Raw genomic sequence first — 72089 nt, forward strand, 5'->3', positions numbered from 1 at the left:
TGTTGGTCTTTCTGGCAGTTCTAGGCGAGCATAGAGGTCCTGAAAACTCTGACTATAATCTTCCACTGATAGCTTCTTTTGTTTAAGATTTTCTAGCTTCCTGTGGATATCGCTCGGAGTTTTCGCTATTGTTAAATCATTAAAGGTTGCAAAATGTGCAACTCCATAAGAACGGAACCAGTTCATTGCCTTACCAGCAAACGTTCCTACGAACTGTTGGGTATTCATGTCATGTCCAAACATGGTGTCGAAGCTGCTCGCTTGCCGTCGTATCTCGAATTAGGCTAAGTGGCTATTCGGGTCTTCTTTCTTTTTACCTCGAAATTTTGTGAACTTGCATTTGCGACTCGTCGCGTTGGGATTTGGTAGTGCCATATTTAGTTGAGGGGATGTTGGTGGGGTTACTAGTAAACTCACCTTGTGTGCTACATGTATAGTTGGATTGCCGGTTGGTGTTGACTGCAATGGTGTTTGTCTCTGTGGTTCAGGTACTCTGTTAGGTCTATGGACCAGATTGTGTCTTGGTAACAAGTCGAACTATAAATGCCGATTGGTTTGTTGCCATCGTGCTAGTGCAACTATTCCGATGATACATGTGAAATCTCAAAAGTTGGATTCTAGCACCCCTGGATCTACCGTCTGTTCGTCCACATTTACCAGTTCTTCGGAAGGAGTTCCAACATTGGCTTCAAATAGATCTTTTGCTTCCAGTTTCATTTGACGTTGGCATTCCACTTTCAATCGGAGCATGGCCTGGTACTGTGTGTAATATGATCCAGAGCCCTAACAGTCGTATCTGTCTAACATATGAACCCAAAGGAGCCACAATCCATGCCCTCGGACTTGACCGGGTGGTTTGTACTTGCTGTTGCATGATGCGAGCCCTTGTCTCTTCCTCGATCCGTAACCGTTAGGTTACCGCCTCTTTTCGAAAAACTGGACTAGGGCGATCAGGTTCCCTGGATTAGATTCTGCATTGTCATGGCCTCAGTGCATGATCGCCCCATCTTTGACCCTCCATTTCCATCATTGGTCGCACACGAACTCTAAAAATTCTCCCATATTTTGATCTTTGTCGCCACTTCTTCAAGCTCACCCGCTCAACCAAAGGTGGATGGGTATTCGAACTCGCAGGATTGCCAAGTGTTCACGGGGTACATGACTCCGACAAAGAATAAACAGATTTTCCAAAACATATTGAATGAAGAACATTACTGTCAGATTTGAAATTCAAAAACAGACATACATGTTTCAATTATACTCCACGATAATCTCCATACACAGATCAGATTTAATTTACATGACAACAAAAATGAGTGATAACTGAGTAGAAATCATCAACAGAAGAGTAAGCTATATCTCAGACAGACATGTCGGCGAACAATAGGGAAAACACAAGATCAATGTCAAAAACTGACAATTGCCCAACTGCCGAAGCGGTACATAGACAACACTACTCGCTTTCCAAGCAAAAACATACACCAGTTCATATCTCGGGATTAGTATATTATATCCATTCATTAATTTGGCCTTGTGAATGTGCCATTTGCTAATTTCACCACCAATGATGTAGCTTCTATTCTTGATTCTCGCCACTTTCCTCCCAACATTGTTTGGTGATAACTCTTACTAAAACTCCACCATCCACTAGAATAGTTGTTACTTTCTTATCTTGGTAGCTGATTGGGAGAATTGCATTGGTGTCGTTACTCTTGAAGTAGGGACCAAGCTTGTTAACCAGCACGTTTGGTATATGACTCTGTACTGATTTTGTGCCAGCATCCCACATGTCTTGGGGGTCCACTTGAGATTAATTAATCGCTCCTTTTGTGTGCTGTAGAAAGCCACCAATTCATCCAATCGAACAAATATCTCCATAAGGTCTTGCTTTTTTAGTGTAGTTATGGACATTTTTACTTTAGTGGACAAGAAAGTTGTTAACCCTTCTATGTCACTAGGTCCTTCTAAATAGCCCATTGTTGTTAAAACTAGCTCTTTAAAGTTATAAGAAGACGATTGACCTCTTCTCTAAGCCTTTGGGGATGACTAGGTCTTCTTCAGATATTCTACTGCTAGCTCAGGCTTGAAGCTCTATTAACACTTCCTCATCACCCTATCCAATATGTTTATGGGTCAAAGTCTTTTACTAAATGGTAATTTTTCATTTTTTCATTTTTTGACCTTTTCTAACTACATGCCAGCCTTCGCGCCTGCATTTTATAAGATGTAATATTTCCTTGACAGAGAGGAAAAAAGAGAATAGATGAAAAAATAGTAAGGAGGTTTGTCTTAACAATTGATTTTTCAAAAAATCAAAATTAGTGCTTTGATTTATAAGACCAAACAATTGCTATCCCTCTAGATAAAAGAAAGGTGAAAATTTTGCAAGCTAATCTTAAAGACTCAAAAGAATAACCGTCATTTGATGCTGCATTAGCCCACCGTCCAAAACTTAGGTTTTCAATTGCAATATTGTTAGATGTGTTGCACTAACATTATTTTTATTCCCATTAATTTGTTTGGTGAAAAGCTACACAAAGGACAATTGTTTGCTAACTTGCACACATGGTGATTTGAGCATTTAAAAGAATAACCCTCTCGATCCAAAATTTAGGTTTTTGATTGCAATATTGTTAAACGTGTTGCACTAGCATTAGTTTTATTCCCGTTAATTTGTTTGGTCAAAAGCTACACAAAAGACAATTTTTGCTACAAACTTGCACACATGGTCATGGTGATTTGAGCATATGCACACTTCTCAAACGAATTTTAATGAGAATTTCTTCGTAAAGTTTTCTAATGTTCCATTGAATCAACCCTTTCTATAGATTCAGCCCCTCATATGATAGGAATGCTAGGAGGACGCATTTAAGGCCCATCAAGGCATAATCCTTGGGTGGACAAATGGTTCCCTGTCATGGGGGCCTGATTTCCACAAAATCAACTTCAAGAAGGGAGTGGAGTACTCACAAGCATTTTCTTAAAAAGACAAAAGAGCATGATGCTCATGAGTATGCTTTTAGGTGGTGCTGGTTTCTTGAAGGATCACACCATAGGACACCTACACACTCTAATTAAATAATATATGTGCCTTTTTAGGACATGGGGGACATGGAAAATGGTACTTGATAGAAAATGTCATGAAAAAGAACTTGGACAAAGAGCAAAAAAAGAGAATTCAACACCACTACGCTAAGTAAGGCTGTGCATAGTAAGAATATAGGAGATTTCATTGACGATAATGGTATAGAAGGGCCCTTCTCCTAGGCTACAACCAAATGGCTGCAAGATGGCCATGTCGCTGTCACAAGATTTGTCTTAAAGAAGCTGTTTGCCGTGTAAACATTTCAGCTCAGATCTCCATATAATCATGCTTTGAGAGACATTACTAACTACACTCGAAGTTTGAGCTCATCATTGCAACGTGTTGGTGATAAATAATTAATTGTTCTCTGTGAAAATGAGCTGCACTTCGCTTATATATGCGACAAACGAGTAAGAGAAAAAAATCATCACTTCCATTAGGCCAACCTGAAGATTTGAGATGCATAGTCAATATAAATATACACAGCGAGTAGCAGGATTTCGATGATGATTGTTGAATCACTACAGCATAGATCTGCACCCATTCATTCTCATTATGTACATCAGCTTTCAATAATACATTGGAAGAACAAGCTACACACCTGAGCTATGCCTCTTCCCTTTACAGTCTCCAATAAGATATACATTGGATCCATGCTTATGCAATAGTTTTTATGGCACAGAAGATGAATGGGGCTGGCCTTCCTTTTCTTCAAACTAGAGTGACAAGCCCTCCATGCATTTTAGTGTTGAAAAACACAGTTACCAGCAGCACAAGCAAGCTGCATGATGCGTGGATGAAGATGTCAATGCATGCGTGACAAGAACCTTGTTGCAAGCTGGTGATGAAATATGTATCTGAAGTTAAAATTGTAGGATACCCATTCTATGCAGTGAGATGTACTCTTATGAGGTTTTGATCGAATGCACCTCTGTATGATTTCATTTTCTTTCTCATCGACATATTGAGAAACCCATTCAAGAAGGTTCCCAGATGTGATGGATGCTTCTCGTGTGTACCACTCTATAATTTTTGGCAGCAGAACCTTTTTATCACTTTGAAAACCAATGCTGGCCTGTAGAAACTCTCTTTTGGCAGCTTCCAATTCCTCGTGCACATTCTTTGGAGTGTAGACTCTGACCTTTTTGACAGAATCCAATTCAACAAGAATTAGATAACTCCTCTATTTAGTGAGTTTTGACAATTTTCAAACTAACAAAAACTTTGAAAAAATACTATGCTGTTTCCTCTGTTTACATGTGTGTGTGCGTGTGCACGCGTGCATATTGAGTGCTCACACATGTATGTGAAGGGAAGGAGAAACCAGAAGGAACTGCATGGCCAAAAGGAGGGCATGAACTAGGATTTACTGACACATGAAAGAGATGGTCATTAAATGGCTCAAAGTGCATGAGTGCAGAAAATAAAGGCTTCCTGTGCGATGCTTAGCAAGACAAACTGTAAAGAACCAAGAAGGAAACCAAAAGATGCAGAGGAAGATGAGAAACAAACAAGTATGGGGAGTTTAGCAAGTACTTCATCAGGAGAAGAAGAAAAAAGTCATAGATATACCCTTAGGAACTAAGTGTCAAAGCATGCAGTGGAAACTGAACAAGAGACTGAATTCGTAGAGGAGAGAAAGAAGAGACAAAGATGCTGCTGGATGCCTGAAATATCTGCTGTATATCAGCCCCTAAACAGGAGCAGTAAACGGAGTACAACCACCCGAGATGTGGGGGAAAAGACTGCTGTAAATAGGGCTGAACGCAGGGAGCAGAGGATGAAGGCAATGGGCTGCAAACAGGGGCAGCAACAGGAGTACCAATGAGCAGGATCACAGGAGCAATGAGGTGTCTGTAGCAGGATACACGAGGGCTGAGACAGGAGCACCTCTCTGGAGCACAGGGACAGGAACTGGAGCACAAGAGCTAAGCCTGGAGCACCTCTCTGGAGCGGAGGAGGAGGGCTACTCCTAAAGCATGTGCGCCTGGAAGCAGGAGGCAGCAGGATGCTGGAGGAGGAGGCAGAAGGCTGGAGCACAACACCTGAGAAGGGCTGGAGAGGAGTGCCAAATGAAGGGGAAAGGCCCCTCCTGGTCGGCCCCTCAACTGGACCGACCCAGGGTCGACCAACTAGGGCCAACGAGCTAGTAGGCCAAACTGGGCAGACCAGCAGTCCAGCAGCCTTGACCGACTGGGCCCTTTTTGGCCCCTCCTGCTGGGCCTCTCTCCTGGCTACCATGGCCCTCCAATAGGGCTCTGACTGTTGGCTGTATCCTGCTGTACAAGGCCGAGAAATGGCCCACCTTTGGACAAATAACAAGATTTCAAGATAATCGACCTTTTGGAACTGCTTGATATGAGATGAGGCTTGGAGCATGTTGGCATCAGTGGGAGGATGTCGCATCATCTGTAGGCTCGTGGTTCTCAAACGAGACTTGCTTTCATTCTCATGATCTCCCTTCACAATGGACACTCCTGCACATTCCACCATCATCATGCAAGCCATTTCACAAGAGTAGAGCCAAATCCTCCAAGAGCCTCTAGCAAGTCAATCAGATTCAGTAGGCAGGCCAGATGTGGAGGTAGGCTGTTGGAGGTAGGCTGGAGGTAGGCTGGCCTGTCTTGCAGTTAGCCTACAATTGTGGGCCGCCCAACATTATTCCCCTTGATAGGCCGCCGAAAGGAGCACGAGGAGGGGGTATCCATGCAGCCTGTAGTGAGTCAATCATCGATCTTGGTGCACCATTGAGAAGGGCATGCAAGGGGGAATAACCACCAAATCTACCTACGACCACCTTCCAAGCATGACCCACAGTTTGTGTTGTCTTCTTTTTGAATCGAGGGGGTATGTTACATGGGAGAAGGGAGCAACTCAAGGAGAGGAGGCTTCATCCACTCACAAGCGGCCATGCAAAGTCGGGGAAGAGGACCACGGTGCGAGTGGGGTGTCCACGGGCTGAGGAAAAAAAAATTGCTATGATACCACTGTGATGATTAACAGTTAATTAATCATGCTGAAGTAATAATTAACTAATATCATGTAGAATCAGGAGACATGGAGCAAAGATGACAGAATGAGGCAATGCGAGATTGGTTGTTGTATTCATATCGGAGGTCCTCTTAGATAGAGGCCAAAGAGTTACAATGAAGAGTCACGGGGCACATCCCTTGAATGTAAGGGTGTGACCATTAAATGAGGGTGTGACCCTTTAAATGAATAGTTATGTCCTTTGGACCAATAGTTGTACCCTTTAGATGAAAGGTTATTTAAATGTGTCCCCTTGTAAAGACATGTCCTTTCCTTGTGACCCATGTAATGGGTTGTGACCGTCATGGCTGTCTCTTCATTAATTAAGGTGTTTTTAGACAGAGATTATAGAGATAAGTCACAATCGTGACAATGCTTGGAACTAGCTCATATGATGATATTTGGGCCTATAAGGAGCCAAAAAAGGAAGCGAAGAGAAAGGCAGTACCAAGGATTCCTTCCAACCATTGCTTGTAAAATTGCTATTACTACAGTAGAGAAAGAAGAAATGTTGGGATCTCTCGGTTCCACCGTATAGAAGCAAGGACAAGTTTTCAGGTCCCCACAGTCGTAGGCCACGATGGAGCAGTTCGGTTGCCAGGTCAAAGCATTGCAAGGTATCCACCTAGCAACAAAGTCAAAAGAGGGGAATGTCACGTGCGCACCAGTGCTCAATGACACCTGGCTGCACAGTCATCATACCAGGCCTCAGCTAGCAATAGGATGAGCATCTTTTGGGCTGACCAACAGCAGAAGCGGTCGCCTAGTTGGCCTGGATGACCTAATCTGACCGACCCCCTTCTGAGCAACTAGAATCTTATATAAAGACAGCCCCTCTCCCATTCCAGGCCACGCTTCAGGAGCTTACAACAGCAACTATTTTGCTTAGTTTTGGAGTCATCCCCACAGCATGAAACAAATCTGGCTTTTGTATATCTTCTGAATGTGAATGCTGATGTAGATCTGATGTAGAGGCATTTGATGTCCTAGATGCTGCATATGCTGCTGCATGGATGACTCCAAAATTGAGTGGAATAGTTTCTGCTGTAAGCTCCTGAAGTGTGTCGTGGAATGGGGGAAGGACTGCCTTTAGCCGGTTGCCCATAAGGGGGTCGGCCAGATTACGCTGCCCACGCTTGTTGGAAATCATGGTGAATGGCAAGCAGAGAGAAGCAATCACATGATGACACAAATGGATGGAGGCACAAAGTGATGTGATAGACGGGTGAATCTCTACCAAGTACATGGCCTCATTTATAGGCTGGGCTAGGCCTTATCTTCTCCCACACACCTCACCCATGATGTCACCAGGGTGATATCACACAATCATATCAAATCTAATCTATGACTAGGTCCACTGGACTAGTGGCCTAAGGACTCTCCACACACACAACTCTAGGACACACTAGCACACTTACACTAGGACTCCGATATCCAACAAACCCCCCTTCGGAGCTAGGACGAGTGACAATGACACAATCCAGACTGTGCATCCCATGCAATCTCAGAGGCTAATGTTTGAGCATGATTCAGAGGTTGAACCAAGCCCTCTCATGGCTTAGGTGTCAACATGATCAGAGGCTCATGTCTAAGCGTGGATGCATGACCAGCTCATAGGTCTAGGGACTACACCAACATCCTGAAACTCGGCCAGGCCTGATATAGGAAAGATAAACAACACCCCCTGTCTCCTAACTAGGTACATGAAAAGTGGAGCCTTTTATGAAATAAGGCACACAAAAAACACACACTGATTATTACATCATTTTAGGGGGACTACCCAAGGCAGAGAACCTGACACTCACACATGACTCAAAAAGCCCAATCATCATTGTCTATCTCTTCAGCAAGAGATAAACCAGAAACTGTAGCAGTGAAAGCTTTGTCTTCAAGTGTTGTGGAAGGTCCTACTTTAGCTTCACTTTCGTCACTCTAATCTGCAATCAAGTTTGCATGGTCCTTGATTTGTTCTTTGGCTAGTTTCTTAAAACACCTGTCAATGGTATGGCCAAGCTTATGGTAAAAAGTAAATTTCAATGGCTTACCATTCTTTTTGAACTTGTTTTTTGAGAAGAAAGATTTCTCCCCCTCCAAGGCTGGTCCAGCTAATTCTGTGACACGGCGACCCTCATCTATAAGGATGGCTACCATATCATCATACCCCATATCACGAGCAACTCAGAGAACTGCAAGTACTTCGTTGAAATGAGAGATGCTCTCAATGCTGGATAGCAATACTGCTACCTAATCATCCTCTCCAACCGTGGCTTTGAGGGCAGCCAATTGTTGGATGAGAGATCCAAGGTTACTCAGATGCTCACTGAGTGTCTCTGACTCCTTCATCCGTAAATTGAAGAGTTTTGCTTGAGAAAGACCTTTGAATTGATTATCTTGTTGCCAAAAAGGTTCTCAAGTTTGATCCACAGTTCACTTGTTGTTTTATCAAAATCCAAACGATGGATTAGATTATCAGCGAGCCCCAAACCAATGATGGCCAAAGCCTTATCATTAGCTTTCTCCCATAGAAGGATCTTAGCAGTATCCGATGTTGGCTTTTGTTCTTTGCCATTTACAACATTCCATATGCTTTCTCGCATGAGGAGAAGCCTTAGCTTTGTCTGCCAGGTTGGAAAGTTAGTCCCTGAAAACTTCTCAACGAGGGGAGGAAGTTTTAATGCTTCCATGATAAAATAAAATAAAAATGGGAAGGTCTTAACTGCTGGTGTTGCAGCGAGTGTCTAATCCCTTACAGATAACTGTATGCAATCTCAAACTGTTGCAGCAAACATTCATCTTCAGCTATAACCAAGTAGTGACTAAACATGTAGCATTCTGTGTAGATAGATGCGAGACAACAGCAACATATGCATGTTCTATGGAGAAGCGTAGCAGATTTTGAAAACGGTGATTCAAGTCACACTATGCGCCGATTCCCAAACATGACAAAATAAACAGAGAGTCGAGACAGCAACGGATGGCTACACACGGATAGGTACTATAGCGTAGATACAGAATCCTCACTTGGGTAATGTATGGTCGGGACTCTTGTAAAAATCGTCTCTCCCTAGCTTGGAAGGATCAAGCAACAGCCGATTCATCACAACCATACTTCAGCCTTCGGAGCTTCAAGACCATTGTCGGTTGATATCAAGGAGCAGGGGGAGACATCAAAGACGGGTCTGCATGTTGTCTCTGCTATGGTCTGCGTGTAAAGGAGCATTTGGTAGAGAAACAAGCTCAGGCGGAAGAAACAACAATTGCTGCAATCCTTCAAATGGCATTTTTTAGCATGGCAATAGACCTTAATAGAGCCTCATCTCCCTCGCTCACAGAATCATCCACTGTCACAAACAACAAAATGAATGAGTGACATCAAACTTTATGCTCACCGTAGCTGAATCGCTGCTCTATCAAAGCAACCCTTTGCTTGTAGAAATTCTTACGGTCAATCTCTCCTGCGCAGCTACGATGTACTGGAGTCTCACATCACTGCTACAGACGTGTTACTTCTCCATCGCCACGACTGCCAACAACACAGAGATCTGCACAGAGAGTTGGGGCAGCATGAAATAAGGCTGCAGTAGGAAAGCACCGCTCTTCCAGGATGTGACAGGCAGATTGGGGCACAGCTATAGTAGCTTTCAAGTCTGGAAATTTCAGGCAGCGTCTATCCAAACAAAAAAATGGGCTGATTTCCAAGATGATGCGCTCACGTCAAGGCTGGCAATGGGAAAAAAATGTTCATGGTTTGTCTTCATGATGGTGAGCAGGAATGCACAGGGAGCTAGACGGAATGTGCAGGATAAGGTGGAGGAACCGGGCTCTGATACCACTGTTGGAAATCATGGTGAATGGCAAGCAGAGAGAAGCAATCACATGATGACACAAATGGATGGAGGCACAAAGTGATGTGATAGATGGGTGAATCTCTACCAAGTACATGGCCTCATTTATAGGCTGGGCTAGGCCTTATCTTCTCCCACACACCTCACCCATGATGTCACCAGGGTGATATTACACAATCATATCAAATCTAATCTATGACTAGGTCCACTGGACTAGTGGCCTAAGGACTCTCCACACACACAACTCTAGGACACACTAGCACACTCACACTAGGACTCCGATATCCAACAACGCCAACTAGTCGGCCACTTCTGTTGTTGGTCGGCCCAAAGATGCTCCTCCTGTTGCTAATTGAGACCTAGTAAGCGGATTGTGCAGCCACGTGTCACGTGTGCACGTGGCACGTGCTCTACTCTTTTGCAAGCATTGTCTATAGAGAAGATTCATTTTTATGTCTAGTCTTTTTGACTTGCTTTTAAGTAAGGTATTGCAATCAATTGGGCTTATCTTTTGTTTTTTACATCTTACCCTAGACAGTGTCACATCTAAAGCAAATCAGTTATGAAGCCTCGCTTGTTTCCTTTAACTTTGACCACTAGCTAAGAAGCTTGTACCCCTTTCCTTCATCCACTTTATTTCTTCTTCCCATTTTCTTTTTAGGCTCTCTTGCTTTTTGACCCTATGAACTTTTACTCTCCTCTTTTCTCTCTCTTTTTTAAAACTCTATGCTAACTTGCTATGGTAGACCAATTGTGACATCATCTACCATCTGGAGCAGGGCACGTGGGCCCTGATCGACGCAGTTCCACTGGCACTGGTGGATATGGATGCAGTGCAGTTTGAGCGTCAGGAAGAGTGGGAGATAGTGGGAAGCATCACGGGCTGGCAGATTTGGAAAGCCCGGTGCTCCGCCAGTCTAGGGGGGGAGGAGCCTTCTGATGCACAGATCATGACAGATATCTGGAGCGAGATCACTCATGCCCTGAAGGGCCTGTGGGAGCACATCCAGGGTAACTCTCGTGCGGGTCGGAAGAAACGGAAGAGTTTCTTCGCATTTGGGACACACAAGACCTCTTCTTCCCCTTCTCCCCTGCTGGACTCCGTTGGCACTTCACGCCTCCTGTGAGCACCCCGCCTTTCTCACGACTTTTGTCGTGCTCTCCTTGTACTCTCGTTTTTTGGTAATATAATCAGACATACCTTTTTTCGCCAAAAAAAAAAATGGTAGAACAATTGTGATACTTCACTTGTTCTACATCTTGACTTTTAAGACAAGTTGTGAAATCTCACTTGTTTTACATCTTGACTTTTATTAGCAAGGTACATCAATCATTAGGATTTATTAGTCAAAGCTTTTATTGTGACTTTTAAAGATTGCTTATAAAGACAAGCTTTATATCCCTACGCGTTTTGCTATTCTCCTTTATTAGCATTGTTTATATAGACATGGCCATTGGATTCGTTTTATAACTCCCTTGTCTGAGGGCTGAGCCGCTACTCAGCCCCGGCCCCCCCTTCTTCTCCTCCCCTCCCAACCCAGATGTTACACCATCACAACAGTATAGATTTTTGATGAGGCTTGGGAGTAGATACTCCTAGAGATCCTACGTGCCAGAGAGATGGAGCACACCCGTTTGATACAAAGTAGTGGGTAGAGATATTACACCTCCGTAAGGAATAGCGGCCCTCGCGATAGCATCTAGAAGTACACCTGTAGTTGAGGCACAGACAGTCGACATACATTCGGCTATTGCAGAGACATCCAAATGGGTGGATGTAGTGAAACAAGGGCCTGTGAAGGCTACTATTTGGGCCACCATCTTGGAGCAACAGCAAAGAGCCAATAAGGCTCTCAACAACAAAGTCAGAGGGATCCAACATACATATATACCTAGATGAATTCAGGAACATGGCCAAACTCATCACATTAAAATTAACTTTTAAAGAAGTGCAATTTATAACTTCATGGTAGTCATCCAATCAATTATAAACCATCAACTCCATTATGCATAGTAGGAACTAGCTACCATGACATCCCCACTAACGTCATCAGTGCCCAGTAGTGGGTGTAGAACTATGTATCAATATATGCTCTCACACACTCACGCGCACAAGAGCATACATTCATACAAAGGTCTGCGTACTGAGTTTCTATCAGAGCTCCGGAGGTTCTGGGCAAACTCAGCCATAATGAAGGCTAGCACATAGGGAGAAGGCTAATCAAACAATAGTCCACAATCTCTTCATGCAAGCTACAATGGTTTTGAAGGAACAGTTGCATAGTTATTTCATTTTAGTCTCTCCCAAAAAACATAAAAGATGGACAGAATTATTACAACAACAAGGGTAGCTGATAGGGCATACACACCATTAATGATAGAAAGAATTCACACAAATCAGTTGGCCGCAACTCAGACGAAAATTTCACAAATAGAAATTTGCATGTCTGCTAATACGGCTTAACTATATACCTAGATGAATTCAAGAACATGCCCAAACTCATCACATTAAAATTAACTTTTAAAGAAGTGCAATTTATAACTTCATGGTAGTCATCCAATTGATTATAAACCATCAACTCCATTATGCATAGTAGGAACTAGCTACCATGACATCCCCACTAACGTCATCAGCACCCAGTAGTGGGTGTAGAACTATGTATCAATATATGCTCTCACACACTCACGCGCACAAGAGCATACATTCATACAAAGGTCTGCGTACTAAGTTTCTGTCAAAGCTCCGGAGGTTCTGGGCAAACTCAGCCATAATGAAGGCTAGCACATAGGGAGAAGGCTAATCAAACAATAGTCCACAATCTCTTCATGCAAGCTACAATGGCTTTGAAGGAACAGTTGCATAGTTATTTCATTTTAGTCTCTCCCAAAAAACATAAAAGATGGACAGAATTATTACAACAACAAGGGTAGCTGATAGGGCATACGCACCATTAATGATAGAAAGAATTAACACAAATCAGCTGGCCGCAACTCAAATGAAAATTTCACGAATAGAAATTTGCATGTTTGCTAATACGGCTTAACTATATACCTAGATGAATTCAAGAACATGCCCAAACTCATCACATTAAAATTAACTTTTAAAGAAGTGCAATTTATAACTTCATGGTAGTCATCCAATCGATTATAAACCATCAACTCCATTATGCATAGTAGGAACTAGCTACCATGACATCCCCACTAACGTCATCAGCGCCCAGTAGTGGGTGTAGAACTATGTATCAATATATGCTCTCACACACTCACGTGCACAAGAGCATACATTCATACAAAGGTCTGCGTATTGAGTTTCTGTTAGAGCTCCGGAGGTTCTGGGCAAACTTAGCCATAATGAAGGCTAGCACATAGGGAGAAGGCTAATCAAACAATAGTCCACAATCTCTTCATGCAAGCTACAATGGCTTTGAAGGAACAGTTGCATAGTTATTTCATTTTAGTCTCTCCCAAAAAACATAAAAGATGGACAGAATTATTACAACAACAAGGGTAGCTGATAGGGCATACGCACCATTAATGATAGAAAGAATTAACACAAATCAGCTGGCCGCAACTCAGACGAAAATTTCACAAATAGAAATTTGCATGTCTGCTAATACAGCTTAACTATATACCTAGATGAATTCAGGAACATGCTCAAACTCATCACATTAAAATTAACTTTTAAAGAAGTGCAATTTATAACTTCATGGTAGTCATCCAATCGATTATAAACCATCAACTCCATTATGCATAGTAGGAACTAGCTACCATGACATCCCCACTAACGTCATCAGCGCCCAGTAGTGGGTGTAGAACTATGTATCAATATATGCTCTCACACACTCACGCGCACAAGAGCATACATTCATACAAAGGTCTGCGTACTGAGTTTCTGTCAGAGCTCCGGAGGTTTTGGGCAAACTCAGCCATAATGAAGGCTAGCACATAGGGAGAAGGCTAATCAAACAATAGTCCACAATCTCTTCATGCAAGCTACAATGGCTTTGAAGGAACAGTTGCATAGTTATTTCATTTTAGTCTCTCCCAAAAAACATAAAAGATGGACAAAATTATTACAACAACAAGGGTAGCTGATAGGGCATACGCACCATTAATGATAGAAAGAATTAACACAAACCAGTTGGCCGCAACTCAGACGAAAATTTCACAAATAGAAATTTGCATGTCTGCTAATACGGCTTAACTATATACCTAGATGAATTCAGGAACATGTACATCTTCCTCCACCCCTTCTGAGGGCGTGACTCGTTTTGTTGCCTCTACTCTGGGGGTTGCAAAACATGGCATAGAGGGAGCCTAGCGTACAGGGCGAGACCTGCTGCAGCAAACACGGCTGAATCTGGGACTGAACTGCAGGGGGCAAAGGGCTGGAGGGCTGCACTACTGGGGAAGAGGCTAGGAGGAGCTGCACCAGAGCTAGCTGGAAAGATGTGTGTAGAATGAGCCTTGGGGGGGTTGTTATATAGGCCCCCAGGGTAGGCAGTTGGCTAGATCTGGTCGGCCAGCATCAGCCGACCTTCTAGAACTGGTCGGCCAGGGTCTCATCCTGAGGCCCTTGGCCCTGCCTCCCTTTTCCTCTTCAGGTTCCTGGGCAAATGCCCACTCCAGCCTTCCCGAAACTGCCCTGGACCTAGTTCTACCCTAGGTTTGGCCTAATCTAACCCTAACTAGTTCTCCAGTGGATACCAGGGACTAAGACTGACCCTATGGCTGGGGAAATGACCTAGGTAGCTCGTACCTGACTCGTCCTTGGACTAGGGCTCACAAAGGGGCAACGGCATACCACAAAACTGTTCTTGTCGGGATCTATAGAGCACTTTGGTGAACCAGACATGTCACTATGCACGATGCCAATAATTTCGCGATTGGCGCAGTTCTCCACCAGGACACCAGACCAGTGGCCTACTACAGTCGGAAGCTGAATCCCACCGAGCGAAATTATTCAGTTTATGACAAAGAACTTTTGGCAGTCATCACGGCCCTTAAGCATTGGAAGCATTTTCTTTACGGTCGGGATTTGCTTGTCAAAACAGATCATCAAGCTCTAAGTGGTTACAGACGATGCCTAGTGCACATTGGAGCGACCGACAGGCTCGGTGGAGTCAGACTTTCCAGCAATTTGGAGGCATGATCGAGTATCTCCCCGGCAAGAACAATCCCAGTCGCTGACGCACTTAGCCGCAAGAACGCCACCGTCCAGACAATCCAAAGCCAGAGTGTGTTGGAGATTCAGGGAAAGGACTTGGACTTCATGAAGACAAAGTATGCAGATTCCGAGGAGTTTGGGACCCCTTACCGCCTAGCCAGCACGATGGAACTAGGGCACTATGCTCTGAAAGACGGTTGGTTGTTTTTCAAGAACAGGTTATGCATCATTCCAGAAAAGCGGCCAGATCTCCTCCATGGCACCCATGACTCTCTTGTTGGAGGGCACCGTGGGATGAATGGAACTTTGGAGAAGCTGGAGCGACTTTTTTTTTGGCCTCGTATGTGTAGGGATGTTTATACTTATGTTCAAGAGTGTAAAATTTGTCAGAAAGTGAAAGCCACCCATAAGAAACAGGCAAGATTGCTAATGCCACTGCCGATTCCAGATGGGTCATTTCAAGACATCTCGATGGACTTTGTAGGTCCCCTACTGGCATCGAAGGGAGCTCGGAATACCATGTGCTTTACCATCATTGATCGGTTAAGCAAGTTCATCATGCTCATTCCTTGTCGCCAAACGGCCACAGCAAAAGACGTTGCCCGCCTGTTCATTCGGCATTGGTACCCGATTGGTGGCATTCCTCGCACCATCACATCCGATCGGGATACCAAGTTCACATCGGAGTTCTGGAGGGTTCTCTTTGAGAACTTCGGAACCAAGTTGCAACTGTCGCAACTGTCCAGTGCATTCCATCTGCAATCAAACGGACAGACAGAAAACTACAACGGTTTGGCTTTTGATGTTCTCAAATCGTATTGTCATGATACTCAGTTTTTATGGGAACATTACTTACCGTTGGTGCAAGCTATCTTGAACGACACCCACTCATCTAGCATTGGCAGGACTCCGTATGAGGCAGCCTTTGGAAAGAGGTTTTCATCCCTCTTGACACGGGCGGTCTCTCCATCCGTGGAGGCCAACAAGACCACAGAATCCATGGCAGATATTATCGAGTCGGTGAAGGATAGGTTAGCCAAAGCACAAGAGGCGTACACCCGCCAAGCCAACAAGTCCAGACGAGACGTGCAATATAAAGTCATGGATTGGGTTTACCTTCGCATCATCAAGCAGCGGTTGAAGCAAGTTGGCAAGCGTTGTCCGAAGCTGTCCTTCCGTAGTTTCGGCCCATTCCCCATCATTCAAAAAATCAACACGTCTCTATGCGATTGAAGCTGCCAGACAGTTGGACCATGCATCCCACTTTTCATGTGGCGTGGTTGAAACCCTACTTCAGTGCTTCACCGAGTGAGATGAGCAGCAGCCCGAGATCGTGGACGAAGCCGAGGTGATTGAACCAAAGCAGATCCTTCTCCACAAATGGAAGCACGGTTCCGAACACAGGATTCAACAGTTCTATACGAAGTTCCGGGATCGCGGTACGCATGAGGCGGTATGGCTAGACGAAGACTTCTTCAAGGAGTACCTGCAGCTTTTGTCAGACTACTTGGGGGCTATGCATTTGCCGCCAAGTTAAGAAGGAGGGGATGTCACATGCACCCCTGCACTTGGGTGCATGGTGACATGTCTGGCTCACATTTGAATGTGGTTATGTAGTTGAAGTATGTGTCAAAATACTCGATTCGATGTAGGCTATCAATGATGAACACATCAATACCCTGCCACAATAAAGTCTCCCTAGCTAGCCCCATTCCAAACAAGCCTACATTCCATCATTTCAACCGATATGCATCCACCATCTCCACTATCAAATCAGGATGTTTTGGATTTCGATAATCCATAGTAACAAATTCCCTTTTCAATTTTCTGTTCTCTTGGAAAAACAATCCAAGAGAATTTCTTGGAACATGGAGTGTAGGACCATCGCCCCTGTGCATAAATGCAACCACCATGGGTTGCAGGGATTGAATTCCAATGCCACCTACATATGTGTTCTCATGGCGTAACACCATACCATGCATCACTTTTTCAATCAATCCCCTATCGAAGACAAACTGACAAACAAACCATCCCGCCGTGACTCTGTGACAAACATGGCGAAAGTTGCTCTTTCATGCCGTGCCATAGGGCCTCGCATCATAGCTTGCATAAGGTCTACAATCCTTGAATGGAAAGTCCCTCTAGCTCATCAAAGAAGAACAAACACAGGTTTCGCCAGGAGTCACTGCTTGACATTGTCTTGAATTTTTCAATATCGATTCCCTAACCATGACATAGTCCGTATTGTTCCCTGACAAACTAATATCATAGGAGAATCTGAAATGCTCGGTACGAGAGATATATTGCATCATGTTTTTAGGGAATTGGACTTTACCTCTGCATACATGAGCTCCACGCAATCAAGCATCTTTGCTTGCAAATCCAGTGTCGGTGCCTTATCACTGTCCCAACTCTTTATCCACTTCATGGCCGAGTTCTTGTCAATCATCTTTCCTAACCTATGAGATTTCATCTTGTCCACTTTGTATTACTCATCTTCCAACTCTTTGTTTGAATGCAACAAAAACGATACTACCTCGTACGATGCTTCAACCTTTACAAGTTGGTTGGTCATTTCTTCTATGTGCACCTTCTTGCTTTTCTTACAAAAGTGGCATCAAAAGTGGCATTCACTGCTCAATAGTTTCTGGCAGATGATCTTCACAATCTTATCTATGACATATCTCAATGGCCACCACCAGATTATAGACATTGTCCTTATAGTTTTTTGCCTCTTTGTCACCTTATATTCAAGGGACTCAAATGATATCTTACCAGATTCATATGCATGGCATACATCCACAATACATTAAAACATTTGCTCATCATGAAAAACAATGCATGTGTAGTCCTTGTATCTGGAAATGATTTTGCTTAAATCTTGGGCAACATGTGGAACATCATTCACAACACCTATCAAACATCTATAAAAACGAGCCTACTTCCCCAAGAACTCTCCAGTGGCCCTCCTTCCCAGTGTTTGTCGTGGCTTCCCGCACCCCATCCATATCTCCCTTGCTTTGATGAGAATTTTTGAAAGCGTGGACTTCTTCTTCTTTTGATACACCCCATGTCGTGGCTTCCCGCACCCCATCCATATCTCCCTTGCTTTGATGAGAATTTTTGAAAGCGTGGACTTCTTCTTCTTTTGATACACCTCATTATTTAGCCTCACATATTCTAGAACAGCGAGTCATAGAAAACGACAACAAAATCATGCAAATGACAACTCTACTCCATTTTTGAGAAAAAATCCAAAAAATACACCTTTTTCAAAATTATGAAGACAAGATACACAATTTCATGTCAAACATCTTTTTAAATAACTACTTTTGATTTTAAAAATTACTTACATTTTACTCTAAAATCCCAAAACATCCAATATTATGAATTGGAAAAAGAGTTCTTTTCAATAATTGGAAAACATGACACACATTACAAAGGAGAAGAAACTCTTACCTTCAACTAGGAGAGCCCTTGAACCTTTTGCTTTAAAATATCACATGTTTTCTGGCACACAATTGTCCAAAATTTGTAACTAAATTCCATACACAAGAATTTCTATATCCTACAATTTAAGCATGTCCACAAAATGATGATTCCACTTTTCTTTTATCTTTTGCTTTGTTTAAGCATCTTTGGATCATACTTTCCCTTGAGCACTTTTGTTGAAAGAATTTTATACCAATATACTTCCACAAAAAGAACAACATTGCCCTCAAGGGTAAGTTTTGTACCAATAAACATTTCAAAACTGTGTGTTGTACATAGCATGCTATTCATAATCTAACAGGAGTGCATTGTCTTTAAAAAAACCTTTATTTTTATGCAAAGTTGATCCAACGGTTAAATTGAAGCATATTTTGATATTAAAATGGGTACGTATATGGAGTCCATGGCGATAGAAGGGGTTCATTGAAAGTAACAATATCTCCAAATGGTGATATTTTAGATGATAATGAGTAATACAATGTATCACTTTAGATTATTTGGATTAGATGGTTTGGTTTCGATTTAATGGTCAACCTTTAGTCGACAGTGAGTTTTTAAATTTATCAAATTACTTTATTTTTTATCTAAGCATTTGATTTTTATTTTATAATAGTTAAATCCTAAGTCATTCAAACAATAACAACTGTCGCTTTTAAGATTTAATGTGAGCTTGGATTCTGGCATTTGAAATTTCATGATGGATTGATATTTCCGTCAGAGAGAGTGAAATTTCCATTTAGAAAAAGGGAAAAAAAGGAGATTCAAAGATGAACAGAATTTCAATGTTTTTTCACATGAGATTTTCAGTCCAGGAATGGCTAAAAATATCCGGTGATTTTTAAAAATCACCGGATATTTTTAGCCATTCCTGGACTGAAAATCTCATGTGAAAAAACATTGAAATTCTGTTCATCTTTGCTATCGATCAAAAGTGGGATTCCAGAATCCAGCTAGATTCTGGAATCCCAAATTGATCGATTATTGGAGTGGAGAACATGAATTCAGCCATTTGTGGGACAAGTGGGATTGAGGATATAAGCGACATTGGCCATGATGTTACTACTAGAGTGGAGGATGTAAATGACACAATGCATGTTTGGATGTTGGTCGAGACGAGAGAGAACCAATGCAAATACATAAGGAATCCATTTTTTTAGGCAATCAAATGACTTCAATGAACTCGATGTCCAATAGAGTACAATTTACAAGTTATTATGAAGCTGTGTCCAAAAGTTGTCAAGACCACTCAACATTTGACTTTACAAAAGAAGATGCAAGAGAAATGCCATCACAGGACATTAGTGTAAGCAGTAGAAAAAGAAAGGGCTATGTTCGAAAAGAAAGTACGCAAGTGTGAAGAGGCGTCAAATCATGGCATCAATTCCAGAACCCAAGAGGCATGTAATGCTATCGGAACAGAATATACAAGAAACTATCATAAAAGTATGTTGTAAGAAACTTTGTATTAGAAGAGTTACAAAAGAAGATTGTGAGGCCATACGAATGTGTATATGGAGCAAGACATGGAGAGATAGACGTAAGTATCTTCTTCACGAGTTCTCTTGCTTCCTTCATGCATCTTCTGATAAATCGAAGACGATGCAATACAAACCTCGATTGATATTGATGGTTAATGGGGTACCCATTTGCAATCGAGGATTTCAATGGTTGAGGGATTATCACATGGTACATATTGGTGCATTTGGGCAGAGGTGAAAGACAAAATCGTTTATAAAGTTCATGGAAATGTAGATAAGTTGAAAGGACAAAGAAGCATCGTTAATGCATCTACAACTTTAAAAAAAATGTTTGAGGACAATGCACTACCACAACCTCATCTTCAACAAACAATGCGAGATTGAAGTGTAGTGTGTCAACACCATCTTCCTCTCGGACTCTCTCGGAATGACAAAGAAGGTTGTGATAGAGACTATTAACAAAACTTTAGAAGACAGAGAAGAAAGCAAAATTTTAACCTGCACTTTATACAAAATTTGGCGAGGACAGTTTTGCAATGTGAAAATGCCATCAAAGCAACGAATGTCAAAATGCAAGACTTGTGACTAGTTAAAAAATACTATTGAACATAGCGAATGTGAGCACCTTCGAGGAAGGTATATAAAACAGAAGGCAATCACTGTACACGAAGCTAGAAAGTTGTATGCTTATTGGAGGGAGGAAGCTATATCAAATATTAAAAAGTCTATGTGTATAGTCATTGATGGAATTGATAGAAACACAACAACTTTGCCAAGATACCGGCACACCCCATCTCCATTGGAGGGTAAGAGTGGGCTAAAAATGCACTTTTGTGGAGTATTAATACATGGACACTGACTTTTTTGTGACGTATGGATTGATAGTTTGCATGAACATGATAGTAACCAAGTGGCAACATCCATCATCAAGGCAATATGAACCATCAAAGATGATCATGGATTTTTACCTCGCATTTTGCGAATACAAGCTGATAATTGTTGGAGAGAAAACAAGAATCGATACATATTTGGTTTGTGCTCTATGTTGGTTGCTTTGAAAATGGGTTTTCTTCTCGTCGGCCACACACATGGACATTGATCAAATATTTAGTGTTGTATCTGGAGAATTGAAATCAAGAGATGTCTTGATTATGGAAGATATGTTAGTTCAAATGGGAAAAAAAATTGGCAGCTCTTGAAAAGAAGAACCAGAAGTGGTTGTCCTTAAGAGGATGGTAGACTAGAGGACCTTCATAGAGCCGCACTTGAAAAAAGGAGATGAATTACTAGTGGGTCACACAAATCCACATTAATTCAAGTTTACTATGCATGACACTCTCCGATTGCTAGCTAGGTTCTCGAGTATGTCCCACATCTCCTTAGCAGACTTGTTGTTGAGATCAAGATGATGTATATGATTATCAACAAGTCCCAAACCCACTACTATAAATAAGGGTGTAAACCGAGGTTTTCTAGCAACACTTTTGAAAGTGAAATCCAAAATTTGGGGGCTCAGGAGAAACCATTACTAGAAAGTGTCGCTATACCCGTGCAGGTATAAGCTCCGGTATAACCACCGATATAAGCAACGATAATTAGTCACCGGTATAAATGCCGTTATAACTGCCAGTATAAGCGATGGTTTGCGATGCTTATAGCATCGCATATACCGGCGGAAATACCAATGTTTATACAGGTTCTATGTAGAGGAATTGCAAACAGAGTCAAAATTTGATCATTTTTAAAATAAGTTTCATCAACATGTGGATTTGACTTGAAACATACACACATTTTACACATGATTAGCAATTGTTGGTGGAAAATGACCTGATCGCCTCCTTGTCAAGATCGGTGGAAGGGGACATCAATTTCGTGAGGTGGCAGGAGACTTCCATCAGGCTCAAGTTAGGGCGAGCACTAGACATGTTGAACCGCTCTAGGATGTCACAGGCATACTTGCCGTGAATTAACTTGATGGCACCAGAGCGAGGATCTCGCAAGATCTACATGCCAAGGCAGTACTCGACCGGTCCCAAATCTGTCATGGAGAACTCAAGAGAGAACTGATATTTTTCTTGAGCAAGAAAATCAGCACAGTTGCAAGCCAAAAGGAGATCATCGACATACAGCTCGATGATGCAAATCTTATCACCAGAATGTTTGATATAAATGCTATTGTCTGAAAGAATTCGAAAAAAATTCATACTTTCCAAAAACGTATGCAGACGCCAATACCACACCTAGGGGGATTGCTTCAGGCCATAAAGGCTTTTGTAAAGTAGGCAAACCTTATGTTCTTGACCGGCAACTTGAAAACATGTTGGCTGCTCCATGTAGACTTTCTCGGACTCATCCAAAACACCATTTAAGAACGCGGTCTTGACATCCATTTGATGAAGATGGAGAGAGTGCTAAGCAACCAATGCGACAATGGCCCAAAAAGATTTCATCTTAATGACGGGGGCATATGTCTTAGTGTAATCCACATCGGGGATTCGTGTGAATCCTCTAGCAACAAGTCGAGCCTTGTAGCGAGCTAGGGAGCCATATGAATGACACTTGTGCTTCAGCAGCCACTTGCAAGTGATGATTCGTAGACCGGGAGTAGGGAGGACGAGCTCCCAAACTTCATTCGCCTCAAGAGAGGCCATTTTTTCTTGCATGGAGCCAATCCATTGATCCCGATCTGGGGATTGGAGAGCAAGGGTAAGAGGAAGGGCCTCTTCGGCAAGAGGGAGGTCTTCCAAAGGAGTGGGAGATGGAAGCGGTTGGAGGGGATGAGTGCGGTTGGAGGACGCCATGGCAAACACTACAAGGGATCGGGCTCAGGCCCGCGCTACTAGCTGTGGAAAATGACTTGTGGAAAAAAAGTAGCGGGCCCGTATATCAGTGCATGTATCATCGCAGCCACAGACATGTGTGTAAAAGCGAGTGTATGATGTTTATCAGATGCACTGATACATGGGGTTATACATGCATTTTAGCAGTTTTGCTGCATCGATACACACGTGTATTACAGAGTTTTCACGCATGTAAATGCGACTTTTGACAGACTCTACGCACAGATACACGCAAACAGAGAGCAAAATAAAAAATCTAGAGAGTGCTATTTGGTGACTGAATGCTGTTCCAGCATTCTAGCACCAATAGCACTCTCTGGATTTTTTTTTTGGTGCATTGCACCATCCATGGTGAACATTTTGTGCATTGTCAATACACAATTCAAGAACGACATGAATGTAGACATTATCAATACATGATTCAAGACAGACATGAATGGAATACTATCAATACGCAATTCAATACTATCAAAATTTTATGTGTACACATACATACAAGGAAGTCCATATGTCGAAGTAGCCCATGGCTTCAATTATAAACAAATATATACAAAATCAAATTGGTTTGTCTAAAAAAGCCCATGGCTTCAATTACAAAAATACATATACAACCACATCCTCAATACGGATGTGATACTATAAGTCTGAGTACTACTCAGACCCAGATGATGACGAGCTACTCCCTCCATGATCAGATGAGCTCACATTGGTATACATGTCCGATGAGTATTGCTCACCCTATCGTTCACGTCCAGTAGGAGTAGTGACGGCGGGTGGATCATCAGTGGCAGGAGCATCAGCAGGTGCAACAGCAACTTGTGCCTGTTCAAGTAATATATCATATATAAGTATATATATATGTAATTCAATAAACCAAAATCATTCGTTTAGAGTTTTCAAGTACCTGTCGACCGTACGGTCTCATGGCCATCTCAAACTGCGCGTCTGTAATACGTCCCTCGATTCTGAAGAGGGCCCACGTGTCACATCTGCTATGCCGGCGAGCATAGGCAGTCTCATGGGCTGTGGGCTTCCTCCCCATAACCCCTCGCTGTAACATAATCAACACAATTTGTAAGGTTAAAACAATCATAGAATCAATGAATTAAGTAAAAAATCAAATAAGGTGGCAAGATACTTACGAACTCTACCTCCCATGACTCGACGCCTCTAGATTCGAAATGCGAAGATCCAATGGTCTCCATCTGGATCCGTCGTGCTTCCACATGCTGCTTGCTCTTCACGCCACCCTCTGCTCGTTTCTTTGCCTCCTTCCACTCGCGTTTGTGGGCAGTGGCAGGTTTCTCGGTAGGATAGCCACCCGCAGCTATATTTAGCCCATCATCATATGCGAGTTTCTTAAGGTGAGATCTTTTATTACTTAAGATCTCCCTTATTCGCGTCCTTCCCAATACATCTGAGAATGTCACATGTGGGGGATTGGGGTACCGACTATGTACAGCATCTATCACCTCCCCAACTAATCGGCTATTTTGATCTTTAAATTTAATAAAACAATTTCTATACAAGTTTGATACTACCCCACGCATGTATTCCATTACCTCTTTCCCCCTCGCATCCATCACTATCCCGCCCCTATCCGTCACATCATAGTAAATCTCTCCCTCCACCTCTCTCACCTCCTTCTCAGTCTCACTATCTCCTCTAACTCTTCTCCATCTATCTCCTCCTCTCTCACCGCGTGCCCTACTACCTCCCCCACCAAATCACCCGCCGCATCCTCCACTCCCACTCTCCCTACTACAGCATTTGCCCTCCTCTGTACTGCAGGTGGAGTCACGACTAGGGGATTGTGTACGTGACTGTGGACATGACACTGAGCATGACGGTGGCTATGAGGGAGTACATGATGGTGGCTGTGAGCCCTGACGTGATGGTGCTTGGGAGGGGGTGCGTGAGTGTGTTTGGGATGAGGTATGTCTCCTCGATAGGCGTGGGAGAGGAGAAGCCTGCCGTCTCGCCGGACTCGCAAGCACAGAAGGCAGTGGAGTGACATGGGCACTCGCGAGCAGGTGACCATACCAGGGAATCCAGGAGGGGGATGGGCATACATATACTTTGTAAGCTCAACTGGACCGAGGTGGCGCCCAAAATGATTTAGCATCTCCATCATCCAAGTGCCGTACGCAAATGGATCGGATGAAGAACCTGGATCCATGAAGAATCTGCAAAAAGAAAAGTATATTCATGAAGGATCCAAGAAGAATCTACATCATGAAGTATATTCCTAGGAGCCATAAGCTACAAGCTCACATGCAAAAAGAAAGCACGGTGATACAAGTCAGGTTGCCAAATTTAAGGGGTCAATACTGCTTGAGAAAGGATGAACATGTAGAAGAACTATGCCTGCAAATTGATCGTAAAGAATCTAATCTGTAATTGCGTGTAAGAACCCTTTAAGGAATGCGTTTAAAAACCCGTGTAAGAACCCGTTAAGGAACATGTGTATATGTGCGTGAAGCAACTATGCAACAGACTACATGCAGACATACACGCGCTCCTACACGCGACCTGATGAAAAAACTTTCGTAAAAAATGGCCGGCCACCGAAAAACGTCCTTAAAAGCAGTGGATAAACTATCATTTTCGTTCACAAAAGTACTCAAAACCAGAGAAGGACGGAGACAATCGCATAAGGAAAAGAGATATTTGCATAAACAAAAGGAAGGAAAGAGATAGGACAAAGGACAAACTGACTCACCTCTAGAAAAGTAAGTCTTCTTTTTGGCCCTTGTGCTTAGGTTTCCTTCACTCGTGTCTGCTCCTTGCACCCGTGTGATCCTCCTTGCACTTGGCTTTCGTTCTCTGTTGGAAGAGGGAAGCGGCAACGAAGGAGAGGAAAGATAGAATGAGGAAATGGTTCTTGGAGTAGGCGACGGGTTATGTTTTAGGTATAATGTAGGCCACCGCGTGTAGAAGCGCATGTATGTTCGCATGTAGATGTTTATACCCCCGCATTTATACACGCTATTTCACACAGTGTAGATGCACTGCTACACAGTGTAGATGCACTGCTACACGTGATTTCACATAGTGTAGATGCGCCGTTACACGTGATTTGACACAGTCTACACGCAAGTATACATGCGATACAAAGTCTTTTTATACTTTCATTTAAAACTGATTATGATTATGTGTTTGCTCTTTTGTACATATGTGAAGAGTTTTGATATACCTCGTAAAGTCATGGTACGTGGGGGTAGCTTGGCTATCACCCGAATCTTACCCTCATCCGTAGAGATCCACAACAATAAGACTACATGGTACGCGGGGGTAGCTTGGGGGAGGTGTTGCAAGTCTTGACACATTATTGAAGTGAGCATTCTAACTTGCAAATTTGAATTAGTAGTTAAGGGTTTAGGGTCTAGGGTTTAGGGTTTAGGGTTAATTGATGATATTGGATGCAAGCTATTATCAAACATGCTTCCAAAGGGGAATAGACTACCCACCTCAAAAGACATAGCGAGGCGCTATGTGACATCTCTTGAAGGATTGGATTATGATCGCATACATGCATGCGTCAATGATTGCATTCTCTTTCGTGGGACGCATATGGAGGCTCGACATTGTCCCACTTATGGTGAAGCAAGGTATAGAATAGATGTGAAGAGTTTTGATGTACCTCGTAAAGTCTTGCGACACTTTCCTATAATTCCTCGCATCAAACACATGTTCAAGTGCAAATCCATAGCAGAGCTCATGTCATGGCATTCCTCACATCGATCGAATGATGGCATGTGGAGAATTCCCGCAGACACTCCTTCTTGGAAGCATATTGAAGATGAGTGGCCCAGCTTTAAAACATAGCCTACAAACTTGAGACTTGGCCTAGGTATGGATGGAGTGAATCCAGATGGCATGAACAGGTACAGTAATGTTTTTCAATCTTGTTTTGTGTAGTCTCTAATTGGATTAAAGATCACATAGAGCAATCCCTTGTGTAGGTACTCCATTTTTTTCCGACTACCATATTGGACCCATCTCAACATCATCCATCTTCTTGATCCCATGCACATCTTCAAGAATGTGGCATCTGGTATTTGGGAACATGTTATTGGTAAACGAGACAATGTTAGAGTACGGGAGGACTTGCGGGTTGTAGGACAGATGCGTCAAGCTTGGCCACGAGAGGAGGGTGGGCATATTCATCTTCCACGTGCACCATGGATTATATCAAAGAAGGAGGAGAAGCAGGTAAAGCAGGTCATCACTACTTTGCGTACTCCCACTAGATGCATGAGCTCATTGAAGGGAGCCTTTACAACCACTAAGAAAAGAGGTGTTGAGCAACTATATGGGTTGAAGTCCCACGATTGGCACAAGATGCTCCAAGTAAGTGTTTTCTACGTTGAAATTAAATTTTGTAATGCCTCAAACCATATACACAGGTGCTCTTATGTGCACAGTTCATACTACCTACTAGCATCGACCATTGTGCAAACAAGAGTTTGAAAAAATGTATCTATAAGATGGACGAGCTTGTGAGGTATGTAAAACCCATGTTACAGCACCCTTCATTATACCTTGCACTTTGATTTGATAGTTTTCCAAAATGAACGTGCATAGGTATAACGTACTATTCATTTTCTGGAAGAATAAAGTTATTAACCGGGCATAGTGGTAGAATTAGCATTGTTAAGACCAGAACATCAAAATGACCACAAAGCTGAGCTGATTCTGATGGGCAACCAAGTAGGACCGATCAACTTATTTAATTAGAGATATGAAGAAGATGAGCTATTTGCATCAATCATATGATTAGTTCCAATTACGAGTTGGATGCATCAAGCATCGAGGTGCGGGAATGCGGTGCCACCTATATCGAGCACTGAGTCACTCCATCCCGATACTCAGTAGCCTCCATTTCCAGTAGTGCAGGATTGCCTCCCAAAAGTACGGGACTTACAAGCATTGCCGGATTATCAAGCGGATATTCTTTCACCCCAACAAGTTTTCGAGCAACTCCACCGATAAACCGTGCAAACCAAGCAAATCGAGTGGAACGACTACCAAGGAGTAGGTATGAGACTCTCCCTATACCGAGGTTCCGAGCAACTCCACCGATAAATCATGCATACCGAGCAACCGTGAACAACACTCCCATAAAGGTAAAATGTTAGAGGAAGAAGATCCATATAGTCATCTCCAAAGCTTCCTATGTGTCTGTCATATCAATGGTGCCTTCACAGAAGATGGATATATGGATTATTTTCCATGCACCTCCGTTAAGTTAGCACAAAGATGGTTTAATCAATTTTCGATTGGATACTTTCGAAGATGGGAAGATATGTCAGGAGCATTCTTGAGGAGATTCCGACAGGAAATTAATGAGGAAGATGTTCGCACAATATTGAGTTGTTCCAAAATAAAGGAATCCTCCAAAGACCCGCCCATTATCCGATTCGAGTATTGAATTGACATTCAATCCACCAAGAGCGCCAAGTATTGAACGGCGAGGATAGGGATAGGATTAACTTGCCCCCCTTCTTGCATATGATCCATCCTTGGATCATGCTTAGAAGCGAAGAATCGTGGAAGTTAAGGCCGCATTCACAACTTGATGCCTGTCGTGAAGGGATATTCTACAAAAGATGTGGTGCGGCTCCCAGAAGCGCATGTCGTGCATGTTCTCGAATGTCTGTATATGGTGTGCATGAAGATTTCGGACTCGCAGGTACAAGCAGATTCACCGCTTAAGGGAGGGCCCAACATTCAGATCAAAAATAATCTCCAAACGGATGTTGAGGTCACATTCTTCGATTGTTGGGGCATACTATGGGATGTCGCGAACATCACCGCTACCACCCCATTGTCTGGTACCATGGCATGCCTCTCATTAAAATCTACCATATGTGTTGTACAAGCTCAGCTTGTGTGCTGCATAATGAAGTAAAGCTGAAGTAGGGGAAGTTGAAGTAGATGTTGCAGTCAACGTCCTTCATTTCATAATAGTCCTTCCACAGCCATCGCCTGTGAATGGGAAAAAAGATTGGATTGATGTGGAGACCTTTGGGAGTGGCACAATACTTCTGCCATGTGTACGGATCTTTGAGAAATTGAATTCTCCATTGGGACTGTAGGCCGGCATGTGTGTTATTTACTAGGATCTTCCAAGTGTCGAGTTGGTGGTACCCGCCTCTGTCTAGGGGGTTCATCGCAAAAAAATTTAGTGTATCACGTGCATTCAAAAGGAGGGGTATTTTAATTCAACTTTTGGGAAAAATTTAACAAGATTACAATACCTACAGGCAGTTGGCCTCGGCACAATGTTACACAAGCTCCCTTGTTACTTGGATATTCGAGCAGTCACCCAGTTTGTCAAGAGCTTCAACAGGTCAACCAATGAAACATTTATTGAATATTTATAGGGGGAAAGACACAAATTGCATTTAAATATATTGATGCAGTTCACAATGCTTACAACTTGCCATTTGTCAAAGAACCATACAAGAATTTCAAAAAGTTGGACCAGTGGCTAGAAGGCCCGATGGATTGGGTTGGACCCAACTAAAAGGGGGAAATTCCCTTTTTTGATTTTAAGGATCCCAAATATGTAAAGCTAGCAAGGGCCCTGAGGTTTCTCACTAAAGTGGAGCCTTCAGATCATCACAGAGTGACACTTCCGTCACATTTAGCTAGACTTTACAAGACAGAGGTGCAGACTACCAATTGGGTCGACTTTTTCTATCATGAGCTTCGTGGAGCCTGTACCCAACAAAATTTTGGAATTGGTAACCCCATGTTATTCATGCCTCTCATATTCCGCTTGTGTGCCACCAAATTGATCAGAAATGACTACAGGTTCACCGTAAAGTCTAGGGATCTACTGCTAGAGTACTTGCAACAACAAGCGTCGAAGTCACCTGAAAAGGAGAAAGGACAAAGCTGTAAATCAAAATAGGAGAAATCAAATGAAATATGGTCACAGGTAAAGAAGGACAGAGATAGGGTTAAGGAGATAGATGAGGCAAGAAAAATCAAGCAAGAGGCCAAGGCACTCAGGCAAGAGCAGCTCAGAAAGGAAGAGACTGACAAATAAGAAGCAAAGGCCGAAGCAGCCAAAGCAGCAGCAGCAGTAGCCCTAGAAGAGGCCCGTAGAGCACAAGAGCAAGACAATGATTTACCAGACCTTGAAATACATGTGCAGTCTAGCTTAACTCTCCAAGAATGACAGATTCAGGGGCAACTGACTTGCTAGCATCAATCAAGGGCAAAAATCCTATGCTCCCCGAACAATCAGCTCCCCCCATAGCAACATTTTCCTGGGATGCACTTAATTTTTGCACAAGCAATGTATATGCAAACTCAGTCTAGTATCAGAATGCATGGATAACCGACATGGCCCGCACCAACAAGATGGAGATCGAGTTCATTGCCTCGATGATAAACTTCCAACATGCAGTAGCTGCCATAATCAAAAGGAAATAAGATGAGTCGATGCTCCTGAAAGCCCAATCAGCCATGACTCAGTTACAGTCAGAGGAGCAGGTAAAGAAAGATATTTAAGAAGTAAAGGCCCACAACAATGCCCTACAAAAGATAGGTGAGCAAGCAATCGAATCAGCCAAAAAGTACAGAGATGAAGCAGATAAGCTATCTACTGAGTTGCTAGAAGTCAAGCAAGAATTGAAAGAGTACAAAGCCAAGGGAGCCCGAAACCTTAAAGCTTACAGTGACACTCAAATTTTAGTTCAGACATACAAACAAGTCACCCAGGAAGCAAAGGAAGCAAGGACAAAAGCTACCAAAGAATTGAACCGCTTACATGTGGAGAGGGTAAATGCCCTACACTGGACAATAGAAGATCATCAACATCAAATTCAAGCCTTGCAGATCCAGTTGACTCAGACACAAGAAGCACATCGACCCGAAAGCAACATAGAGCCTCTCTAGGAAATCAAGCACGATCGGTTTCTTTTAGTGTCGACCTGACTCATCACCTAAACACTCCACCCACGCAGAGTTGAGGACACCCTCACTTACTATGTAAATATACTAACAGCCGCCATAGTCCAGGACCACTTAGATTTCACAAACCCACTTCCACCACTTGCCATACGGACTATCCTAGCGCGTCAATCCACCCACACACACCCCATTCTAGCTCTGTCCTTTTTTAGTGGGGATGTCCAATACATAGAAAATAATAACATTTTCCAACTCCCACTTCATCCCATCATTCCAAATTTTCGGGCATGGTGTCGAGTCATCTAGGAATCAACACTTTTTCTTGACAATGACCCGGTTCTGGAGCTCACCAAGCTTGCTGATCTTGGGGCTTGGCCTTGCACTCAGGATTCCTTGACCGAAGGCCTTGGTTGGATGCAAGTGCACAGTCGCCAAGAGGTAGTGCAGACCCGAGAGTACATGCACATAAATAATGTTATACAATATAATCCGCATGGTATTATCATCCTTTATAATAGAGTTCTCGAGGCCATGGAAGCTATGTCCCGGACATGACTTAGCAATTTTGAAAACCTCCATATTCAATACCTCGAAACTCTCACCGAAGAGGAACGGGACATAGCTATTGCCATCTTTGATGGCATCTCCCTCACCCTCCGCATACATATCCCCCAACATAGAGAACACATACTTAGGACGTACTTCACAGTCATTACACCCAACTCCTAGTACTAGTTCCCAACAACCACCATCTACCACTAACACCACATCACCCACTCCATCCACTTCTAAATCACCCACCGACACACATGATGACAGGTCTTTGTTGAAACTAGTGGCCGCTCCTGAAGATATGACAGCAGTGGATGCAACTTATTTCCAAAATCTTCTCCGACCCACAAATTTTGAGGCCATAGCCAAAGAATTATTGCCTGTCAATGATACCATGGAAATACCTATTGTCGAAGAAGATGCTCCAATACAAGGCCAAGTACAACTTGAATATGATTGGGACAAGGCCATCCATCAATTCAAGGTATTTGATGATATCTCAGAATCACAAAGATGGAGGGGCTGGCTCACCAACTGTGAGCTCACTATGGCCGAGATCATGGAGGTCCGACAACTTACACAGTTCATCTTGAAAAGCTACAAAGGGTGGGAAGCAGCACATTCCTTAGAAGACAAAGGCCTTGGGGGGTGCACTACTAAGAAACCCTATGTATCACGTGCGTTCAACGGGTATTTAAAAAACCCCTCAGCTAAAATATTTCCCCTAATAAAAACATCCCTCTTTACTAATGAACTAACGGATTTTTTTCCAAAGCTGAATAAAAAACCCCCTCATGTAGGGCTTCACCTCTGGATCTTCAAGTGCCTCGTAGCAATTTGCACTGTGATAGTACACTTTGAAGTCCTCGTGAGGGGCATACCAGTACTTATTGTGAATGACAACACCATCTAACTCATCCACCCATTGTTGTCCTAGCGGTGAATGAGTGAGCACTATCAAACTATGTTTTGTATCCACTTCCGGGCCTTCCCTCCTTTTCCTTTTAGTCTCTTGCCTTGATGATGAAGCTTGTGCTGATGAGCCTGAGGGTTCTCTTGAGATCTCTTTTATGTCCTCCATCTCTTCAAGTGTAATTGGGTCAGGGAGTGAAACTGTAGTGGTGCAGAATGAGCTTGGTTGGCTACTTGATGGCGAGGTTTGTTTAGGATTGGGAACGGGGTTAGGTCCAGAGATAACCTCATCGACCATTTGAGAGTATTTGAACATCTCGTCGAAATAGTCGGGCTATTCGGGCTCATTTGAGGACGACATTGTGTGTGGAATTGGGGGTCTTTGGCTGTAGAGAAATTGTGGTTTTTCAGGGAAAATTCCAGTAGCATGTAGTTGTAGGAACTATTTCAGCGAGGGGGGTCTTTAGCCTTATATGGGACTATTTCAGTGGACCGCTGAAATGTTTTCAGCGCATTGAATTGCGGGTTCGTGGAGATAGTCGTTAGTAGTTTCGTGTGTAGAAATAGTAACCTACCAAAATAGTGAAGCCGTTTTCAATGCAAAGAGATACTGCCCCGTTGAATTAGCTATCCGGTTTTCAGCGCACAGAATTAACTAGCCCGTGGAATTAATGAGAGTATTTGAACATCTCGTCAAAATAGTCGGGCTATTCGGACTCATTTGAGGACGACATTGTGTGTGGAATTGGGGGTCTTTGGCTGCAGAGAAATTGTGGTTTTTCAGGGAAAACTCCAGCAGCATGTAGTTGCAGGAACTATTTCAGCGAGGGGGGTCTTTGGCCTTATATGGGACTATTTCACCGGATCGCTGAAATGTTTTCAGCACGCTGAATTGTGGGTTCATGGAGATAGTCGTTAGTAGTTTCGTGTGTAGAAATAGTAACCTACCAAAATAGTGAAGCCGTTTTCAATGCATAGAGATACTGCCCCGTTGAATTAGCTGTCCGGTTTTCAGCGCACAGAATTAACTAGCCCGTGGAATTAATGAGTGGTATTTTAGCGCGCTAAAATAGTGGCCTGTTGAAATAACAGGGGCTATTTTAGCGGTCCATTGAAATAAATCCTAGGTGAAAAAATAAAGTTTTTTCCTAGAATTTTTGTGCACTTTTTGGTGATTAAAACAATTGTTTTTTCATGAATTATGGCAGTGTGCCAAATGCCCTCTATCGGATGAATGAGTGTGTTATGGAAAATACCCGTGCCCCCCTTGCCGGTGTGAGTGTTCTTAAACAGTGCCTATGTGCCAATGATGGAAGGGGTGCCATGCCTATGTGAGTGGTGTGTGAGAAATATATCAACTTGAGATTGTATGATAATGGAACAATGAAGAACTCAGAGGTTGAGTATAGCTGAATACCGCACAGTGAGCCATGCTGAATATGAATGGATGGCCTCTTGGATGCGGGTTGAAACTTCATCTCATGTATGTGATGGTACCAAGGTTGTCGATAGTTCGGTGAAGATGTCCCTTGGATATGTAGAAGGCGATGAAGAGCAAGGCTCTACCCACTTTTAGGGATAGGTTCTTGTGGTGCCTTGAGATGATAAGCAGATGTCCGAAGAACAGGTTCTTGTGTAACTGTCCTCCTTACTGATGTAGACACAACCGACTGTCATAGCAGAGTAGGTTCTTGTGTTACTACCTTGGTTCTCAAGGCAAGTTCTTGTGTAACTACTTGCATTTCACAGTTTCTCTGATATTTTGGCATGACAGATGGATCGTTGTGATGGTCATGTAAATCAAGCTACCTACTATGCGCCTATACATGCGCCTATACATAGTAATATCTTCAAGAAGCTCACATGTCTCTACACTGAGCTTCACATTCTGCTCCAATGGAACTGAAATAGGCTTACAACCTGTCATCCCATATTTGGACAGCATGTCCAAACCATATTGCCTCTGCAACAGCCATCTGCAAGCATTTTGTGCACCATCTTACAACAGCATTTTGTGCCAATGACACCAATTTGAGCAAAAGCCCCTTGTTTTGGCGTTGATTGAAGAGAAATTTCGTCAAATAGGCATCCACAAGTGCGTACAAGCACTCTAGCGTCAAAAGCCCCAAATTTCTTGCATGCAATTTCTGCAATTTCCGAGAATGCACCACAATGTGCACCAAATCCCCAAATTTCTACCCAATGTGACCAAATGTCACACAATCCAACTGCCCACTTGACCAAATGTCAAGTGTACCTGTGAACCACGACTCCCCACGAGACTAGAATCACAGAGGGAGTTGTAGAAACTGAAATACCTCGAAGAAGGATGTTCCCACACGCGAGATGATGTTCCCACGAGTGGAAATAGGTTGCCCACACGCTGAATGTGTTTCCCACACTCCAGAGCTCAAGAAATGAGCAAAACATGGTTGTTTTTAGCAAGGTCAGGAAAGACGTCGAAGAAGAAGGAACGGGCAGCCTTCTTGAGTCTTTTTGAGTTGAAACACGACCCACGAAGGGCACAAAATAGCGGCACGCAACCCCACGAAAAGAGGACGCATAGGATAGTCCAAAAAACGCGGCGCGAAAATCGCAGCGGATTTTTAGGGATGGCCCGGATTTTTAGGGGTGGTCCGTACAGCGTGCACGAAGGTCGGGGAAGTTCGCCCGTCAAGTTTGGAACTGAAACGAGCAAGAAACGGGCTGAAACACGCGAGAAACGAGCTGGGACGAAGTCGGGATAGCAAGCGGGAAACTTCTGGGCTGAGGGTGAGGACGCGGGATGGAGATGATGAGCCAAAGCTCTGATACCAGTTGAAGGATCAAGAAGCGAGTGGAAGAGAGCAAGAACAAAAACACACGAGTGGTGGGTGTGAATCAAGAAGTGAGGGCACACCACAACCCTCAAGAATATATTAGGATAGACACTTGGGTGGAACCGGTTCGGAGTGAACCGTGTTCACACTGTAACTGGAACATAAAGTGTACATGAGGTGGCATAGGGCCTTAACCCCAACATGGGTTGCTTGGGCTCCTCAGCTTGCTCGATCTCCTTGGGAGTTTCCTCAGGCTATTTATCCTCGGTTTGCCCCTTTGGTTCTTTCCCTTTGTCTTTTCCTGGCTTGGTAGCTAGCTGCTCCTGGTCTTTGCCTTGCCTCGGCCTGTTAAGATTTAGGTCACCTACCTCGAGCTAACGTGTCATGGGGATCGAAATGCTATGTCGTTGAATTTGTAAGAGACACCAAAGGGGTTGGCTGAGGTGGTAGAAGATATACCAAATGAGCTGATTGAGGGGATGGATGTGAGGTGGCAAAGGGGTGGGGAGTGGCAACCAAGTTGTACAAGGGGATTGGCGTGCAAGAAGAGGAGACTAGGAGAGGTTGCAAGGAGACAATGGGAGAGGGTGCAGGAAAGGGACAGCGGGAGAGGGAGCAAGAAGAGACAATGTGAAAGGTTTACATGCCTAAGAGAGCTGAAAAAGGGAACCCGAATTCACATTTTAGGTGCCCACCAAAAGTGCAGGTCTAACAATTGCCGAGTGTGGCAAAGGTGTGCAAGTGTGGCAACTCTCACACTTGAGGATGACAGCTTTGGGCACTTAGCTAGGGTGGTTAGGGGGTGGGTAGCCCCTCATTCTCTTCACTCATGCTCCTGCTTCTTTAAATTCTTGAAAGGTAGGATGTGAAATGTTATTGGATCAACAGCCACCTTGCATGTCCTCCTGCTTCACTTGGTGTATTTTCATGTTCTTGAAAGGTAGGATGTGAAATGTTATTGGATCAACAGCCATCTGTGCAGGCTGAACTGAATTCTTCGGTGGAAGGGGCTTCTTAGGGGCAGGTTGTTCTGCCCCTTTCATAAATGCAGCAAAGCGAGGGTTCTGAGTCACCTACATAAGCATGTCCAAAACACTGGCCATCTGGCCACGGAACAAGGCATCCTCATCTGCCTCTATGGCTGCTTTCTGTCCCTCAAATTGCACAGGAGTACCTCTCGCTTGTGAAGCATTATCCGCTTGTTCCTCTGGCTGTAGCGGCTCTTTTGGTGCTTCCTCCTCTTTTGCTGCCCTCCCTCTCTTATGAGCTCTTGCTTTGCCTCTGCTTCATAGGGTTGCTCCCTTCCGCTTCAGACTGCGGTGAATATATTCGTCCTCGCCAGCAGACTCTTCCAATTCAGTTTTGACCTCGTCATAGGCATCATCCCCATAATTATGCCGGTCCTCTGGGTCATCTTGCTCCCAGTCACTCCCATAACGGTCCTGACTGTTTGCCATCCGTGCAAAAGTATAAACTGCGAAAATACATTGTCTAGTCCACAAACACCAGCTTCTCTCCACACATCCACGGGCTCACCTCTTAAGAAAGGCGGTGATATCCCGGCAACGGAACCACGAAACCAACCTCAACAAAATTAAGGGCGGTAAAACACAGTTCAAAGCTTTCCACAATCCGTTTCCACAGCATACATAATAGCAAGACAAAAGATGGAGCTAAAATGATCCTGCACAATACACAAGATTGGCCCCAAACCGATGGCACCCCTTTCGGTATTTCTTTATTTCTTTGACAGGAATGCAAAAGAGATTACAATATAAATTTCAATCCTGAACCAAGGCACACACTGCCCACAAAGCATAATCCTCTGCCAACGCTTGCATGCATCCAATCCACAGTACAACACTGGCCACTGTCGCAGAGCTACGACTGCCCTCTTCCCCTCTCATGCAATCACACAAACCTAGATTGCGTCGAGATGGCATGTAATCTTATCTGTCCCACAGCCCCATCCACGTGTGCTCTAAATTCAGCTTGCAATTACTGTTTCCAGCCCAACAGATGCCCGAAAACAATCACACACAAGTTGCCTTGCTCAAGGGAGCCTGCTAGCAACTTGTCTAAGCTTAAAACTGAAATTGTCTAGGCCAAACAAGGCCCAAACAGCTTGCAACAACCACAAATCAACTCACCCATACCAGAGCAAGCCCCGAATAGAAAGAATATAGCAAGAAACTTGCCGTACACCTTTCTGGCACCCTCAGGAAGGGCCCAAACAGCAAAAACGAGCTGCGTTTTTAATTCCAGCAGTTGCCCCAGTCACAAAATCAGCCGGCCACTGCCCAAAACTAAATTGCCTATGTCTTTGGGACCTTCAAACTACACCTGCCTGCCCTGGAAGCGACCTGCCTGGCTAGAATCGCCTATTCTCTACCCGAAAACAGCAAAAACGAGCTACAATCTCTTCTTGGCAGCCACACACCTGGCAAAAACTGAGCGGCAACTTTTCTGCACCCCCCTACTATAGCAGGTTCATGTTTTAGGCCTCCTGTGGCTGAATTTGGCTTGCACATGCTTTTCTAGGCCTGGGGCCGAAAATAGACAATTTTTATTGCACCACTCTTTTGCCCCCTCTTGTCCCCACAGAAAAACCTCCCCAAGGGACAATTAATGCACCCACATGTGCACAATTTCCCAGGGTCCTCTAGGGATTATTTCCCCACACATGGCACGCATCCCCGGGCTCCCGGACTTCCCGTGCCCACGAGACTTTCCATGCCACCGTGATGCAAAGTATTCACGCGAGATAAATTCAGTTTTGTTAGAATTTAAAATTACACAATTGACAAGTTGCAAAGTATTCACGTGGAATAAATTCAGTTCCGTTAGAATTTAAATTTACGCAATTGAAAAATCACATCCCCATGACATCAAGTCTAGTCTTGTTACATCAATCAACATCAAGTTCTCTTGGTCTACATGTGAGTACTTTGGTTATCATTGCTTTGCACTTGTATCTCCATTTTGTCTTTTCATTTCCTTTCCACTCCATTCCTGTACTTTCAGTGGTTGCTTCTCGGACCTTGTCATTTACTCTTTTGCTGGGCTCTTGGCTTTTGACTGCTTACTAAGATAAAGTTTGCTCGCATACTCAAGTGGCTACGGTGTGTTTACAAATATTGTCCTCTTCTTTTTTATACACAGAGAATCATTACTCATTTGGCTGCTTACATCCAATTTTTAACTTATTGTTGCGGAAGACATTGTGATGAATCCCAAGGAAGACATTGTGATGAATCCCAAGGATGAAACCGCCTTGTAGAGCTTAGGACTATTCACACACATCTTTACTTGGCTAGCGCTAGGACGATTTTCAAAAATCTCAAATCCTAGGCAGCCAAGTGGCTTCAAAGGAACCGTCAGATCGTAAGCCAAATTTGCCAAGGTGCTATAATGAACTAGGAATCTATTAATAACATCCCAGTTCTCGGATTCGCACATACACAAGCTACATTATAGTTCATGCAGCTTGTTCTGTTATTTTTTCTCCCTTGACGCCTTCACAGATTCTCTCCCACAAATAGAGCATCTCTGAAGTCAATGCTATACTCTTCTCTTCTATGCTGCGTTTCTTCCAACATCGCTTATGCCTGAGATTGCTCATTACGTTTCCAAATTATTCTCCACTACATATGCTTCTATCGTCGCTCATACCAGTAATTGCTCAATACAATTCCTAGAATGGCTCGGGTAGCACGTATAAGCTTGGGTAGACGACTGAACAAGATTGCTGTCTGTCATTTTCTTCTCCCATGTATTCTCCCCCGATGGATTTTACGATTTCACCACAGTCATAAACCGCATGCATCATAACATCGCTTATGATGCTTCTATATTTTGATCAAGAAGCTGCTTGATTTACACCGTGTAAATACGCCTTAGTGAGCCTCTTTTAGCGCCATAAGCACAGCTTTATCTCCAGCAAAAACGGTTGGAGATTGATGTCCTAAACCCTCCCACAGTCTGATTTATGGAGCGAAAATTCGGACTATGCTCACACTCGGATGACTCTCACATCTAGTCTATATTCGTATGTCGCTATATCACACGGTGACTGTTCGAAATATGCTTTATGAATCACGAATTCCATCTATCATTTGAAGCTGGTGCGTGAAAGGTTGGCACTACTATCTTTTTCAACGTCTTACTAGCGACCCAGCCGTAAAACGACTTCCAACAGCTGCCTCTTTCATTTGAAGCACGGGCAATTCTTTCCTTTTTAACTATATTGCCGGAACGATGCTTCAAGCTCCCTCTGTTTTGACTCAACCGATTTCTTCCTACCTTCATACCTTGGAGCTCCCTCTGTTCTGACTCAACCGATACTAAGAACAGATCCCTATTTGCAAAAATCTGCCAAGGGATAGCAATACCGCGTATCCTCCATCTCTACAAACTCTTTAGTTGATTATCCTTTTGAAATCTTACAGTTTACTAATCTTTTTATTAATCTTTACTTGGCCAGCACTAGGACGATTTTCAGAAATCTCAAATCCTAGGCAGCCAAGTGGCTTCAAAGGAACCGTGAGATAGTTTGCTTAATATGGCAGTGAGAGCTATAAAAATGTAGGAAGCCTTTAATAGATGTGCTTTTCTTAATTTGTTGGAGCCATTAATAGGTTGACAGCTAATGTTATTGCATCATGTTCAAAATAAATAGCCTCCCCCTCTGCCCATAGATTTCTGCAACGTGCGTGTGGTATCATCGCTTCCCAGGTACTTTGTTGTTTTTTATTGCTTTCCACATCTGTTCCGTTATATCTGTTACTCTGGTGATGCCCTCCTCCTCGTCTCCCCTAACTCTGTCCAATTCATTACAGGCTGCCAGATTCAAAAGGGAAATCGGCGTGATTGCAACTGGAGCTACTGCTTCTTCTTGAGGGTAAGCTCCTCAAATCTGTTCCGATTTTGGGCAGCCATGGATTTCGGGCACTGCATGATTGATTCTGCGCCTTAGCCGCTCTGTCTCTCCCTGCTTCTTCCTCTAGGGAGCTCTCACGTCGGCACTCACTATCTTTCTCCATCTCGGTCTCATGGAAGCCAACCACACAAAGGCATAGCTCTCTACACCCTCTCCCCCCACTTGATACGATCATCTCGACTGTGCATGCCTTTCTTCGGCGTACTCTGGCAGCTTATGCGAGACTTAAGCATGATTTTGTGCTGCAGTACTCTAATGCTCATCTCCCTCCCGTCAAGCATGGAAATAGCGAATAGCGTCCACTTATCTCTGGCAACACTCTTGGCTTTTTTGCTTATTGTCGCTCACTGTTGCCAACCTCCACCCTTGCTCTCCCTGGACTGATAGCCAGCTCTCGGATTCTTGCTGCTACTTGAATGATAGCGTCATCCATCGGATTGTTACGATGGTTACAAGTAACTGTTACTGGGTACTGTCTCAATCTTTTACGATGAACATCATGCGTCCTCCCCTAAGTCATTGTTTGTCTGAACCTACGCGTATCCCCTTCATCTGGAGCACATTTGAATTTCAGTATATAACTTGCCTCTGCGCTTTTCGGCCGACTGCCTTCAGCTCTCTACCCTTACTTGTGCACTTGGATTCGAAGGAGTAAGAGGCATTTTGCTTAATTGAGGCACCCACAAGGTAGGCAGCTGTATGGCAGACTCGAGCAGAGGATATATAGCATAAACGTACTCCTGTAGGCAATAGGTAGCTAAGCGGTTGAGAGGAAAGTATTGTAGACAGCAAGGCGATTCCTCCAAAGGCTGGGCAACTTGCGCCTACAGCTCCAAAGCAGGCACCAAGGCTGAGCAGCCACTTCTTGGACCTTCTGGGCAGCGAACGATGCATAAAAATTGAGCGCTCCTACTGTAGCAAGAAGCAAGAGGCATTTTGCTTAATTGAGGCACCCACAAGGTAGGCAGCTGCTATGGCAGACCCGAGCAGAGGATATATAGCATAAACGTATTCCTGTAGGCAATAGGCAGCTAAGCGGTTGAGAGGAAAGTATTGTAGACAACAAGGCGATTCCTCCAAAGACTGGGCAACTTTTTGCGCCTACAGCTCCAAAGCAGGCACCAAGGCTGAGCGGCCATGAGCGCTCCTGCTGTAGCAAGAAGCATGGGCTGAAAAGCATCTCCTGGGCAGCAAGATCCAATCAAAATCCCTCCAGGAAGATAGGTGACTAGATTTTCCTTGTGCCGAATTGTGAACACGAAGACTTGCCCGAGTGTTGCTCCTACTGTAGCAAGAAGCATGGGCTAAAAAGCATCTCTTGGGCAGTAAGATCCAATCAAAATCCCTCCAGGAAGATAGGCGACTAGATTTTCCTTGTGCCGAATTGTGAACACGAAGACTTGCCCGAATGTTGAGCAAGATGATGGGTATTTGTACGTAGTTCTTCTTCATAACAGTTGCGTAATCTGGCCTTTCCTTAACAAGCTCATGGTCATTTAGCCGCAAGATGATTGCTTAGAAACTGTTATGCTGGCTTCAACCAGAGCTTTGCCACCTCTTTCATGAAGCCATTGCTGGACTACTTGGCATCCATTGGGTCTGTTCTCATGATCAACGCTTACCCTTACCTGGCGTACACTGCTGATCCAGCCACATTGCCCCTGGACTACGCTCTTTTTGAGTTCAAATCGCTTGTGGTTGATCCCAATACAAACTTGCAATATACTAGTCTTTTTGGTGCACAGTTGGATGCCCTCTACTTTGCCATGGAAGGGAGTGGGCACCCGGAACTGAGTGTGATCGTTAGTGAGACTGCCTGGCCCACAAAGGGTGATGCCAATGAACCAGGTGCAAGGGGATACATGGCCCACAAAGGGTGATGCCAATGAACCAGGTGCAAGGGGCTTAAATCCTCCATTCTCATTTTTAAGCCCTCTTCAGAATTGTCCAAGGGGATACATGGCCCACTCGGGCTTTCGGGCGCATCGCCGGGCACTGCACCGGAGCCCGTGGAACTAATCTGGATCCTGATCCACGAAAGTCCGGCGTGTATCAACTTATTATGATCTGTGTCAAACATGAACGGAAGATGCCATGGCCGCTCATCAATTATTGATGGGTGCATACTAATAAAGTAGCTACATGTGATCACTCGACTATCCAAGAACCAATTATGCATGCATAGCATGACTGACAGAGAGAGGATTTGCAAGAACGTCGAGTCGTGTAAATTGTTGTCCTAAGCTCCATAGGTCGTCGCAAAGACACATGTCGCAGCTTTTTCTTACATGTCCTTTATTTTGTTATGTACTGAAACTTGTCCTTGAAATTTTTAACTCTATCCAATCGCTCCCGTCCATTGGAATTGTTCGATCGCTTTCGTCTCGCAGATGAGCTTCAGAAAAACCACAAACAAATCTTTTTTTTTTCCTCAGATTCCTATTGCGAGATGTACTTCATCTCAATGAATTAATATTGACTAATCATGATTGTTTTTCAGATTCCAACATTCCAACAAAGAAATAGGTGACTTCTCCTCGAGTTGTTGACGTCACAAAGGATACTCCACGTAAGTAGCATGTACGGTCATTTCAATTCTGAAACATATCTGCGCCGTTTGTTGCTATGGTCCGCATTAATGCATTAATGCGCTACACCTCCAACACTGGAGGTGACTATCCGAAACGGGGGGATGGCACGTTCCCCTATGATATATAACTTTTGGAGAGACATGTGCCGGCTCTCCACCATACATTACGTATGGTTTTTTTTTTTTCACGCCTCTTCTTGAGCACGCACACTTCTACGCACATTTTGTTTCTGCAAGTGAACATTACATTTGCTTGGTTCGGTCAACATACTAATCATGTTTGCAACACTTCTGTTTTCGAAATGGTTGTAGCCTTTAAACGAGTGTCTTCTCCTAAAGGTACGCACAACAACGTGTATTTGCTTGATTCAAGTTATTTTATCAATTCCTTCACCTTCAAAAGATAGAAGTTCAGTACGTTTTGTTTTTCCTGTTGCATTTAGACAAACCCACGTGAGTGAAATTGTAGCAAAGTTGCGCATCGTATTTATTATTGATCATTGTAGGTTTTTTAACTCAAACATAAGACATGGACTCTAGCTACTCCGAGCATTGACGAATGGCCATGTTTGAAGGATTTTCTGGTGGTCATTTCTACATCGAGCTAGGCAACTTGATATGACATCAAGAAAGATGTCCTTGAGGCCAGCTACGTCATCATGGTTGACCATCGCAGATAGATACAACCAATGGGTTTCTAATTGCACTGCTATTTTCTCTAGCCTTGAAATCTGCGGTGTTTGTGGTATAACCACGCTACTGTTTGCAAACCAAAGGATCGTTTCTTCAGAAGGCACAAACATCTCGAGCCACAACGCCGCGCTCGAAAACATGATACTTGTGGATGCTTGCGAGAATATGGGCATGCAAGTGACTTACTGGAAATGCCAAAGTTGCACATGAGATGCCCAACGAGGCAGATACATTGTGCGGTTGATGCCACAGTACTCTCGTCAGTTGCTTAAAACAAACCACCTCCACACGCAACTGCTAAGCATCATAGATATATCCATTTCAGTTACCACAACTGCAAATGCGATTGCTCGTGGCACACTCGATCAAAGGTCACTTCTAGACAATCCTTTGATCTCTTGGCGAAATGTTCCACTAGGCTTGGCTCAAGAAATCGTGACGAAGGAGTTGTCAGGTGTGCTCGCATACAACATCGAGAACAATCCAATACTGCAGAAGTACAATTCTTTGGCAGAGCGTGCGGACATCAAGATGGGTATGTGCATCTTGAGTCCTCAAACCATTGCACGTATCTTGCAACTACACGACGAGACAACCCCCTTCGAGTTAATGTCAATAGCAGAATCTCAGCCCGAGCTCCTGATTTTGCAAAACATGGTGGACCCTGCGAATCGTCGCGCCTTTGATGCAAGGGACAAGCATGAGTTTGCCTCTATACAGCTACGGGGTACAGAAATGCTTGCAAAGAGGGTCGCTTCATTCCACGTCGACGGAGTAGCAGCAGTTGGTAGTGCATGCGTTGACATAACCATGGAGTCAGCAGTGTTCCCCTTCCTCTTCCCTTTCGGATGGGGCTACTATGATGGCTGCATACAGTTCAGCAACTATGTGAAAATGAGAATATGTACCTTATTCTCTATCTACACGCTCTACAAGCCATACTTGTTGATCATGTTCCAGTTAAAACAGGCAGTAATGATTGCCAATTCAAGCAACTCTACTTGCTTGCAACGAGACATCGACCAATATAGGAAAGCCAACCCTACCACGACCGATGAAGACGCAATGAGACATGTGCTTCGCTACAGCATGCCATCAACAATGCCAGGCTCCCCATCGTGGCACCGACGGCAACTGAAGGACCTCATAACGATGGTCGATGCTTGGGGCCTCCCAGATTTCTTTCTTGCATTCACTGCAGACGAGGTCACCGACACACGATGGCAAGAAATTAATGTAATCGAGAGCATCGCAACACATTATAATGCGCAATTCACTTAGAAGGACTGTCCTATTGAATGTGTGGCACTTTTCCACACACGCTTTCACATGTTCATGCGCAAGCATTTGCTTCCATCCGACGGTCTGCTTGGCCGAATAGAACACCATGTCATTCGTTACGAGATACAAAATAGGGGCTCCCTACACGCCCACTTCATATTGTGGGTCCACCATGATGACCGTCAGTGAATTGCAAATGAGATTGCAGCTTACGTCCCCAGAGACGAGCCCCTGGATCCTCGAAACACGATGCTGCGAGAACTAGTTCTCAGGAAGCAATTGCACATATGCAGAAAAGCATGCTACGTCGGACCATCACACCGCAGTTGCAAGCACGGCTTCCCTTTTGCAACATAGCCAGAATATGAACCCATCCTCGACCCTCTGATGCAATGCTGGTTATATTACCGCCCGAGACACGAGCACCGAAACGTCGTCCCTTACCACCCATCCGTGCTGCTGTTGTGGGGTGCACACATGAACATACAACGGGTGACAAACTCTTCAATTTCTCACTACCTCCTCAAGTACGCGATGAAATCAAAACCAATGGGCAAACTGAACATCTGTTCAGAAGACGCCTCACGTTTGGGGTTGCAACATCTCGACGAAGTAAAGCTGAAACTCATCACCGCAAGCCTCTTGTCAAAACCAACCTCTCCAATAGAGGCCGCGCTAAACTGCATGCAGATACCAACAATCACAAGGAGCGAGACCGTTCACTATGTCGACTCCTCGCCACCATCTCTAAGACAACGCATCATCTCGCGAAACAACAATGTCACCCTGCACCCGGTCGACAAATACTGCGAGAGACCGAGCGTCATCGAGGATAGCACGTTCTACGATTACCATAGGCAATATGTGATCCGAAAGCCCAAGGAAACACAACGTGGAACGGTCGGTCATGACCTCTTAGGAAACAGGATCGCAAAATGTGAGCGAGTAGTCAGGTTCACTGACTACCACCCTGGACATCAACCAGAGGGGTACTTCTACAACGTGCTCTTGTGAAAAGTAAGCTTTAGGAACGAAATGCAGCTCATATCACCTGCCAACACAGCTAGATCCTACTTTGTCGAATGCCAAATGCGTGGCCTCATATTGAGCAACGAGGACCTTGAGATGTACGTGACCGAATACACGCAAAGGAACATGCTAGCGACTGACCACACGGACCAGTTGATCAATATGATATTGCAAAAGGTTGCAATCATCTGATACTGCCCGATGGAAGCACCTAACATCGACCAGCAAACCGTCGAAGGACCAACACGCGCGAGGATGTTGCAAAAAATGGCCGACTTTCGCACGGTCGCCAATGCGGCATTGACAGTAGAACAACAAAGAGTCTTCGAAAGACTAGCTTCAACAACCTCGGGGCTGCACGTTGTCTCTGGAACACCAGGCAGCGGCAAAAGCTTCTTGATACGGTACTATGTTTCGCATTTGGTAGCGCAAAACAAACGGCAATACTCTGTGCATCAACAGGGGTGGCTGCGACGCGGTTGAGCGGGATTGCAACCACTGTTCACTACCATGTTCACTACCAATTCAAGATCCCTGTGCGTAGCAGTCAGTACCCATTGAACATCCATGAGACGGATGAGCGACACCTAGCAATCAAGGAAGCGGACGCGATCATCATTGACGAGATGTCCATGCTAACAAGGATGACTTTCGATCTCGTGGTAAGACAAATCGTCAACGTTACTAATGGCACATTGCATGAGCCATTTAGACACAAAATGCTCATAATTTTTGGTGACCTGGCGCAATTACCACCAGTCTGCAAACACTGCGAGGAGCTCTGCGAGCCATGCCACATCACATCCTCTGCGCATTGGGTTCAAGCGAAAATGTAAAACATGCAATTCTCGGTGCGACATGCACGGGACACCCCGTTCCTGGCATTCTTGCACACCATAAGACTCAGGAGGCATATAGCATGGAAGACCACATGGAATAGTTGGAGCCATCCAACTTGTCACCCTTGGTCAATGCTGAGAAACAACGGAGAAAAGCTAAGGAAGAAAGAGGACAGTTGGAACTGCTGTAAACAAAGGAAAGACTGCTGCAAAGCAGGCTGCAAAGAATCTGAAGTCTGCTACTGTTAGCCTGCGTGTATACTAATGGGGTAGAATAACTGAGAGAATAGGTGGGCTGTGGGCCCCAAGTGTCTGGGTAGGAGATGTCCTTCTCTAGGGGCAAGAATGCCCCTTTTATAGCCAGCCAAGCTGGCTGTCTGGCCGCCCTGGTAGGTCGGTTAGGTTTGATCGACCTTTCACTGGACTGTCTTCGGCCCTGTTCTAACACCGCTTGTGGCCCTATTTTCGGCCCTGATTCTAGCATTCTTCACCCACCACCTAGTCACCCCGATACCAGCTTACGTGGCTGTGCTCTGACACTGTCGGCTGGTCTTCCTTGTGTTGTATCCTTCCAAGTATTCCTCTGTCTGGATTATGCCTTCACTGTTTTATAATCCTATAAAGCAGGGCCCACCACAAGCCACAGCCATTATCCTACTCGCAAGGCTAGACTCGTTCCCATGTCCCATCCCATGGGCTCACAACCAGGAGGTCTGCCTACCTAACTACTTGACTAGAATTAGTATGCCACACGGTCTGCAGCAGATGTACGTGACAATTGAGAATTGGATGCAACAAATGTGCTTATGTTATATATGGCATACAAACACCCATCAAGATTAACTCCCTCAAAGAATATCCAAACATTCCGATACCATTCGTCATATAGCCAAGGAGACTGACCATAAATGGAGCACAATACTCCTTGATAAAATGAAGTTGTGGTATTTTTGCTTCTTCCTATCTTGGTGCTGCAGAAGATAGGAGTGCTGCCCATAGTTTTTTCCATATGTTGCCATACAGCATACGCATACGGGTATGGAAGTATGGAATAAGTATGGAAAAATGCCCCTGGCTGAATGATGCACGGCCCTAAAAAATTTTGTACTTTCAAAACAAAAGGTATATAAATTTTTATTCACAAGCCCACCATGGTCATGTTTGAAATCACGTTCCATACGCCCATCTTTCCATACGTTTGCAAACGTTGGATTCCTTGGATTCAGAGCATAATGACCCTTATTGTGCTTCGTGTTTCCCCAAAGACCTTACACCCTCGTTTGTGATCACTTTTTTAATACTTCCATAAAGTTGGAATGCGTGCACCGTTGCCCCCCGGGATTAACCTCGACTAGGAGCACAATGATCCTTATTATGTTTCATCTTTTACAACCATCTTACATCCTTTGTAATAACAAGTACTTTTAAAGGCATTGTGGTTGCATATACATAGAATTTGAGAACCTGTAGGGATTGCTGTTCTGCGTGCATTGGTTTTGTTAGGTGACAGTTGGAGATTTCATATAGTACGCAGATCTTTCATGATGTGATAGTGCATGTAAACTGACTCCTTATACTCTTCCTTGTGCATCACCTTAAGTGGCAAGGTATCTTTGTTGCAGGTCACGAAACCTAAGTAAATATGTCTGTGACATTACCATAAGGGAAGGCACAAAGAGGTGCATTATTTTTCTTACATCGGCACTTATGACCATGAGCAATGATATGAAATAAGAAAGGTGCAGCAGCATTATGTTTATAATTTTCCTGAAAGAGTAAAGGGCCTATTATGAAACCTTAGAAAACCAAGGAAAATATATTTCATCAGTACAGCAATATCATGATACCGAAAGAAGATGAAAAAATAAAAGAATGCAGAGGGGGGGTCCGGAAACAGACAGACAGACAGACAGAGAGAGAGAACCTCTGGTTCGAGCTCCACACAGTCTGCAAAGTCTACATCTGCCTTCAACTCCTCAGCATTTCTAGGACGAAGCCTGACTGCTACCCTTACTCTTCCTGGTACTGCGTGATCAAGCAAATCAAAAAAGTAAATGAGAAGCATATACCAAGGCCAACAAAATGTTCACGAGCTGCTGTTGATTAGTCCCTTTATCCTGGTATAACCCCCTCTCTAAGTATCTTAATCTTTTCTTTTAAGACCTCACAAAACTCTCAGGCGTATGTAAAGCCTCTTTGAGTTGATGTTCTTCCTACATGCAGACATCTTCAGTTCCCCACAACTCCGCCCCCTCACTGCACTCTTCCTCCTGTAGCTCTCTGCTCGCACCTTCCTCCCTCCCTGTTCTTGCATCCCTGCTATCTGTGCACGAAACTCCCTTCTGATTTCTCCCCAAGCTCACCCTCCCATCTATGGCAAAGCCCCTCAGCCTTTGTTCCCCAGTCTCCACCATACCCGGGCGTCCTTGTGCACCTGCGTTTTCTCCGTTTTCTCTTCCCATTGCCATTCCACTGATGTCACCTGCGGTTTTTCCTTTCGGTTCTCACTTCTCTTCCATAAGCAAACCCTGTCTGGATCGAGCAGATCCACTAGCCTGTCAGCCTGTGTTCCCTCACGAGTCACAACCTCTCCCTCTTAGCTACACCCGCTGCTCTTCAATGTAGCCATCGTCTGCAACTGCATGCAGCTGCCACCCTTGGGGCCCTCTTCAGCTCCCATTTTTTTCCCACTACTCTTTCACCCCTTCCTCTGTTCTATGATCTCCTCCTAGTCTCTCGTGAATTTATTTCCCCTTGTTTCCCCTCCAACTCTCCCCTGAAACCAAGCTTTTTACCTTCAGCTCTCCCTTACTCCTTGCTTTATCACAGCCACTTCCTTTTATTGCGCCCCCTCCTCTCACCTCTCCTTTCTTTTTCTTTGTCTCTTTGGGAATGAGTTTTCCTTTTCGCTATCAATGCATGGGAATCTACATCTTTACTCTTCTCTCTGCTGCAGCCGAGCCTACCATGATATATACAAGAACTATTTGGCCTCTTCCCATACCAAAGTTAAGTAAGAGGAGCACATAAAGAGATGCTCGACTGAGAGCTGTACCCCACATAACCTCACCATCTTGCTGCCCACACTATTGCCCGTGCTGCCTTCCACGCTAGCAGCCTTGGCTGCTCTTTCGTAACTCTCCCTTGCTGCCTGTACGTGCTAAATCAGGCCGCCCAGTTGGAACGCTTGTTGCTGCCTAGAAGCATCGAATATCAGCCCTCTTTGCTGCACATTTTGCGCCATCATTTGCCCACATTCTACCATGAATATCTGTGCACGTTTTTGTCTTCCTGCTGCGGATGAATGCAACTGAAAATACACATTTGGAACAGCTTGTACCCATTTCGACAAACCAGGTTCCCCCTTTTATTTTTTTATTTTTTGGTATCTGGGCAGGTAAATCAGCTCGGAAGTACAAGTTTAAGGCAGCCACAGATGTACAATTTTGGGGAAGCATATTATGCATTGTTGGGTATCCACAATCGACGATACACTGAGTTCTTTGTTCAAGAGGCATTTCTCAAATGTTCCAGGAGGATTTCTAGGGCTACTGTGCAGCCATTTCCTTCTCCTCTTACATCCACCTCCAGCTTGGAGGAGCGTCACTGTTGCAGTTGAGTGCATTGCATTACCACAGAATGGAGCCTCCAGGATGACAAATAGAGATTTTCCTAAAATTTCGGGGCTCACTTGTTACCGGGTGCAAAGGTGGAGGGCTATCAGAGACTGAAGTTGATCTTGATTTTCTGCAGACGATTGGGAGAAGCTTTACAGTACTTGGGCTCCACAGCTTCTACCAGAGAGGACCATGTCTTTCACTCCACTTCAGAAGGTTCAGATCTCTTGGGAGTGAAGTTTGGACTACCACGGACATTGATAGTGAGATTGCCAGATGGTGCGCAGGACACAGATGTCTGCAGTCCACAACTTGGTTGGCCATCAGATTCATTCTTGTCAAAGGGTTCTTCGTCCAGATTGGACTGCTATTCCTATTCTTCATAGTTCATGATGATATTTCTTTTGATCGCTATGCACAATGGTTTGACTTTCAGGACTTGTCAGTGCGACAGAGTAGATTGCCTACTTGAGGATGCTATTATAATCTAATTGAGTCAGGTTTGGCCTTCTGTGCCGGAGAGGTTATGGACACCTATCTTGAGGGACATCCCTGTGGGTGCCAGTGGCACTTTCTCACTTCCAGTTGATGTCTAGGCTATTCATCGTATCTTGGAATGTGAGGGACCTGAATGGCCGCAGATACATTACCAGTCATGATGGCCATAGGACAAGGGTGCCCAGACTTCAGATTCTCAGGAATTCTCTTCGGTCCATCTCTTTGGGTTCTCCTCCCAATATCGTGCTTATTTAGGAGCACACGCTGTCACAGTGCCATGGTGGTTTGGACCAGTATTTTCAGATTATTTTCTTATGTTACATCCAAGTCTTTCACGATGACATGGGGTACAGCTTTGTGGGGCCGAGGTTTTGGCTGAGCCTCGAGATCATGGTTTTTTCATGCAGCGCCGTCCTAGGACCATGCATCATGGAGCCACAGGATTTGTTTTTTATTCCCGTCCCAGGTCAGGATTCGCTGCCTTCCTCACAGGCAGGATCGTCTTGGGAGGTGATCTCGAGTATTACTTTATGGCATATTTGGTGTTCGTGATGTACCCATGTCTTGGGTGGACATGCAAATATATTGGCTTCTATTTGGGCAAACATTATTTTCACCATTAGGAGCCAGTGGGAGAGATGTACAGGATCCTCTGTCGCAGCTCGAAAGAGATTGATCTCATTCATGAGGACCTGGGACTGTTCTCTTTTTTTTCATTTGACGCATGTCGGGATGTCATGGCATTTTAGACCATCCCCGTGGTTGTTCTGTCACATTGTTGAGGCTAGGGAGAGAGTTCTTACTCTCCCACCTCTTGTATGATTGTTGTTTTGAATGGAATAAATTACCACTTTCTTCTTTAAAAAATCAGAGAAAACTCCCTCAAAAATGGGTCGTCTAGTTACAAAACAGCTCCAGGAGCTTGTAGAAATTGGCCCTAACGTTGCAAACGCGGTGGCTGATGGCTGATAATAAACGAGCTGTCCAGCAAGGTTTCTCACAACAAAAATGAAGTTCTTTGTGCAACTGAAATCGTCCCCAAGGGCGGGGGAGGTGCGGGGGAGCAAGAAACAACCTGCCTTGATACCAAATGTGAAGAAAAATGGAAGCAACACACGACAGGAGAAGGGAGCAAGCTCAACTTGCAAGAAATGAAAGTACTAGGGTGTCTCAACATGACAAAACCTTAGGGTGTAACCCTAAACTAGGGTTAAGACCCCCATACCCAAAGTAACTCAACATCTAACCACAGTTGGGGGTAAAACCTTATAGCTGGACCAAAAGTACCCCCAACCTTATTATTACCTACACATTGACCACTGCCTTAATTAATACATTAATCCTAACAAAGTGATCGACTGGTTGATGTAAGGAAATGTAGTAATACCTCAAACTCAAGTCCTTGAAAGAGCAACAACTATCTTGAAACTGCCTAACTCACATCGCTTGTTGAGAAGATACTTCAGAGCTTGATAGTCAATGACGATGAAAAATCTTGTGGCCAATAAGTAATGACAAAATTTGGTGATGGTATAGACCATAGCTAGACCTTCCCGTGCAATAGTAGAATAATTCATTTCTATTGTATTCAATTGCCGACCATCGGAGTTCGACTTTAGACCAAATGTCAAGTTATGCCAGTATAGCAACCAATAGCCACCAGGTGGGACAATTGATAGGTTTGGGAGTTCCACTTTAGACCGAATGTCAAGTTGTGCCAGTACAACAACCAATAGCCGTATTTGTGTGCACATGATAGATGATGTCCCAATCAGGTTGTTGGGGTATTGCTTTGACCATCATGTCCTTCAATAATTTAAAAACTGAACGTTGAGGTTCACTCCACTCAAAAGATGTATCCTTTTATTTAGCAAGTCTGTCAAGCAATGGCGTTGACTGCATAAAGTTGGATCAAGCGTCTATAGAACCCAATATATCCCAAAAATCCTTGACTTGAGGAGTGCAAGATCTTGGGAGGTTGATGATGACCTCAACCTTTGGGGGATTCACCATCATCTAATCAAGTTTTGTCATACAAATTCAGTCCTAGATCTACCATTCCAATCTTTCCATTCACCTGTGGATACGAGCTAAGAGATCATTGCCAGTATCACAGCCGGGCATATTTGGTGGGCTAGATGCATTCAAGCCATAGACACGTACAAATTCATCTTTCACAAACTAAATGTTGCATTTGGACAGACATTGTACATACTTTGATGGCAACTTGGTCGAGGATCCGTGACACTTCTAGATCAGGAAAAGCGATCAAGAGGAATTTTCTCAAAAAATCGAGAGACGGTCCTTTCTTCTTTGAGTCCCACTCTAGTTTAGTTTGGCATTTTCAGCCACTTTCTTGGCTTTTTCATGATTTGAATAGTGTATCGATTCCTTGAGTTTTTACTCTTGTATTGATCGTTTTCATTTAGAAGTCTTTTTTATTGGAGGGGGTGGAAAAGACACTTCTCAAGGTCAAGGCATAACTTGGCAGTCTAACACTTGTCAAACACCCACCTCAGCTTCTCCCAGTGTTTAACTTGTGTAACAATCCACAGTTTTGTATATGAGTTTTTTGGTGAATTGCATGTCTCGAAATGTTTTGGAACAGTTTGTTTGGATGTTTTTGAAGTTTTGCCAAAGTTGGAATGTGTGAGAATTTTGGAGTTGTCACTTTTGTGTCGGAGACGTTTTATAGTCCAAATTTGAAGCAGCTGATGTCTTCATTTGGGGAAAGTCTGTATGAGAAAGTTGTAGAGTTTTTTATGAAAGAAAACTTTGTCCCAGTGGAATTTTTGTAAAACTTGTATTTTCATGTTCGATTTAAGGTCCGAAAGTACTAATAACGCCATCTTGAGCCAAAGAGGCGCGTGGAAGTTTGTGCCGGTCTTTTGCAGGATTTAAATGAAGGCGAAGATGGAGGAATTGACCGTGGCTCGTCAATAGCAACATGAAGGGGGAAGATTGGATCCTGGAGATGAGATATTGGCTCCACCTGCACCAAGTCGCACATGGCAAGCTCGACAAAAGTAGTGTTTTTTCGAGGACCAAAAAAAAAAAAAGAGATGTCCTCAATTGATCGCGTGCTATATTTTGGGCGATGCGGAGCTATATTTCGACACGGGCCTACTTTTGATGGCATGCGGTTTGAGAAAGCGCCTGACTTATGCTGCTTTTGGGAATCGGCTTTTTCAGCTTTTCATGAGAAAGATGATTTTCGACTATAAGAGTGAGAGTGCGAGTGAGAGTGAGACATCATCTTCTTCACGAGATTGAGAGTGCGAGTGAGAGTGGGATTCGTCTCTCTGAGATTGAGAGTGAGAGTGAGATTCTTTTCAACGCGCGATTTTCAGCATCTTGATGCGAGTGAGAGTTAGAGTGAGATAGCTCGGGGGTGGTCGGGTGGTTCGAGCTCCGTCAAGGAGTGCTGCGACTCCAAAATCTATTGTAAAGATCCTTTGATGCAACACAAGATTCTGTGTTTTCCGTTTCGATCTGGTTTTTTTGCGTTTTGGATTGGATTGGAAGAAGGGAGCATTACAACTTGTGTGAGCAAGAGAAGTCATCCAAGAAGACCTTAATAAAGTGTCCTATCTTTTTATGAAAGACTTTGGACACTAACCTTTGAAGGTTGCAAGTGCATTGCACAATCCAAAGGGCATCATTTGATATGCATAAGTTTCTAAAGGAGTTACAAAAGCAATGTTTGTTTGATCACTCTCTCAAACAAAGACTTGATTGTATCCATTGTATCCATCCATCAAGGAATGTGGTGCATGACCTGCTACCATCTCAAGTACCATATCTATGAATGGTAATGGAAACTTGTCTCTTTATGGGCAGCATTGAGATCTCTGTAGTCTACACATAACGGAACATGGAACATGCATGAATTCATCACATAGAAAAGTGTGGTTTATAACCTCACGGTAGTAATCCACAAGACAATAAACCATCAACTCCATCATGCATAGTAGGGACTGGCTACTTTGACAACCCTACTAACATCATCAGTGCCCAATACTAGTGTAGAACTCTGTATCAATATATGCTTACACGCACACGCGCACGCACATGAGAGCATACATTCACACAAAGGTTTGCATACTGAGTTGCTGCCAAAGCCCCGGAGATGCAAAGCAAATTCAGTCATGATGAAGCCTAGCACTTAGCTAGAAGGCTAATCAAACAATAATCTCTTCATCCAAGCTACAATGGTTTGTAAAGGAACAATTGTGTCATTATTTCATTTTCGCCTCTCCCAAACAAAGTATAAGAGATAGAAAGAATTATTACAACAATAAGCGTAGTTGATAGGGCAAGTGCACACTACAGATAGAAAGAACTATCACAATATCAACTAGATGCAACTTGGATGAAATCTTCACAAAGTGTGTGTGTCCTCTAATACGGCGGAAAGATATAGCTAGATGAATCCAAGAACATGCCTGAATTCATCACATAAAAAGTGCAATTAACCTCACGGTACACAATAAACCATCAGCTCCATCACGCATAATAGGGACAAGCTACTACGGCATCCCCACTAACATCATCAGCACCCAATAGTGGATGTAGAGCAATGTATCAATATATGCTCACAGACTCACATACACCTCACACGCATGAGAGCATGTATCCATATCTCTTTGACTTGGTGTAGACGTCGGACAGTCCCAAACCCAATTTCCTACCAAAATGTTGCAATGTTGATCCTCAATACCCAAGTTGATGTATATATGATATTGGTAATTGATGTCGGACGTATTTAAGGTGGAACCTATGATAGGATGGGCTAGTTCATCATTCAACTCAAAGTCTCCATAACTTTCATCCAACCAAGAAATCGAATAATTAGACGAAGACGACTCCTTTGCCAAGGGATTGATGGCATTTTCTTGTATATCATGTTCGTGACTGAAGTTTTTTCCTAGATCGTTGCCTGCTACACTGGCTCTAATTAGGAAGATCCTCCACAATGTAGTGTTAGAGAGGCAAGCCTCTGTAGTAAGGAAGGTGACTCCTGGAGTTCAAGTATGTCGAAGCAAGGGGGTGACTCATCAAGATCCTCTCACTAGTAGGGGAATGAATAGTCCAACAAGATGAACTTGGGATGGTCATGGGGTGCCGTATGGTTGGGTTACTTTTGTCGCCCTCGACCAAGAGCATTTAAGATAAGAGGCATCTACGCCATGTCAGTGACAATGGAATAGGTCAAATTTGTCACGCGACCAGCTTTGCCTAGTCTACACTTAATTGCACCCATAGGTTTGACCCTTTTGTTGATCCACCATCTTGAATTGGAGAGGTACAAGCTGGGTGATTGAAAACCCCAAAGCTAACCTAGTGGATTCTAAGCTAAGCTGGGTGATGTTGACAATTGCCCCTCTATCCACAAAGACATTGCTAGGATTCATCCCCTATATTTCCACATCCAATCTCGGGTCCTCGTTACAAGCAAACGTTGAAGCAGCCATACGAAAGTCAATCACACTTTCCATTGACAAACCAGCACACCTCATATGTACATGGCCAAAAAATTGAGCCATGTGAATTGTTGCAGCATTGTAGGTATTGTCACACCAATGGCCTTCATGTTGCAAATCACGAATAATGAGCAAGTGAAGCCAAAAGACTGAAGATAAAAGACCTAGGGAGAAAAATGCAATTAATTTGGATTAACGAAAGCGACAATTGGAAGCACATAGCTATACAAAACTCAAGGAATTAACATTACCTAACTTGGCTAATGTTTATGATTATATTGGAGTTGATTGTGTTGCATTCTTGATTAAACCAATTGCCTACTAGGGGCGCAAAATAGTGTGCAAAGTTAGGATACATAAAACCCCAATTAGTTTGTGCAAACAACCTGCAGCATCACGAAACTGGACAAGATTATCTCGAAATTAAAAACTACTCCATGTTTATGCCAGCATATCCACAATCATGTTGGTAAATTCTAAAGGAAACACAAAGAAACCAATCTTCCCAAAGGTATCTCGCAAAGATGCTCCTTTATTTCTCGGTCTTTTTTCCCTCCTTTCTTAGGTTTGAAAGCTTGCGTCACTTTTTTCCTATCTGGTTCGGTTCTGCACTAGAGGCCTGTAGTTCATCCATGAGATCAAGTTGGATGTCAAAGAGCATGAGGACAGCCTTAAAGCCTGGTACTCTCGTGAAGTACATGAAGTCATGTGGACCTAAAGGTGAAAGAGAGAGAGGAACAAGATCATTGGCTTAAAGTAATGTGTGGTGAAGCATCAAAAATGTCTCTGCCGCCAATGATGAAACTCAAGGCCAGCTTAGCTCCTCTCCTGGGTACTTATTCGATCAAAGGACATGAAGAACCTGACACTTCATGAACGGTTGAAGTGCCACCTATGTGAAGACCAAATCACACAGACACACAATAGTCGCTTGAGTTTCAGATTAAAATTTTCATGGAGACTGGAACTGATATCTGTGAGAATTAAATACCCCACCTTCTACACTGGATGCACCCAGGTCAGGCCCCGGATGTGAAAAGATGCCTGTGAGCTTGGGTTGGTGCACTCCAAGCTCCCATTGAGGGGCACGATGCTCGACATAACAGCAAGGGAATGAAAGCATGAAGAACCCGGTTCAGCACTGGTAGCAACAATGTGTGCCTATGACAGATTGCGACAATACCACAACTATCTTTCCAATTCTAGAAGTCGACAATGCCGCCAACAATTCCTGTCCGAAGTCTGCATTTTGCTTCGCGTTCTTATGCTAAGCACTAACCTCGCTTTTACAATCGACTCCTCATCCACATTGGCATAGTTTCTTGAGCAGAGCAGCCAGGTTTTTCTATGCTCTCTGACTCCGACAAATGTCATATACGACTCTCAAGGCCCCGATCCTACAGGAACCTCCGTCCAAAAATCTCTTCGGGACGGAAAGTTCCATTGCGAGCGAGTTGTCGACGTAGCGTTTTTAAGTGATGAGAATAGACGCTAGCTGTAACAAAGAGCAACATGAGAAACAAGGTAACGCTAGCAGGAAGGATCGGCCCAACCTGTCATTGGCAAAATAGAAACGTGTGCAATGAACGCACCTGAGCCAACATCCTTGCCGGAAGCGCGTTTGCCACCTGAATTCGGCCGGCCAATGGCGGAGGGTGCTGAACCAGGAGGACATTTGTTGATGATCGGCCGCTCCGGCCTGGGTTCAGTACGTGAAGCCATGTTGCTGCGAAGGTCGTGGACGCAAACTGTGTGCTTGCAAGACGAGGCGGTATGATTCGAGCCTACGGATAACTGCGCCGATCGTTACTGCATGATGCAACAACATCAATTCCATGTACTCGGCAGAGCTAAGATGAGGTGCCGGGACGATGGAAAGGCGCATGCAAACGGGATGGAGAGCGGCAGCTTCGAGGCCGACGATTTGCAACCGAGGAAAACGAAATGGTTAACGATGTGGTCTGCGCATCGGCGATGGAGAGGAAGGGGGCGAGGGTTTCGTGGCGATGGCGATGGCGATGCGGAGGTTTTTGACAGGGACGATCGCAGCAGCATGGAGAGGAGAAAGGAAGGCAAGCCAGAAGGTGGTAGGACAGGGAAGAGTGCGGCAGACTCAAAGGTCGGGGCCTGCTGCCTCCAGTCCTTTTTGCAGGTTAAAGGTTTAAAAATGTTTGAACATGAAGGCCCCCCCCCAATAATCCTCTCTGTTCCCCATTTACCCCCCTTCTCATCATTCTTCGCATTTGTTGCATCCCTTAATGGTATAGGAGGTGGTTTACCACCCCTAGCATTCCGTTCCGGCGACAATCCCATAATATGTCATAAATGAAGAATTTTAAGAAAGGTTGGGAGCCACACATTGAGAGGCATTTTTACATGTGGCAGGCTTACCTTTCGGTGTGAATGCTCCCCTCCGGTAGCGGCATGTATTTCATCATTTCAGCAGCAATATATATATTCTCAGGATTCCCCAAAAAAAAAAAAGTGGCAGGGCATTGCTATTGCGCCCCAGCGCCACTTGTATTTTTTAGCATTGCCTTTGGACAATGGGCAATGGTAGAGGGGGTGGTACCACCCCTACGTTTTAGTTACAAATCCGTATTTTTTTATGACATTCTAATGGAAGTATTTTTTAAAAGAGCATTACCTCCACCAGCACCTGCTGTCGCCGGAGCACGTGGAGGACGGCCAACAAAGCATTCTCCATGTTCACACCAGTGTGGTGAGCTTCACAAAAACCAATTGGCAACCGAGGCTTTCATGTGGATGGTTGCCAAAGCATCTTGGCTAGACATTAGTTGCCTAGAGGATCCCTAGTTTCAAGAAGGGTTCAAGACTGCCTATGAAGCAAATCATTTTTTTTCTACAATTGCGTTTCTGGAAAAAATAGACACAGAAGAAAACAGGCTGCAGCAACATGTGCAAAAAACATGGAACCAAACTACACGTGAACGCAATTTCCAAGGCAACTGAAGTGAGTACAGGGTTGGGAGCATGAGTATTGACACAAGAAACCATGTAGTGTCCCATGGTCTACTGTCAGGGTTGAAGGTCATCAATTGAAGAGGGGTATGTTGGAGATAAATTGATGTCCTAAGGAATGTGCCTAGAGGACATGGTCATGTGGTCAGTGTGTGCTAAGAGTCAGTGCATGTGTAGGACATAGTGTAAGTGTGTGGTAGCACATGTGGTAGGTGTGTCAGGTGACTCATCAGTTAGGTGTTGTCTAGTTTGGTGTGATGAGAAAGTTTAGGGACTTGGTGGATTGGTAGATGGAAGACTTGGAGGTGTTACTGATGGAGATAATCAAGGAGTTGATTGTGGATTTGAAGCCACCTACTCAGGGGCAATCTTCTATATGTATCTCTCTCTATGAATGAAAGAGAACCACTCATTGTCCACACTTGTGTACTTGTCCATTGCCTCCATATTGCTCACACTCCCCCTTTCCGAACACTTAAAAGATTTTGTGAGGCAAAGTGCAAGGACCAAAGGAAGCATGGCCGAGGGTTGGTTGATACAAGAGTCTCTTGTATATATTTCAGAATTTCTTGGTCAAGCGGATAGCTCTTTGCCACGACCATGGAGCAATGAAGAGGACTTGAGGATGACCTCCATTGTGCCTCAAGGAAAAGGACAGAGTAAAGTAATTGACAGAGCATTGATTGATGATCTCAATTTCACTTGCATCCTTAATAGTGATGTGATGAGCAGATGGGTTACAAGATATGAGGATGCAAAGACAAAAAGGCAAGTAGAAAGAGCTCTCATAAGGCATACCCTAAGTAGAAAGAGCTCTCTTTCGGAGGCAACATGGCTCTCATAAGGCATACCCTAAGCATCTAGCAACACTTTCGAATGATATCCATGTTGATTGGTTGCATGAGGAAATGGAGAGGGCAGAGAGCGGCGAGGGGCTGCATATCACATCGGAAGAATGGGAGTATGCACGAGGATGCATGTTAAAGGTACATAGAACTAATGTTTTGCATTAGTTGTAAGTGATTTGCTTTTAATATTTATTCACATTGCTTACACAAATGTTGCTTCTATTTTGGTCTAGTGCACTATGTTCAATGCTATATGGTGTGAAGGCAAGCATTTTCAAACACACAGAATTGATGAAAAGAGGAATACACAAGATTGCGGTGTCATTAGTAGCATTGAGGGAGCCAATGGAAAAATGGATGATTATTGTGGCACAATCCATGACATATTTAGGCTTGAATTTTGTCGCTTCTTTGTGTATGTTTTGGATGTCAAATGGCAAATGAACATGGTGGAAAAGGGGCCTAATGCAACGATAAAATGCCATGCAAGTGGCTATGTAACTATTGGCTCTACAAAGTTTTGGCAAACAAAGAAAGATAGGTTCATATTGCCACAACAATGTGAGTAGGTATGCATTCTTTTACTAATGTGTTTCATGTACATATATATCTAAGCTCGCATACCCCTTGACTTTTGATATGCTAATTAATTATAGTATGTGTATTTGAGTAGGTTATCTATCTGCCAATGGTGCATGACATTAAATGGTGGTATGTCATCCCTATTGCACCACCTTCCAAAGTGATGTATAATACATTCACTGATATGGAGCATATGGAGGATGTAGCAAGCCGCAATGAAGATGATGTCGAACATGCCAATGAAGACGTTGTGATCGATGATTAAGAAATAAGAGATGATCATGATAATGGGGATGAGCGTGCCATTTCTCATGATCATGAGGATGACCCTACCATTGATGATGATGGTGATGTTGGTGAGGATGATCAGGACATCGGTACCATTATCAATGGACAGAATATCGATAGTGGAATAAATTTAATCGTAGCCTTACAAATTGATCAAATGGATATTGATGTTGATCGTTTAGCAAGGATGGATCTTATTGAAGATGAGATCGAACCCTAACCAATCCATCATTGTATCGTTCTAAATTGATGACAATTCTATTGTATATGTTGTCTTTTAATTATCATCTCATGATTTGTTTTTGAATATATTACATTGTTGTAAATGCATGTAGTGGGATTGTGTAATGATATATACTATAATGTACTATGAGATGGTTTAAAGAAGATGGTTTTTAATTTTTTAAAGGTAGGGAGTTTTTCTTAATAAATTTCTCTGCTATCGCGTGTAATTACGCGTGTATAATTGCGTCTATAAAATAGTTTTTACGCGTATATACACGCTCTCTTACACGCATTTCTAAACTCAGTATACACGCGAATTTAGATGCTAATGTACACGCGCCCAATATTACTCATATACATGCGCGACCATACATGCGCCCGTAACTTATCGCGTGTATCCAACGCGTGTATGGCAGCAGTGTCTTGTAGTGGTTTACTAGATACTTGAACCCATATGAAGATGAGATGGGCGAGATTGAGGAAGAGAGCAAAGGGAGCATTGCCAATAAATGAAAAATGGTAGAAGATGAAGGTGGGCAAGATGGAGGAAGAGAGCAAAGTATTGCCAATAAATGAAAAATGGTAGAAGATGAAGGCAATTTTGCTCCCATTTGAGAAATGGTAACTTGGCCAACCATTTTGATTTGAAGAAAATATTTGTCTTCTATCTCTCCTATTCACCTCACCTAAATTCATTATTTAATTAAGTTCATCTATCTCTCCTATTTTGCTTGAATTAAGCTATGCTAGTGCTATTGATCACCTCTCCCTGTGCCCCTCGTTGTGCCCCTCCTCTCCCCCTCCTTGCTCCCTCTCTCCCTCTCTACCCTCTCCTTGCGCTCATCCCCCCTTCCCTCTCTATGCCTTGGCTCTCCCTCCCCATACCTCCTCTCTTATATGCGATCAGCAAAAGCTTCTCAAACATGTCAAAATTGAACCTTCTGGAGCCTCTCAAATGGCGAATTTTCTAGAAACCTTAATATTTCTCACCCCTATTACCTTAATTTTTGCATCCTATGCGACACCGCTCCCCCTACAAATTCTAATGCTCAATTTTCGAACGTCATGGGCAGCTATCCCCCAACCCTCTTCTCCACTATATGGTTCTTGATGACCTCTTCTCCCTACCTCCTTTAGGTATAGGAAAATTATCTTCTTTATAGGATTGCCAAGAATGGGGGTTTCTGGCTAGGTCTCTATTGGCTACCATATACTTAATGTAGCATATTGTTTTTGTCCTCATGCTACAAATCTTAATATATTTACAACAAGGGAACTATGGCCTGTGTATTTCTTGTGCTTTCAATGTCATATGGTTTTCCTTTACAACGAAGGCATCATGATACGAAATGGAGATCTTGGATTATTTTCTTGTTTTTCTTAAACTGATGTACAATATGATTGGAATATTTCATTCATCTACCAAGCTGCTTTCAAATTTGCACACCGCGATAGCAAAGGTTGTAACAACATATCACCTTATGAGTGGCAAGTCTACAAGTATAATTAACAATTTGTATCCCCTTTTCTTTCTAATTTATCTTTTTTGTGTAGTTTCATTCATCAAAATGTTTATGAAGTACATGGTGTAAATTATGTGTGTGCATGTGTTACATGGGAATTGTTGTCATGTTGTTGGATGATATGGTGTGCTACACATGCATGTCAAGGTCCATTGACGTGACTTCTACATTGTAGTAAGTGTAGTGTTACTTTTGAATTGTATGAGCATTAACGTTATGTTGAGTTCTTCTTATTTGTAGATATGTAACCTCAAGTAAGAGACCACCATGAGACCACCTTAGGTTTTCTAGATGTTTTTTGTATGCAAGCCATGGAGATTCTAGGGCCTAGTTTGTCGGACGCATGTAATTTAGGGTTAAAAAATAAGAGGGGAGCATAGTTATAGAAGTGTAGGTCATTAGGCAAATCTTTTAGGAACAGAGCTATGGAAGTCTATGTCATGGGGCGAAACTTTCCCCACTATAAAGTTACAAATATTAGCCCATTCTACCATTTTCAAGGCGTTAATGGGTTTAAGTATACTGAAACCTCATATACAAGTTTTTTATAAGCTAGAATTTGAAAAATCTAACCTTATAGATGGGTCTAGATGACTTATGCCAATTGAATTGAGTACTTGTAGCACTAAATTTGGAGCTTGTATGAGAAAGTTATATTAGTTTTTGGGCAAATTTATCATATTTAATGCTAAAAATATTAGCCCAAGCAAGTTGGAGAAGGCTCTAGATTCGCCATTGGGCTAATATTTGCCCCTAATTTTTTCCTTGACATTGCAATTTTTCAAATTAGGCATAAGTGTCCAATGCTAAGCATTTCTCTTATACTCACTTTGTCTGTATGATTTGTCTCAATTTTGAGTTTGAATAAGATGTCTCCACACATCACTATGGAGGCTTGTTCAATTTTGGGGAATTTGGTTGCAAAGGTTATGCTTTAAGTTTGATTTAATGTCATATATTTTTAGGAAACATCAATGATGGACATGAATGTTAATGTTGTAATGTATATCTCTTCTCTCTAGGTATGTCCATGGAGACATTAAGCATACTAGGTCATCAAGGCACTAGAGATGAAAGAAAGGCACTTTTCCTTATAGACCTTGGCCTTTGTAAACTATGGCATGGTTATACAATAGTTCATTGAGGAAGAAAGTTGGATGTTTGTTTTGATTTGTGCCTCTAATTATGTGATACATTTTCTAGCCTGAAAAGACGCCCTTAGTTAGCTAATAGCAACTCACATTTTAACATATGCAGTTGCATAATTCAAGATAAACTTAAATCATAATAATAACATGCTTTCCAAAAACAAAGAGAGAAACATTGGTAAATTGATGGCATGGCTGAATTACAAGTGAGGGTAAACTAGGCCCCTTCTCTCAAGAGATATCATTGTGTTCTAATGCTTTGTCGGGTACAGTCCCGTCCTCTTTAGCTGATATGAAAGCTTTGGTGTTTCTGAATCTTTCATACAATACTCAAGAGTCCTAATTATCGTGGGGAGTGGGTGTTAACTTTTAGCACTTCGCAGAAGAAAAAAACGCCCAGCAAGTTTAGAATTAGATTCGTGTGATTTCAGCCCATTTCTAAAACTCAATTAATCAGCAAGCAACTAATAATTTGGTACTGGGGTCACAGGAACTGTGTACAAAGGAAACATGAGCAACGGTAAATTCACAAGAAACCCGCAACCTAACTTCAATGTTCATTAAAAAAAAAACCTCAACTTCTATACAATGCATCTTCAATTTTGTAGAAAAATAGCATTTGTCTATGTCCATCTCTGTACAAGAGCGTTCACAAGAAACCTGCAACCTAACCTCAATGTTCATGAAAATAAACCTCAACTTCTATACATCTATACAATGCACTAATCTTCAATTTTGTAGAAAAGTAGCATGTGTCTATGTCCATCGCTGTACAAGAATTGGCCTTTGAGACACGAGAGACTATTCCATTTCTGCCAAATCAAGGATGTTGGAGCCAGTTACACTCTCTAGTTCTGCCATCTTTCTGGAGATTTCCAATTCCAGAGTGCCGGAAGTTGAATTGCCTAGGACCTTGAAGTCACCTACGAGCCAATCTTCTTTCACTGCATTGGCCAAGTCCAGCAATACTGCAGCCTGCAGCTTCTGAGACTTCATGTGATTTTCAACAGACTCTCGTCCTTGTTCCATGTGGTTGTAGTCAAAAAGGTGCGCACTTTGATCTCGGTACTTCTTCACAAACCTGAAAGCTCGCATGCTGTTTCTGACGTTGATCGAATCTCGGCATGGATGGCCGTCTCTTGCATATTCATCCAAGAATTCCTGTTCTGCTGCGAGCAACACTTCTGAAACAGCTTGATTGTCTGATTGTTCTGCTGCTCTTAAGAGCTGGAAGTACGACATGTTGGGATTGTTGCCGAACTTTTTCAAATAATTCTTCGTCGCTAGTTTTCGTTCTTTTCCAGTGTCTCCCCACCTGGAGTCCCTTTCGATCTCTTTCGCCTTGCCCTGAATTGTCCTGCGCACAATCTCATCTAGCCTTTCTTTTTGGTACATCAGCAAACTGACAATAGCTAATTCCCTCGATGCAAATAGAGGCCGATACAGATCGTCATTCCATTTATTTCTTTCCCTCTTCAATATTTCATCCACTTCTTGCTTTACTTGCTCTTTTAAAGTCATTCCTTTCGAGGTTGACGCATCGTTGGGTTCTACCAACAAAAAAGTCCTATCTCTCTGTAGGGGTGATACCTCTATTTCCTCGGAAGACAATGGTCTTTTTCGCATGATGTAACCTCGGAGTTTGCTGCTTTGCTAGCCCTGATGTTTGCTCTGGTTGTTTCTTGCAGGGGACTAGTTGCTTTGAAGGCTGCCATGCTGCGACTGATCAAAAGCGAAAAGATTTTTGCTTTTCGTTAAAAGCACAACAAAAAGCATCTCTGATTGCGTAAAAGTTCGAATGAATGGACAACCGAAATACCATTACAAGAATTAGTGCAATTAATCGAAAGCCAAAGCTGGCTGTTTGAAAGCCTAGTGCTAACGAGGACTGGATCTTTGAAAAAGATCGCAGATTGCGATTTCAGAAGAGCCTTGGCGAAAAATAAAGACAGGCGACTTACAAGGTTACCGGCTGGCACTTTAGAATTTTTGATATGGCAAACACGAAGATCGTGCAGTTTGCACCTTCACCGATTAATCAACTTACACGTTTAGAGAAACTTTAACGATCGAGATCAAGACAAGCGACAAGCGTATCTGCTTTGTGTAAACATGTTCCTGCGAAATGAGAAAACCAGGCTTGAATCAGCGCAAGAGGCATATTAGAGGAGACGTTGATCGACAAAAATGCAACAGCTTGAGACTGGACACAACGATTGATGCAGCGATTCTGAAGACTGGACACAACGTAAGACTAGAAAGAATTGCGATATTGGCGAAAGGAAACCGAAAAGAAATTAGGGAGCATTCAGTATTGATTTCTTACACTAACGACGTCATTCTTGGAACTCTGTTCAATTGTCGGAAACTCTTTCCGTCGTTGCAATTCTCAAGATGAACTCCGAACAATCAAACGCAGCAATTCTGACGATTAACGTCACGTCGCACGTCTGCAACGCTTCGAAACTGGAGAATTAATAAGGCAACATGCAGCAATTTTGAATCGAAGATGAACGTGGACGAACAATCAAACGAAAGCGAGAGAAACAATGGCGATTATATCAAGGTCGAAACGATCGAAAGACAGACAACAAGAGACCTGATCGATCGCAGGACTAGCGGATCAAGAGAAATTATGCACGCAGCAGCAGCGCCACAGACTGAATGCCAAATGCAAACGGAAGAGCAAACCGCAAAATCACAACAATGCCAGACATCTTGCAGCAATGCATTCCTTACTTTCCTCAGCGCTCTCTTACTTCACCACGTGGATAAAAACAGTCACATCCGACGTATATTAATCTTCCAATAAAAGTGAGCTTGCAAAGGTTTTACTCAACTTGATCGTCAGTTTTTATGTACTCAATTAAGACAACCAGAGAGAGTTCGAATGCTTTCGATTGCAAACCTATGAAGCAATGAGAATTTCAACGATTTGATTGCAACATGAATGGCGTTCACATAATAAACATGTGCTATGATTGAGCACCTCCTATTGTTTGAGTGATTTCTCGAAGGGTCATAACTGAAGAGTAACATCTTTGTATTTGAAATAATGAGGACGAGAAAACCACTCACACTCAAAGTTCACGTGTTCAGAGTGGATGATGCAGAGTGGATGATGCAGATAGTGTGGCTATCTTAGGGCACTTGATGACATGCCCATAGGATATCCTACTACCATCCTGCAAGATAATGTCTCCCTTTGAATTTAGAATGTACCTTTAAAATTCTTCATCGTAATTGATACACACACACACATTGACACACAATCACATTGGTATAAATCCCCATGTTAGGTTGTGGAGAATGGTTCAGTTGCCTGCAAGCTTTCTCTTTCTGGGCCTCGGGTCTTTTTTTATTAAAAGGGTTCATTTAAATTTAAAACTGTTTATTTTACCGCTTATTTAAATTAAAAACTATTTGTTTAAGCATTTATTTAACCGTTATTTAAAAACCATTTTTTAAAGCGTTTCTTAAAAACTATTAATAAAATATTTACTAAAGAAAACTGTTAATAAAAAAACTATTAATAAGAATTTATAAAAAAATATGATTTTTTATGGCATCCGGAGGGGAGCTTCGAAGCCCCCCTTCGGGCGCTATAAAAAATCATTCTCGAAGCCCCCCTCCGGACGCCATAAAAAATCATTTTTATAAATTATTTTTTTAATATTTATTTGAAAAAAATATGTTAATTAAAAAACTATTTATTACACCATTTTTTTAAACTATTTATTTAGCCGATTTTTTTACTATTTTAAAAATATATATATTTTTATTAAATTTGTCTATTTAACCGTTTATTTTAAAAAATTGTTAATAAAGATTAAAAAGAAAGACAAAAAGAAATCCACCTTTCGAAGCACGAAGCTGCCCTCTTTAAATTCAGATTGCAAAAATCAAGAACCTTCACCCTTCGAAGCACGAAGCTCCCCCCTCTACGTTCAGTTTGCAAGGCCAAGAACTCCACATTTCCACGAAGAACTGCAGCTTGCACAGGAAAACGAGCAAGGGCAGGGCGGCCTAAAAACAGCAGCAGCACGTCCAAAACGGGGCTGAGGTCGGACAGCAGCAGCAATCGGCGACCTGATGGCAGGGCAGAGGCGACCTGAAGAAGGGCGGGCTGATGGCGACGGCGTGAAGGGTAAGGGCGACGTGAAGAAGGGCGGCCTGAAGGCGAGGCAAGCTGGGCGGCTTGTTGGCGAGGGAGATGGCCATTGTGGTACATGTTCCGTGTCTAATCTCAAGGATTCCTTTTCTGTTCATATTTCAGTCAATCTTACAGTTTGAAGCCGTGTATTGTGGTACATGTTCCGTGTTTAATCTCAAGGATTCCTTTTCTGGTGACATTTCAAACCAAGTATATATTCTCTAAGGAAGGAGAATATTGAATTTTCAATAGTCTGAAAGTTCTCCTCTTCAAATTGGTGTCATCTTTAATAGGCAATGAGTTCACCAAGGAGGCATGTGATACCTTAGTAAATATATACAGCACTAATACCCAGACACAGAAGATGCAACTCGAATAGGAGTTGCATAATGTGCAAAGGAATAAATTGAGTATCACTGATTACTCGATGAAGGTGAAAAGTCTTGAAAGGTCGTTGGCTCAAGTGGAGCACTGGTTGATGATGAGGACTTGGTGTTAGTGATCCTGAATGATATTGAAAGTTAGTACAATCAATTTTAGACCTCCATTGGAGTCCAAAAAACATTTCTTGATTTTCAAGTTGATTGCTCTTCTCATAAATGAGGAGTTGAGAAATGTGGCTTGTTCATCCATAGGAAATTCATAAGAAACTTCCTTCTAATCAGATGTAGGTAAAGTTAGAGGAAGGTCATCATCCAAAGGCTGTATTGAAAATCGAAATCAATACCAACAACATGAAAAATCAATCCTATGTAGCTGGACAAGGTCACTCTAAAGGCATAGGGAGCCATAGCGGTCGTGATAGATGGTATAGAAATCAATAGACGCATAGTATCCTTGAATGCTATTACTGTGTCAAACCATGATATATAGCCAAAACTTGATACAAGAAGTAGAATGACATAAAGAGTGAAATTTTACAACAATTTAACTATGCATCATCAAGTAAACAAAGTGATGAAAAAGTTGAGAAACTCTTTGTGATGTAGCACATGGTTAATTTTTTGCGATGTAATACATGGCTAAATTTATGACAATAGATGCAACAAATTGCAAAAATGGATGGTATCTTAACTCTATTCCCTCTAACCACATGAACAATCATGGTGAAAGGTTTAAAAATGTGAATTTTTTAACTATAAACCAGGTTATGTTGAAACATGTGATGATAGTACGCACCATGTTGCGTAGGTTGGTAAAATGCCACTATCCATCTAGGATGGCAAAAAGAAGTACTTTGTAGATGTACTTTATGTGCCAAACATGACAAAGAACTTGGTTTTAGTTGATCAGATGGTTGATTGGGATTTGCAAGTGAGGCTCAATAATCATGGATGATTTGTTGATGATATGAAGGATTTGTTTCACAAAAGGTAACAAAAATGGCAAAGCATTTACTTTGAATGCTACTTTATGTATCGATCAATGCAAATATTGACATATGACACAAGTGCATTGGGCACATAAATATTTGAAATGTTTTGAAAACTATGCAAACACAAGCTTTGCCTAAGTTCAAGGTTGATGCAATACATAAGGTGTGTGAGGCATGCCAGTTTGGAAAGCAGGCCAAACATTCCACATAATGCTAATGTGAGCAAGAAAGCTTTGGAGATGATCCACTCAGATGTTTGGTTTACCAAAGAAGCATCCATGTGAAGCTATCAATATTATGTGAGCTTCATTGATGACTACACTAGGAAGGTGTTAGTAGAATCAGAAAAGTGAAGTATTCAGTCAATTCACGAGTTTCAACGCTATGGTTGACAATGAAAAGGAACACATAAAAGTCCAAAGGTTTGATGGAAGGGGGATAGTATTTTTCATATGAGTTTAGTGATTACATAAGAGAGCATGGGACTCAAAGAAAAAAATCATGTAGATCTACCCCTCAACAAAATGGGGTTGCAAAAAGAAAGAATACAAACATTTCAAAGGTAGCACATGCCATGCTAAATAAGAAGAACATGCCTAATTATTTTTAGGAGGAAGCAGTAGCAACTAATGTTTGTATCATGAACAAAACTCCAAATGATGCAAATTATGGAATGACACCTAAATAGAATTTTACAAATTGGAAACCATATATTTCTCCTTTGAAAGTATTTGGTTTTAATGGATACATGCCCATTCTTACAACACATGGAGGTTCCAGACATACAGGTAGAAGAGCAAATAAATGATGAACACTTCCCTGTAGATGACAATGAGGATGTGTCCCCAGGACAAATGACAGCAACACCAGCAATTGTTCAAAAGGAATTGTTTACCTTCAGAGCTTTGGACAATATTGAAGATTTGAGCCGTTGGACGGGCAGGATGCAAAGCCATGATCTAAGGCTTGTGGATATAATGGATACACGGACTCTCACAAAGTTCATCTCAAAATCATATAGAAAATGGATAGTGGATCATGCCCCCAATACGAGATGTGGTTATGTTAGGCTGAACAGAGATGTATTCCTGCCAGCAGAAGAGTAGCTTGGACTACAGCCTGAGTGGAGGGCCTGAGTGGAGGGTAAAGTACCTAAAGGACAATCCTGCCGCTTGGAAATGGTATTGTGATGATACACAAGATAGAAGGATCCATTTGATGTCTTTGCTGTCTGGCAAAAAGTGGTACTAGAGACAGTTCAAAAGAATGAGTGAAGAGAATGAGAACATACGGTATAATTTCCCGATATTCTATACCACCAAGTCAAGGACCACTAAAGAAATGCTCCAACAATTTCAATGAAAAGTATGCAGATGTCCCAGATCCTACCTATGTGGCAGCCATGCACTTCAATAGATTGATCATCCTCTTGTTGATAGATGTTCCAAAGCTAGCACCAACAATCGAAGAGGAAGAACTGAAACTGCGGGGTCCAATCCTTTTTTATTTGAATGTCGGCCTGACATTCAAGCAGCTTATTCGGATGTATTTTAGAGTGTGGAACCTACATGCACACCATATCCATACTTTTGAGGATATGCTACATACACCTTTTTGGAAGCCTCATCACATTTTTAGTACGATTTCAGAACGTACTTTTGATAGGCACAGACTTATGAAAGTAGCACAGACTACTAATATCTTGCACACACCATAATCCAGAGGACTGGATCTAAAGCAGGACGGGGGGCATGTTAACATTTTGGCAGCCCACCTATGTTGTCATATATTTACTTACATTTTTTGCCAATTTGGCCATGTACATAGAGAGCTATAAAGAAAATGAGGGAAGCTAGAGTAGGGTGGTCGCACATTGCGCCACTAGCTAGAAGGAATTAAGAGCTTAAGAGAGAGCAAGAGAAGGAAAGTGTTAGTCCTCCCTTGAAAAAATGCATTTGTATAAAAGGCCAAGTCTTTGACTTTGGTCTTCACTTGTTGTGTACCAACCTGAATGAAAAGGGCTCAAGCTTCCCTCCACTCCCTTGTGTTGGATTTCTTGTATGCTTTCCTTCCTTCTACAGTCTTATGCGATTGCTACATCCACGATTTCCCCTTCAACCACGCTCACGAGTATGCCATCTTCTCTCTTTCCCCTCCCTCTCCTCTCCAAGTGGAATTGCATTTGCAACAAGCTAGGGGCTACGAACGTGACATTCGTAGATCTGATTGCGAGGTTGGCTCCTACCCAGAAGTAGCAAGGAGTTGAGCACTCTCTTGCGGCATGCTTGGACGATCCCCAATGATATGTGAGTCACATACACAAAATACTTAACAATCGAGGCGGAGAGACATGTTTTCCTATCGCAATATGATTCAGATAACTCCCTCGACAATGACGGCACTAACAGCATGCCCGACACTACCTCACCCCCACCCCCCGACACACACCCCTCCTCCTATGATGCACCTGGTACCTCACAACCCTCGAACACATCACATGCACCAAGCACTTCACAACCACCTAGCACTACCATAGCACTCATGGATGCACCCCCTCCATCTTCATCCAACCCACCTGCTAGTTCCCCCACTACACACACCACCCCTCCTAACCTCAATGCCAGCCCCCACCCCACCCCACCCCCTTCCCCCAAAGATGACGACAATGATGAGGAGAAACGACCCCCCCGTTCACCTACATCATCGAAGATTGGAGCACTTCCATACTAACTCATCGGCATCAGGAAGATCTCTCAGGCATTGCCCATATCAAGCCAATTGTTACCAACCTTGCCGATGCTCCTCTCCCTCCGTCCCCCATTGTTCTAATGAACCTGAGAGAGAGCA

At 43.2% G+C, this 72089-nt stretch overlaps 2 pseudogenes; one reads left to right on the forward strand and one right to left on the reverse strand.

The window, feature by feature from the left end:
• Window positions 1-23588: 23588 nt before the first annotated feature.
• LOC147897880 (uncharacterized) lies at window positions 23589-24520 on the reverse strand (annotated as a pseudogene).
• Window positions 24521-60008: 35488 nt separating this feature from the next.
• On the forward strand, window positions 60009-61038 carry LOC147897881 (uncharacterized; annotated as a pseudogene).
• Window positions 61039-72089: the final 11051 nt, after the last annotated feature.

Source organism: Dipteris shenzhenensis, chromosome 10 (assembly GCF_047967505.1).
Source record: "Dipteris shenzhenensis isolate YYH24624 ecotype China chromosome 10, Dip_SZ_1.0, whole genome shotgun sequence".
In the NCBI taxonomy this organism is placed as follows: Eukaryota; Viridiplantae; Streptophyta; class Polypodiopsida; order Gleicheniales; family Dipteridaceae; genus Dipteris; species Dipteris shenzhenensis.